The 72,089-nt window shown below is 40.1% G+C and overlaps 2 protein-coding genes across 3 annotated transcripts in view; both read left to right on the top strand.

Moving 5' to 3' along the window:
* Nucleotides 1-11,121, top strand: part of NFU1 (NFU1 iron-sulfur cluster scaffold) — a 66,137-nt gene extending 55,016 nt beyond the window's left edge. The window contains exons 7-8 of the mRNA XM_063445581.1: nucleotides 2,790-2,964; nucleotides 10,968-11,121. Of these exons, the coding sequence (XP_063301651.1) occupies nucleotides 2,790-2,964; nucleotides 10,968-11,018 (226 nt within the window). The 3' untranslated portion in view covers nucleotides 11,019-11,121. The remainder of the gene's footprint in view (nucleotides 1-2,789; nucleotides 2,965-10,967) is intronic.
* Nucleotides 11,122-29,192: 18,071 nt separating this feature from the next.
* Nucleotides 29,193-61,852, top strand: GFPT1 (glutamine--fructose-6-phosphate transaminase 1). 2 transcript variants are annotated; one of them, XM_063448642.1, is made up of 20 exons: nucleotides 29,193-29,285; nucleotides 41,773-41,880; nucleotides 42,799-42,906; nucleotides 46,517-46,642; nucleotides 47,217-47,275; nucleotides 48,336-48,470; nucleotides 48,760-48,821; nucleotides 48,939-49,018; nucleotides 49,423-49,476; nucleotides 52,258-52,363; nucleotides 53,476-53,639; nucleotides 53,877-53,972; nucleotides 55,483-55,580; nucleotides 56,619-56,739; nucleotides 57,345-57,502; nucleotides 57,674-57,788; nucleotides 58,187-58,314; nucleotides 59,522-59,689; nucleotides 60,145-60,306; nucleotides 60,707-61,852. In XM_063448642.1, the coding sequence occupies exons 1-20, from the start codon at nucleotides 29,279-29,281 to the stop codon at nucleotides 60,749-60,751; spliced, it is 2,100 nt and encodes a 699-aa protein (XP_063304712.1). In that variant the 5' UTR covers nucleotides 29,193-29,278; the 3' UTR covers nucleotides 60,752-61,852. The 2 variants fall into 2 exon arrangements, with proteins under 2 accessions (XP_063304712.1, XP_063304713.1); XM_063448643.1 differs by lacking the exon at nucleotides 49,423-49,476.
* Nucleotides 61,853-72,089: the final 10,237 nt, after the last annotated feature.

Here is a 72,089-nt window from a genome sequence, read left to right as displayed (position 1 = left end):
GGCTGAGTGACTCCTTTGTAATCATGGTCAGATACCTTTCTGGTATGCCAATGTATCTGTTATGTAGGAAATAAGCTGGAATTGTAACATTTTCCTGCATGGTATGAATGTAATTGAAATGTTGTAGCATTTACTTTCAAATTATTCCAAATGTGGGGCGGGGCCTAACCAGCGAGCGGCCAGGTCGTGTTTTGCCTGAGCTCCCGCCGAAGAACGCACAATCCTCGGATTAACCCGAGCTAAAGCGACACTAACTCTTGGCAAACTGCACCACTGCGTTAAGAAGCATTACCTGAACCTGGCGATGCCAAAACCGACACCCGGGACCGCAGGGAAACGCAATGGCGAAGTGAGGCCTACCGCGAGAGGCGGCGGGGAATGGCGACCGCTTTCCCGCCAGCGCAAACGACAACACAAGAATGTGTACGGCTTTCCCCCCCCCCCCCCCCCCCATGGACCGGTGGGGGAGATCCCGGTCCCCACCAGGCGGAGTGCCTTCCACCCCACAACCCCCGATCCAGCAAGCGACGTATACAAGCAATGTGGGGAGCGGCACCTCCAAAATGGCGGATAAAGCGGCTCGAACACAGCGAGACAAACCTCAATCTACCCAGCCGGGCGCTGGAGAAACCGAGAAGGATCCGATAGACGTAATCTTTGAGAACTTTTGGACCCAACTAACCAACCACATGCAAGCTGCTGGGCCGAGTCACATGAAGCCTGCAACGCGTGTGGCCCCGGCAAAGAGGGGCTCTAGACCATCGCCTTTTAAGGCTGGAGACTCCCGAACCACATCCTCCCAAACCGGAGGCCCTCCTGGTCCGAGAGCAAGAGGGGATGTACCCCACAGGTGCCAGCCACACCGGCGGAGGGTGGCAGAACCTCAGCGACGGCGAACACAGAACAAAACCCACCGCGCAACCCCGACAGGGGAGAACTCGGGCCACAAAGGACCCCGAGCTCGTGGCACAAGGGCATCAGCTCTCAAGAGGTACCAGGGCAGAAGGGTACGAACAGTGCACATAGGTCCTAAACGGCCCACAAACCCACTGGGACTGAGGTCAGCCTGGGGACCCAGAGGCCTGGAAGTACCACCTCAGGCCTCCGACGAGGCGAGGACCATACAAGACCAAGGGGCCTACACACAACTCCAGCGAACAAGCAGAAGAGGGGTTGGCTGACTACGGTCACCACGATGGACTGGGGCCGAGACACCTCGCCCAAGCAGAGGAGAAGGTCCTGAGCAACAACATGGACTTTCAGTATTATGAAACCCCACGGCTTTACTTTCTTTGCCTTTTTCTTTGTTGTGTCTACAGTTTTCTATGATCTTTATAGTTTAATTCCGGTCTTGCTTATAATTGCCTATGAATATGCCCACAATGTTCCAATAGTATTAGCATACCCAAAAACGAGAGGGCTAATTTAGCAGTTAATACCAGTATATCACTTTTACCAAACAGTATCACTAATTTCTATATGCATGCTTTGCTCTTAAGTTTACTTTTATATACAGTACAGCTTTGCCAGCATAATGTCTTTCTCACTCGTTAATCCTCATGATATGTTAGCTATACAACTGTTATTACTACTATGCGACCGTACTATATAGCTACGTAACAACCCACTAGTTTTGTTTACTGCAAAAATGTCTAGTCAGTTATTTTTTTTATTTTTATTTTTCAATCTATACATACACTCACGCCATTATTAAGCATGAATACGCACCTAGGAACGCATCTAAGGCATAGGGATAAGCCTGTACCAAAGAATTACAAAAATGCGCATGTATTGCTGCCACTGTTTAATCTGTTGTTATGCACATATACGCTGTTGTGGCAATCGTCAATAAGTCTGTACCCACCTGCGCAACAAAAATAAAGAATTAAAATAAAAATAAATAAAAAATTATTCCAAATGTGTCACACTAGAGTTGTATAATACAGGGGAATAGACTTCATGTTCGATAAGCACCAAACAGAACTGGGTTATTTAACTATTTGTAAGACAATTCATTATTATTTGACCAGCATTGAATGTTTGCTTAGCAATATCTGATATTTTGGTGGATTACACAGAAAATTGCTCATTGTATGTTTTTGTGTTTTTGCTAAAAGCCCTGCAAATTGCATTATCATGAAGAAATTGCTGTAAATTTAAGTGGTACCAATGATGTTCACTCTGATAGGTGTCTTTATCACATGTTTGTTAAAATTCTTGTCACTCTTCAAATCTGGAATATTCCCACTTGGTCCATTGTTGAAGAGCTTGTTGTATTTCTTTAAATAATGGGATGTTGTAAAGAGAGAGACTCCTGCCTGCTCTCTTACAACACACCATCCAATCAGCTCACAGCCATCATCAATGCCATATGTAGGTTCAAGTTTGAGTTGCCAAATACTGCTTGTTACTGGGATTCATTGTAGATACTTGCAGATGTAGGCTATAGGAAGGTGAATGCTTTTTCTTTTCTTAAAACTGCAGTTAGTAGTTGGTGCTGAACATGACTTGCTCCCCAATATGAATACCAAACAAGTTCACAAATTGAGAAAAATGTTTACGGCTGTATAAGGAACGTTATGTTCAAGCAATAATGTAAAAGCAATACCCTGCTGCAAAGTGCTTGTATCACAGTTAGAGTTCTAGAGTGGAGCCCTGGATATAGGTGCTAGAGGTGAAGGCATGCTAGGCAGTAAAACGGATTGTGTTTCTAAAGTAAGTACATTCTGCCACTGTTAAGTCAGTGTCCTTTTAGTAATATCTAATGAATCATTCCTTGTCTATCACAGGCCCACAGTCCAGGAGGACGGCGGAGATGTTTTGTACCGAGGGTTTCAGGATGGCATCGTTCAGCTGAAGCTGCAGGGATCCTGCACGAGCTGCCCCAGTTCTATTATCACTCTGAAAAGCGGCATCCAGAACATGCTGCAATTCTACATCCCAGAAGTAGAAGGAGTAGAACAGGTAAAATCTCTTGACTGTGCTCAGGTTTCACCTTTTACTGTAAATGGGAATATTTGTGCATTGTTTACGCTCTTTATGTAAAGCAATGTAAACAGATCACATCAAACACATTTTGCATAGAAATACTCCAGCTGTTTTCAGTGCATTATGTAGATAATCACATTTCTCATGCAATCCAATGGGGATTTAGTAAGATTAAAATGACTTTTATTTGGGGGTTAACACTGGTTAATCTTGTACAGTTTGTATAGGATGACTAAACTTTCTCAATTCCTCTGCAACACAGAGCTGTGGGTGCTTGAAACATAATATGAGATGTAAACTGATCAGCCACAACATTAAAACTGGCAAGTGAAGTGAATAACGTTGATTACAGTATGTTGTTACAATGGCACCTGTCAAGGGGTGGGACATATTAAAGTGACACTATAGTCAACAAAACAACTTTAGTTTAATGAAGCAGTTTTGGTGTAGAGAGCATGCCCATGCAGTTTCACTGATCAATTATCTGCCATTCAGGCGTTAAATCACTTTGTTTATACAGCCATAGGCATACCTCCCTGCATGTGACTTACACAGCTTTCCTAAACACTTCCTGTAAATAGTCATCTAATGTTTACACTTCCTTAAGTGCAAATTCTGTTTAATTTAATAGCTTGCTAGACATTTCAGGAGCCTCCTGTATGTAATTAAAGTTCAATTTACAGAGCAGGAGATAAATACTTTTAGAGTATGTTAACACTGATTGAAAACCATTTTGTTTTCATACAGGCTTTGCTAGTCAAAGTCTGGGAAGATGTGTCTAGGGCTACATAAACAGAGACAAACGTGATTTAACTCCTAAGTGGTAGATCATTGAGCAGTGAAACTTCAGAGGCTTGATCTATACAGTCAAACTGCTTTATTGAGCTAAAGTTGTTTTGGTGTCCATTTAAGGATCAAGTGAACTGCCAGTTGAATTTGAACTTGAATTTAATGTGTTGGAAGCAGGAAAAATGGGCAAGCGAAAAGATCTGAGTGACTTTGACAAGGGCCAAGTAGTGACGGCTAGACAACAGTTTCAGAGCATGCAGTGGTTAGGACGTACCAAACGTGGTGCAAGGAAGGACAACCAGTGAACAGGCGTCGGGCTCATGGATGCCCAAAGCTCATTGATGCACTTGGGGACTGATTGCTAGCCTGTCTGATTGCACAGAAGTACTACTTTACCTTAAATAATTAATGCTGGCCATGATAGAAAGGTTGGAAAAGACTCTCTAGGAGCCGATGTGATTGAGGGCTAAGTTATAGAATTCCTTACATACACATTATTCACATATTATCATTTATTTTAAAAATATTCTTGAGTACCTTTAATTAGGGTTGTTCTCCAATATGGGAGTTACTTAAATATCAGTGTCTACACATTTCATTTAGAAATTAAATTGACAGAAATTACTTTCTCAAGGTAGGGGTACTTAGGAATTTTTCTTAGACCTGCAGGGCTGAGAAACACTGACCTACGTATTGTATACTGCATACATGTAAGACAATGAATGAACTGTTACAGTTACTATAGAAGGTTTCAAAGAATGCATTTTAACGATTTCTGTTTGAGACCTTTATGTGTACATTTCATTCATCCACATTCCCCTTGTATCCAAGCCAAGCAGATCAATTATCACTTCTTTCAAAAAGGCTTTTAAGCACAGTTAAATCTATAGTTTGGAGTCTTCTCACTGCAAAACCAGCTTTGTTCTCCAATAATGTATTATTTACTTTTCATCACTACTCAGTATAGCAAATTGTTTTATGTCATCTTCCTTATTTTATAAATGCTCTCAGTGCAAGTTGCATTTTTTGATTTTTACTGTTTTTCTCTAGTGACAATTAGACTCTGAAAATGCAACTAGTCTTTTATATAATACAAATGATACCTTACCCCTCCTGAATTTAAAAAAAACTATTAAGGGGCTATATGAAGTGTTTACAGAGGCACTCTAAACAACTTAACTACTACAACTCACAGGCTTCATCCACCTGGTGACATAAAATGGTGCTCCTTCCAGTACCTGGAGAACACCACCCTCTTCTGGCACATAGATGATGTTGAATTAACACTTCTGCATATCAGTTTAAATTACAGTGGTACCTCGGTTTACAAATTCCTCGGTTAACATAATTTCGGTTTACAAATGAAAATCCATTGACAATAATGCCTCGGTTTACAAAAAAAAATTCGCAATACGCAGCAAGTTTCCCCTGGATGAATTGCAGCTGGGAGGTTTATAGCGCCGCCCCATGCATGCTGGAGTCTGTGGGAAGCACGTGGCGTTGGGTGTGGAGGTGGTTTTTGCATTGAGTTTTGGAGCCATTCTGGAATTTTTTTGCAGCGATTTTGGGACTTTTAGGAACTTTTTTGGTGCATTTCTCAAGCGGTGGAAAGGTAGAGGAGCTGAGCTTTGTCGTTTGCATGCCTTTTACTGTGTGTTCTGCACTGTGGGTTGGTTTCCATGCCAGCTCATTTTGACTTTTTTCTGACTGACGGAACGGATTAATTGTTTTTTTAATGCATTCCTATGGGAATTTTAGCAGATTGCAATTAAAGTAAAATAGAAGTTATAGGTCTACATTAATTTAAACAAAGCATATACTACTATGTTTTATTGCATCATTATCTGATTCACCGGCACTTGAGGACATGTATATAGCATTCGTTTTATATTTTCCTAATATTTTTCCTTTAAATTTGAGTTCCTCGTACAGCTGGCATGCAGTGAGTTATAAGACTGTGGACTATTCATTTAGTGAGGTGGTGCAGAGCAGCACGTAGCTTATTTTTGCACTCCGTACAAATATGGAATTTTGGTGATCGCAGAGACTCTCATAGGTCAGCATTTGCCTTTCCATCTTATTTAAACACAGCTTGAAAGAGATGTACATTTCTTCTTTCATTTCCTGCTTTATTTGAATGGTAACAGTACAACTTGATTTAGTAAACCTTTCAGAAGATATTTTAGATTAGTAGTCAACCTAAAGCTATTGTTTAAATGAATACTTTGATGAAAGGGTTAGTGTAACCAAAATGTGTTTATTTGTTTTAATTATAGTAACCTTTGTTGCTGGCATGTCCCCCCCCCCCCCCCCCCCAACCCACCTCCATAATAAAAAATAAAAAATAAACTGTGTTCTAGCGCTGACTCCAAGTTCTACCTACAACCACACACTTCTAGTGATGTCTCTACCACTTGGTAGGTATGTCCTAGAAGACTGAAGGACTTGGGCAAAATGGAAGAGATGGCTGTGCCTCCATTAAAATACTGTTGTCCACATGCTAGACTATGCATGCCAACGACAGACTCCTTTTGCGCAGAGAAGTGACATTACCCTGCCTAGAACTCTTGTTGTAGCGAATGACACTGACAGATATGAAGTTACACGTCCAGCAGCAAAGTTCTGAATATCTGTATATGCAGTGTTTTTTAATGAAATTCTGTACAGACAACAAGCATCATGACTATTTCAAATACTGGTCATAATGCTTGCAGTAACTTTTTCGTTTTCTATTATTGAGTTTTATTTTGCAGTTTTAGGGGGTGGGGAGGCATCTATGCAGTTCCTGACCATGATAATGGCAGTTAGGTTAGAGATTCAATACAGCCGCCATAGTATTGCACAAGAGGAAGAACCCCCTGATATTTTTAAAATGTTGTGGGTCCAGCTACATGCTGTAAATCCTGTAAGACAGCTTTAGCTATAATCTTAGGATAGGTTTATTTTTCCTTTTGGTCCTCAAATATAACAAAATATAGAGCAACATTTCTGGTTACCAGCAACATAGATGAACAATTGCATTGTCTCTCAAGTTCCTTGGTTAGCAGTGAAAGAGTTAAAGAAATGGAGAGGGCACAAGTCGGGAGGTAATGAACTTTGGGAACTGGAGAGGTCATGCTCGAAAACCTTGGCAGACTCTGGGGAGAAGTGAGGAAGTGGAACTGTATAAAAAGGTGTCAGGTTTGGGATATAACATTTTTTTGTTTGTTTAGTGCTCTGTGGGAGTGTTTTTTAATTTTAATTTCTTAATATATAGGCAAAGGAATATTGAAGCCAAGCATTTAACCCCTTAAGGACACATGACATGTGTGACATGTCATGATTCCCTTTTATTCCAGAAGTTTGGTCCTTAAGGGGTTAAAGGGACACTCCAGGCACCCAGACCACTTCTTCCCATTAAAGTGGTCTGGGTGCCAACTCCCATCACCCTTAACCTTGCAAGTGTAATTATTGCAGTTTTTATTAACTGCAATAATTACCTTGCAGAGTTAAGTCCTCCTCTAGTTGTTGTCTATCAGACAAACACTAGAGGGGCTTCCGGCTTCTCAAAAACACAAAAAGTGTTTTAAATGATGCTGGACATCCTCACGCTATGCATGAGGACCTCCAGCGTCACCGGAATCCCCATAGGAAAGCATTGAATAATGCTCTCCTATGGGGAGGTCTAATGCTATTGCTGTGCATGCGCATTTGGTCAGCCGGCGGTGGAGGAGCGTGGGCAGATCCTGACCCAGCGCCGAGGGTTTTAACCCCTTCAGCAACATGAGATGGGGGTGGGAGGGAGGGGGAATTGCTTTCCTGGCTCTGGAGAGTCCCTTTAAGTAAGCAATGCTATTAAAGAGAAGCACCATATGGAAAGCATGCAGGAAACTCATATAATGAGTGATCTAAACCATTTTTCTTTCACGTGTGCTAAAGATAGAAGACAGTTGCCAGTTCCCCTTAGAGCTCTTGATTCACAACAACAGTGAGACACAAGGCCCATCAATCCCAGCCAGACCCTATTTGGTCATAAGAGTTGTAGCCTGCAGCAGCTGTAGTGCAGGAGTTGTCTGTGTCACCACCAGTGATAAAATATGAACATAACAGATTAAAGGACCACTATAGTGTTGGGAAAACAAACCCGTTTTCCTGATACTATATAATCCTTAGGGTTCCCCCACCCTCAGGGCCCTCCTCCCGGTTTGCTGAAGGGGTTAAAACACCTTCAGCCACTTAACCTTTATCCAGCGCCAGGCTCCCTCAGTGCCGGTGACCTCTCCACCCCCTCTGATGTCAGCTGTCAGGAAGACCGCCACTAGAATATTGATTAACCCTGCAGTGTAAGCATAGTTTCTCTGAAACTGCTATGTTTACATCTGACGGGTTAAAACCTGGGGGACCTGGCACCCAGACCACTTTATTGAGCTGAAGTGGTCTGGGTGACTATAGTGGTCCTTTAACAGTTACCAATTTGTGTTTATTGGATACCAAAATGTTAGACATATGGTTTAAATTATATTATCTCATATGAGGCGTGAAGTGTAAAGGGGCTATTTTAGATTATTTAGGAGGGTTATCTTACTGTAAACCTGCTTCAAAATAATGTGTTGCTAGATTAATTCGCATAGCCGATTATTCAAAATCATGTTCAATACCTAAGTTTTTATGTATAAATGCTGTACATCCTTCTGGAAACTATTTTACTGTGTTGGCTCATATTTCGCCTGTATGTTTAAACACCACATGCTTAGTGACATATTTGCCACTGAGGACATTTAAAAAAAAAAAAAAAAAAACACAAAATAAAAACATGCATTTCTCCTATGCTAATCGAAGGACAATATGAAGAAATGCGTCAATTTTAATGCATTTATTACAAATTATGAATTGTGCTTAAAATCCATATAGGTTTGTTTTTTTTGTAAAGTGTAGCATGGCGATAGGAATTATTTGTACAATTAAATATCGTCAAAATTCTCCAGGTCTTTCTATATTGGAAAAATGTCCTAGCTATGAAAAGGACATTCAATTAAAATAAGTTTACATTTTTTTTTTTTTTTTTTTTAAACCGCATCTGAACCATATACAGAAAATAAGTAAAAACATATTCTAAAGGGAGTGTTGCCAGATCCTCCATGTTTTCCTAAGAACATATATTACTACTGTATGCTGATTGCCAGCATACCTAAAGCATATGAGCACATTTTAGTTTTTTTTGTTTCATCTTGGTTTTTCCCGTTCTATGAAGACAGCGATGGTATTACTATTTACTGTGATCCATGACCGAGTCACTTCTGGCAAAAGAGGTTTTTATACAATTATGCTGAAATTGGCTGAATCTGATTGGGTGGGGTCTGCAAAGAAGGGCTTTAGATAGAAAATGGTAAATGGAAAGTTTGTCTTTTAAGTACATGATGGTTTATGTTAAATCACCACTGACCCCCTGACCTGTTTATCACTTACAGTTGTGGAAAACTGAACACACACCCATCAAAGCCAGACAATTAAGTAAAAACAGCATATGACAAATGTTTTTAGAATTTAGGAACCAGACAGTTTTGAAGATGTTTTTTTTTTATATATATATATATATATATATATATATTTTTACTAGTGTTGCCAGAGGAACAATATTTTCTTTGACATTTATCACTCATACATGATGGTAGGCACTGTATGAAAAGTGCTACTGTGTCCTGCATAGAATTTCTTATGGTGTGAGAGGGTAATTATATAATCAATGAGGATCCTTCTCCTCCCCCACCTCATCTCCCCTCCCCCAAAAAAGAAAAAACAAACTACTTTGACTTGTTTGGTTATTTCCCTCCAGGAATTGATGAAATTATGTATTTGTCCAGTAAAATATGATTGACCTGGCATCAGTATTGTTAAACTACAAGTTAACCCTTCACTGATTGTTTTTTTAAAATATTGCTTGTATATACTGTAATTATCATGAAATTATAGATTTATTGGAGGTTTGGAAATTGTGGAGACTCGCACATTATTTTACAATGATTTGAGTTTGCACAACTGTGTAAACAAAAATACAATGTATGTATTGATCCAGTTAGGCTTTTATAAGCAATGTCCTTTTTTAGGATTACTCAAGCAATGATTAAACTTAAAAAAAAATATATATATATATATATATATATATTCTATTTATTTTAATTTGTTAATTGCTCTACTGGTTGTGCAACGATTGTGCAATCCGTATCTGAGACTTGACTGTGCTTTTGGTAAGCTCCTATTGTCTGTTGTCACACTGTGCTGTAGAAATATTTGCACAGCCAGAGGTCCATGTGTCTGTCAGCACTGTATTTAATTGAACTGAATGAAAGACTAAACAAAACTTTATCCGAAAATCATGTACTTTAATAAATAAATGTGCTTTAAGAATTGACAATTAACATCTATATGTGAGCACGGTTTCATATTGATCTAATAATTTGACATTGTTAGGAGGGATTCCATATTGTACTTATTATAGATTCCTTTTGTAGGCTTTTGTGAAAAGATACTAGTTTAAAGGAATATCAGTAAATACATTCTAACCTGCTGTTATGATTAAAAGTTGCTAGACCAGTAGTATTTTTTTAGGAACACATTAAAAAAACCTCAGTGTTACAGTTTAACTCAGTTAGCCCTGATGTATACTTTTTTTCATAGGCAACCCTAAATAAAAATCTAAGTGGGCTACCCTGCTGTTGTGGTTATGGTTCCAGGATTGCCCTGGCACCATCCAAGTGTAATTTGTCAATCCATTTCAGAATGGTTTGACAACTTGCCTTGGTCCCACTGGCCCTGCTTCCAGATTGTTTGAAGGAGAATCCAGTTAGTACAACTGAGAGTCAGATGAGCTGTCTTAGCTAATGAGTATTGGTTGTGCTTTGCTGCAGAGAGACATAAGGCTTCTCCTGCAAGAGTAGACCTTATGTGGTGTAAGCATCCAGGCCATCTAAGTAAGTTATCAAACTGTTCTAAAACTTGAAATGGAATTGTATGAACTGATCATTGTATTAGTGTTTTGGGGGAGGGATGAGAGGAGTTTTGTATTTCCTGTTTAATTGGACATTGATTCTTTTTACACACATCCAGTGATGCAATCAAACTAGTAGCAAAATATTTAAATTCTCTTTATACATGTTTGCTTGAAACATTTTCCAGAATCAAATGGAAACTCGTTTTTCTATTCTCCTGTTCAGGTAACTGATGATGATGAAGAGGAAACTGGGAATGAAATCAACTCTCCCTGACATTACCGGGCTTAAATCTAGGTGTTGCACACAATATGTCTGTCAAAAGACCTTAACTGCAGTGTCGGTGTCAATGCAAGGGACGAATCTGCATCCTTAAAAAAAAAAAAAAAAGTTTAAAAAAAATTAAAAAAACCACTGAATGACTTTTTATTATTTTCTTATTATTTTCATTGTTGTTTAATATCTATCTACTTAAAATAAAAGTTGTAGAAGAAAAAAAGAGTTTGTGAAATCTTTATTTATAAAGTGCAAGCATACTGTGTATTGGGATCTTTCTATATACTTGGTCTGTGTGTCTCACATATACCAGAATGGAGTGTTTTTAAGTTTGTGTTAAAGGGGCACTCTTGTCTGCAGATTACACACACTGTTAATACTATACCGAAGCAGTGGATAAATAAAATATATATGTGTAACTATGAAATGTACGTCAATTCTTCCTGTTCTGCAGAAACCATGAAGTGGCAGAGTTCTAGCAGCCAATCCCCAGTCTTCCTGTTATTTTCAGTGGGAGCATATGCAGGGCTGAAAAAAAAAAAAAAGCTGATGAAAAAACATGAATGATACTACTTTGGAAGCTAATGAATAATGATTGCAAATTGGAATCTTTATTCTTTGCCATATTTTAAATTGTTGTGTACTATTCAATTACCCCATTTCACTGTGTAGTAAATAAATCCCCAAAATATGTCATATAAGGTATACACTTTATTTTTAAGTACCGGTATTAAAAAAAATGTAATCCAACACTGCGGTCTTAAAGGTTAAACTAGTATTGACCCCCTTTTCCTCTCTTTTCCAGCTAATAACATAGGGAACTGGAATGCCTTATGTTCTAAGAGAGGCCCACAGGACCTAATATGAACGTAATACGAACTGCAATGCTCTCCAGCTGTGGATAATCCATTTTTTTTCAGCCAGTAAACTATGATGCTTCATAAACTTACAGAATCCATTGTAGTCTAAGACTGAAGTTTTGTTTGTCCACAAGTTTCAAATATAAAGTAGTGTATTTAGCAAACAGTTCACAACAAGTTATAACATTTAGACTAAAATTACAAAAGAAAACAAACCGCTTGGGAGGTTTTCTCATAGCTGGTTGTAGATTTCAGATCTATGTATGTATCCATCTTTTACATAAATTCAAATCCATTTTTTCAAGGACTCTAGATCATGTCTGATCATGATCATTCAAGTTTTTAAATGTTCTGAATTTCAACAAGCTGGAGATATTTACAGTTGGCCTATTTATGCCTTGTGCAGCTATTTCCTGGTTACATTAACCGTTTAGTAGATAGGCACCATAGTGCGACACAAACCTCTTTAAACATCAATGAATGGGTTAATAGGGTACATTGAATTTCACAACGTCAATCCCCATTGATCCATGCGCTTCCATTCTCTATACCACAATGCTCTATGCTATTTCATAAATCTGTAGCTAGCTTTCAAAGACACTCTTTTACTCTCAGGAGTGTGCCTCTACCCAGCCTCAGAATGAACTCTTGTTCTGGCCGAGCTTCTCCTCAAATCTATTTCCCTCCTGTACTTAATTGAATCCATATTGTATGCTAAGCATTCAATCATTCAACCCCCTCTCTTCTCAATCTATACATATTCAGGATATTTAGATAATCTTGATGGGGGGTATTTTGAGTAGTTTAGCCTGGTGCCCCACTGTTCACGCAGCTTGTAATGTAGTAGGTTTACAATTAAATGTATTAATAAAACTTTGATTAGATATTCATTTGTACATTTTGAGCATTGCATGTAAGCTTCAGTAAACACATTCTTCTCAATGTATTTATTAGATACGATCGGGAAACCTTTTTTCTATGCTTAGCATTTCTACCAAGCTTCCACTAGTGATGTTTTTTTGTCTGTGTTTGGACTAGTGTTGGCAAAAGTGTAGCTCCTTAGCTGTTGTAAAAAGGCTGGCATAGTTTCATGAGTTGTAATTCCTCCACAAATTGGGATCTACATTTTGGCCATCTCTGGTCAAGATTAAATGAACACTAAACACCAAAAGCCCTTCAGCATGCTTTGTCTTATACCCTCTTGGTATACATATCAACCAGAAAGCTAGAAGGATTTCCTTCATTATTCATTTTGAGAGCAAGGACCTATGGGCTTATCTGTCTACTTCTGTTATGGGCAAATGCAAATATTAAAATTTTTAGAATGAAATGTTGTATTCCTCAAACTGTGTACTTTGTTTTTAAGAGATTTTGCAAACTGACAAGGTGTTAGAAATTAAACATATTGTTTTTTCATACATGTTTCTTTAAGCAATAACCTCTTACTTTCAGTGCATAATATGTTGCCATTATATGCCATTTTGTCCCAGATGAAATACAATAACAAAAATGCATAAACAAGCTTCAAGGCTATGCTACGACTCTTGCAGTACATAATATACTGCGGTACCCCTAAATAGATAAAGATGTTCAGACTTTAAGATGCCCTCTTGACCTAAGTCAGGAAAATTTCCATGACGTGTACACTCTTACGTTATGGCCTTGTATTTTTGCCAAGTTAAGGGAGGTCCTAAAATGAATAAAAGTAATTGAAGTTACTTTTTCATATATGAACTATGGTGACCCTAAAATGAAGACACCTAAGGTATAAATAGGTGTACCGTATATACTCGAGTATAAGTCGAGTTTTTCAGAACATTTTTTGTGCTGAAAACCCCCCACTCGACTTATACTCGAGTCAATGTCTGTATTATGGCAACTTACATTGCCATAATACAGACAAGGACCGCCGGGCTCATTACAGGCGGTCCTGTTGGGGGCTGGAAGAGAGCTGTTACTTACCTTTCCATCAGCTCCCTTATCTCTCCTCCGAGAGCCGCGGGGTCAAAGCGTTATCACGTGTTACTGTGGCAAAGCTCCGCGCACTCACACCGCGAGACTTGCAGTGGAGGAGAAGGGAGCTGACAGGAGCTGCAGGAAAGGTAAGTTACAGCTCGTTGCCAGCCCCCCTCCTACACAGCCAATGCCACTGGACCACCAGGTAATGAGAGCCCCCCTCCCTGACCATATATCAATCAAAAATAAAATTAAATAAAGTCAAGCAAAAACAAAAATTAAATTAAATAATAAAAAAAATATTAATATAAAAAATAAATAAATAATAATTAAAAATAAAAATGCCCATCCCCCCACCAAGGCTCTGCATCACATACACAAACGCATTCATGCATCACATACACACACTGCACTCATACAAACACACACTGTAAATAAATATTCAATTAATATAATTTTGGGGGGGTCTAATTTTATTTAGAAATTTACCAGTAGCTGCTGCATTTCCCACCCTAGTCTTATACTCGAGTCAATAAGTTTTCCCATTTTTTGGGGGTAAAATTAGGGGTCTCGACTTATATTCGGGTCGACTTATACTCGAGTATATACGGTACTTTTAAATGTTAAGGGACAGACAGAGGAGAGATTTGGAGACAGACGCTGCTCCATCTTATAATGACATAGAGTGATGACACGTTCAGGAGGGTATGGTAATCTATTAATGACATTTGCAAGCATTTAGTTTAATCTTATAAACTCTGCTATAAATTATTGTAATGGATTTTATGTCTATATTTATATTTTTATATAATAAATATCTAAAAGACAAAACTTTATTGCTTCCAAGACAATCCTTATTTTATATTGTATTCTCAATTATTTATATATTTTAAATAGAGGATCTCTTACTAACTATATAAAATCATGGCTAAGTTATCTGTATGGTTATATGTAAGACGTTATAGTGGTAAATAAGGGAACAAGCCGCGGTTACACTTCTATATGAATATTAAAATATCCATTTTGCTAGCGATTATATGATGGCAGTGTGCCGCACTGGTGTCTAGCATCTCCATGCTCTGCATGGATATGCTGAACATTCTCTATGAGGAAAAGTGGATTGCAGCAGCGTGGCAACCTCTCAATGCTTTTCTATTGGGAATTCGATAATCTTAGCCAGGGGGGCAGGGCCAGAGTTTGCAAGATTGGCACGGTGCTGGAAAAAAGGTAGTAAAACACTTTTTAATGTAAGGAGAGGGAGGAGAGGGACCTAAATAATGATCTTGCCACTATAGTGTCAGGACTGATTGTTTGTGTTCCTGACACTGTAGTGTTCCATTAAGTTAAATACTGCCTTAAAGGGCAAATCGAGAACCTAAATAATTTTATCTGAATTAAGTGTTTCTTTTTAGATCATGCCCCTGCAATTTCATTGCTTAATTCGCTCTCATTTAGTTATTTCCCTTTTTTTATGCAGCCCTAGCCACACGTCCCCGAGCTGTGACTCGCACTGTCTCCATACATACTTCCTAAACAAAATAGGTCTAATAAGTGTTAAACTTACCTTATTGTGTAGTATATTTCGTTTCAGAACTTTGGTTAAAGTTCAATGAACAGAGCAAAGTTAAGTGAAACACACTGAAGAGATATTTACCAGTTTTGCCAACACTTTTATGTCTAATTTTCAGCACATTTTATTTCAATTTATCGAATGTGTCAGATTTTGAATCTGCGCTTTTTGTACCCTAGCACTTATGAATGTACGCAATTGGCGGCACAATAGATTTATAAATTTTCTGCCACTTTTCCTGACAGAAAAGGTGTTCTATCTCACTTCTCTTTTTCATACCACTATAATTTGGCCGTCTTCTGAAATAGATATTTTTTTTTTATGTTTGCTGTGTACGCCACAACCAGGGGTTGTATGGCTAGAGCTGCATAAACAGTGATTTACTCCTAAATGTCAAAGAGTAGACTGCAGGGATATGGTCTACACCAAGCATGTCAAACATGAGGCCCACAATGAATATATTTGCGACCCACCTGCCCTGGGGCCGCTTTCAACTTGTGCTGCGACCAGCAAGACAGGAAAAATATTTCCTGATTCTTGCTCTCCTGGCCACAAGAGGGCAGATTGGCTGTGTGTCTGCTGAGCAGACCAGAGAAGCCACTCCCCCTTCCCTCCTGCTCGCAGTGCCAGAGGAGCGTCTGGCCTGCTTCAGCAGGGATGGAGCTGGAACTGAAGGACGGACAGCAAATCGTAAGGTAGGAGAAGAGGGGCTTCGGGGAGGGGAGGACAGTGGTGCATCCTGGTTTTGTGCTGCCCTAGGCAGGACAAAACTCAGGCCCCCCCCCCCCCATCCCCATCCCCACCCAACCCTTCCACGCGTCACCCCCACCCAACCCTTCCACCCTGCCCCGCATTCTAAATACACACACACACACATTCACTGACAGAAACACATACTCACTAACAGACACTCACTAACAGACAGGCACACACTGACAGACAGACACACACACTTACAGACACACACACTTACAGACAGACACACTAACAGACAGACACTAACATACAGACACTAAGAGACGCACACTAACACTAACATACAGACACTAAGAGACGCACACTAACACTAACATACAGACACTAACACTAAGAGGAAAAAATAGGGTATATAGGCGCTCGCTATAACATAAAATAACAATAGGGGCTGCTGTATACAATACAAGGATTCCCAAACCTTGTGTATTGGTGAAACAGAAGATATAAAAAATGGCGTATACTGCGCCCAAATATTATACGTACATACACCTCTGCGAGGAAAAGTTGGTAAAATACCTCGGAGTAATAAAACAGAAAAAAATAATAGTGCAATACAGTATATAACAGTGCAAATATTTGTGCTAGGTAACTGTAAGAAAAACACTCACATACGGTAGAGCTATATAAGAGCTCTACTTTTTTCGGCGTGGACGGTATAATCCCCGTCTAAGGATACAGGATGGTAAAGATGGTACTGGTCCTCCAAATGCACAATGGGGATAAAAGAGAAAAATGCTCTGATAGTGTAGTAAGTACTATAAAATCAGGATAGTAGGATAAAGTAATGTACTTACAATTTGTAGAGCAAGACCTGCTCTAGTTATCACAGCATGGGTGGTACTATCCCCACCTAAGGATATGATGGCACCAGGTAGTTAGCAGGACATAAAAAAGTAATTATATTAAAATAATAAAAGATAGATGTCTAAATGTAATAAAATATACTATTTATTATAAAATATAACATATAAAAATATAGGTACAAATGTCCAAAAGAAGGGGGTCCCACTTGACGCGTTTCGCCTCTCCAGAGGCTTTATCAAAAGTGTGGGGTGGTTCCTCAGTGTCCTGTATAAGTATGGGCGAGTTGATTGCAGAACGCTACCTGGTGAGTCTTTCTTCCGGTTTCGTGATGCGTACCGGAAGTGATGTGGCAGAAGGGGAGGCGATCAGTGAGTGCTGGCCTTGATTTGCGTTTCATTGTGGACCGCATATAAGAAAGGAGGAGATATATTACACAGAGAGGAGGTATGTGTAATATATCTCCTCCTCTCTTACCGCAATATACCCATCATATCTATTTGCACTGTATATCTGCTGCTATATTGTCCCCCTGTTTTGTGGATATCAGATATTATGCTATCTTTTATTGTATATATTCCTATCTTATTTATAGCCTACATATATGGTTTTATACACCAATAGATATTCTAGATATGTGTTATGATTATTGTGTATCTATTACTTTCCCCAGATTATGTTTCTATATGATGTTCCATATTATCCCCATGTTATAATAATACAAGGGTTAGATTATTTATACTTATTTAGCTTTTTTTGTATTATCCCCCTATGTTTATATATGGGAGATATAGTTTTTTTACATTTGGAACGCAACGCACGCCATTTTTGATGCGTGCGTTCCAAACAGAAGACACGTGACCGCAAAGACTCTGAATATGCCGCGTCACTTCCGGTTATGACGCGTGCGGTCCACAATGAAACGCAAATCAAGGCCAGCACTCACTGATCGCCTCCCCTTCTGCCACATCACTTCCGGTACGCATCACGAAACCGGAAGAAAGACTCACCAGGTAGCGTTCTGCAATCAACTCGCCCATACTTATACAGGACACTGAGGAACCACCCCACACTTTTGATAAAGCCTCTGGAGAGGCGAAACGCGTCAAGTGGGACCCCCTTCTTTTGGACATTTGTACCTATATTTTTATATGTTATATTTTATAATAAATAGTCTATTTTATTACATTTAGACATCTATCTTTTATTATTTTAATATAATTACTTTTTTATGTCCTGCTAACTACCTGGTGCCATCATATCCTTAGGTGGGGATAGTACCACCCATGCTGTGATAACTAGAGCAGGTCTTGCTCTACAAATTGTAAGTACATTACTTTATCCTACTATCCTGATTTTATAGTACTTACTACACTATCAGAGCGTTTTTCTCTTTTATCCCCATTGTACATTTGGAGGACCAGTACCATCTTTACCATCCTGTATCCTTAGACGGGGATTATACCGTCCACGCCGAAAAAAGTAGGGCTCTTATATAGCTCTACCGTATGTGAGTGTTTTTCTTACAGTTACCTAGCACAAATATTTGCACTGTTATATACTGTATTGCACTATTATTTTTTTCTGTTTTATTACTCCGAGGTATTTTACCAACTTTTCCTCGCAGAGGTGTATGTACGTATAATATTTGGGCGCAGTATACGCCATATTTTATATCTTCTGTTTCACTAACACTAAGAGACAGACACACACACACTAACAGACACACACTAAGAGACAGACTAACAGACAGACTAACAGACAGACACACACACTAAGAGACACACTCACTCACATTAACACTCTCTTTTTTTGTTTTATTTATTTAACAACCCCCCCAGCCTCCTTACCTTTAGGAATGCTGGGGGGGTGGGTTCTCCCTATTCCAGGGGCTGTCGGTCGGGCTGCTGGGCTGGCTGTTAGGCGCGGGCGGCACTGGCGAGGGAGCACTTGCCCCTGAGCTCTCTGCTCAGCTCCCTCGCGCACCGCCCGCAGAGTGAGGCTGGGAGGCGGAGCCAGAATATGACATCATATTCCGGCTCCCAGACTCACTCTGCGGGCGGCGCGCGAGGGAGCTGAGCAGAGAGCTCAGGGGCAAGTGCTCCCTCGCCAGTGCCGCCCGCGCCTAACAGCCAGCCCATCCGGCATGTCTGTTAGCTGCAAGGCTAACAAGACATTTGCCCTGGGCTTTTCGGGGCGGCTTTTTTTGCCGCCCCCTGGAAAATGCCGCCCAAGGCAAATGCCTTGTTTGCCTCGCGGCTAATACGCCCCTGGGGGAGGAGGCACTCCATTAATTCGAGGGAGGGAGAGGGCACTGTATTAATTTAAGGGGAGGGAGGGGGTACTGTATTAATTTGGGGGAAGGAGGGGCCCAGTGTATTAATTTGAGGGAGGGGGGAGAGGGCAGTGTATTAATTTAATAGAGGGAAGGGACATTGTATTAACCTGGTAGCGGGAGGGGGCCAGTGTATTAAATTGGGGAGTGATGGAAGTGTATTAATGGGAGGGAGGGTGCAGTGTATTAATTTGGGGAAGTCAGGGGGCCATTGTATTAAATTGGGGAGGGGGGGGGGCAGTGTGTTAGATTGGATCTGCATGGAGGCGCTGAACGCTCCCCATGGAGATGCTGATTGACCACACAGCTTTTTGCCACACATACACAATAGCCTCCCAAGGCTTTCCTATAGGAAAGCATTGGATTGGCTGAAATCATCAACAAGATAACGTTGTTTGTTTTTTACAGCTGTGCAATAACATACATTCACCATTTCAGTCCCATTACCAAACCTTACTTAATATGTCAAGGTAGTTGGACTGAAACGTTGTTTATATGCAAATGCATTTTTTAAAATAAATTTGCTCTTTTGTTTGTTTGTTTTTTGAAGCCCTACAAGCGCGAGGACGTCCAGTGTCAGGCAACTTTTTTTTTATTCTGTACTTGTCTAAATTATTTTTATTATTTATATAGCGCCATCAAATCCCGTAGCGCTGTACAATGGGTGGACTAACAGACATTTAATTGTAACCTGACAACTCGACGTACAGGAACAGAGAGATGGAGGGCCCTGCTCAATGAGCTTACATTCCAGAGGGAGTGGGGTATAGTGACACAAAGGGTAAAAGTAGGGGTACGAAGTAGGTTGTTAGAAAAGTATTCACTGAGGGCTTAGTAGGTGATTTTTGACAGTTGCAGGAGAGGAGTCGTGGGGGATAAAAACCTGCTAACTGTTTAATTGATATGCTTTCTTGATTAAGTGAGTTTTCAATGATTTTTTGAATGAGTAGAGACTTGGTGAAAGTCTTACGGAGAAGGGAAGGGAGTTCCACAGAAAAGGGGCAGCCCTGGAGAAATCTTGGAGGTGAGCATTAGAGGTGGGAGTACGGACAGAGGATATACTTAGGTATAAACCTACGTTTCTATGAAAACTGAAGTTTTGGGATTTTTTTTGCGGCCCACATAAACGTAAACCTTGTTTATTTGGCCAGTGCTAGCCTTTGAGTTTTACATGTTTGGTCTACACCAGAGACTTTTTTTTTTTTTTTTTAGTTCTTTTGGTACTTAGAGTATCCATTTAAAGTCAAAATTCTTTGGTTGTAAACTTTCATTAATTCCCAGGGATTAAAAATTACTTTTATAATCTTGTAATTTGCATACTCAATCAGATAGCAAGCAGCTATTTAAATGTTGCCCCTAAAGATTTAGTATAGCTAGTCCTTTGAATCCTACTGCTACTGAAGCTATCAGATTGGCCCCTGCAGTTTGAGTAAATACAGTCTCAGTTTAACAGGATATAATGCTGTTTTCCTGCCAAGCAGAACTTTATCATGGTACTGTGGTTTAAGATTTTTTTTTCTTCCTTTAACTAGTTCTGTGTTTTTTTTGGTCGTTCTTGTCGAGTTTAGAGAAGCAATATATAGCCTGTGTGGATGAGCAGGTAGTGATATCCACATTTTTCTCGAATTTAGAATTCTTTCATACTACAATTAGTTCATGTCCTCCCCTCTATTCTGTTTATTTAAGCTTCAGCAGTAAGCAGCAATCTGCAATCACTCTAGGTATAACCCTCTAATGAGAGCTGCAGAGAAAATCTCTTTAACCAATAATATGCATGGATTTATGTGATGTGCATATTGTTTCCTTTGAAAAATGGGATCACAGGAAGCAGTTGAGAAAACTGAGACACTTCCTGCCAAAAATAAATCCATTTTCATTGCCTTTAATAAATGTAAGGAAATCGGGATTATAGTTCTGGTGAGATATTTTGTGTAGATCAGTTCTTATTATGACCATAGATCTGATTGTATAAATATATAACGGTATTAATTTTATCCTACATATAAGTGCAAAAAAAAATTATACACCAATATTTTACCAAAACTTAAAAATAAAAACAAAGGTTATGAGTTCATTATACATATACATATTTTATTCTATTAGTTTTAAAACAAAAATTGCTTGATACTGAAGGTGTTACCCACAATATATATTTTTTTAAATTGGAAGATTGAGTCACTTTTTCCCCTTTTCTGAAGTCACACCTTGAGCCTGTTTTTACACCCTTTCATACCAATGACATTAAATACTCTGGTTGAGCAGTCATTCACAATGAAAGCATTACATCCAGTTATGTCATGAGGGGGTGAGGCTCAGATTTTGCAGAACATTTCTCCCTGAAGCTTAAAAGCTTTCCAAATAATGTTACTTTTTTTTTTTTTTAAATACAGGTCATAATGGATACAAATATAGTCGAATAAGCAACAAGTTTATAAAATATTTTTTAAACATTGTTAAAAACAGTATTATAAAATTATTTATATGCAAGTAAAATTTGTGGAAATTACCAGTTATACGTTTTACTGCTACAAGAAGCCATAAAAGTAAAGGAGCATTGTCAACATTACCACAATGGTGATATTATATCTGATCATGGTGGAGTCTTTGTGACAAGGGAGATAGAATTGCATGAAACTCTTTTTCCTCAATGCTTCCAACTCTACACTAACTTCAGATCCCGGTGGCCCTCATGTGTCAAGAGCAGTTTCACTGGTGTACTGTGGTACATGAAAGAGATTCGAAGATAGGGAACATTCTGAAAGACTGCAGGATCCCCCATATATAATCTTGTGGGTGGGCAGTGTGTCATAATTGTTGATTGTGTATTGTGCAAGAAGATGCCTGTTCCCTTCAGTCTTCACAAGTGATGGCTGAAGGGAAGGGGCAAGAAGATGAAAAAAACTACTTGCACAATTGCATCTTTAATGGATCTATATGCCTGCTGTTCAGTGCCCAGTACCCAAAATGCTAAAATTGAAAATAGGCAGGTACCAAAATGTCTACATATAATTTTATAGTTCTCTAATTGTTCATTGTTGCCATTACTTTAAGGATAGCCTTTAAATAAGAACTGTCTCCCTGGAGGCATCCAACCATCCAATGGGCAATGAGGGATAGACCTGTTCTCAAGATGCTGTAGACCAGAACTCCCATCTTTCTTTGTAGGGTATGAAGAGGTCTGGTTGTTCTGCTCTGCGGCCAGTATACACCTCAGAGCCAGATTTAGAAATTGTTGTAAAATACAATATGTGGAATCTGGGTCTCTTTAGGTCCCGCATATGCAGCACAGACAATCCATGTGATTTAGAGTTTATGTTCTTGAGCCGCACATTTCAGATTAATATTTGCAGAGCGGTTTGTTCATTTGTGCCAATGTTGCGTGAATATTGATCACAGTGGCAAAATAGGATGGTTTCTATGCATTGTGAGATGTCGTTGCTAGGATGTACAGTAGGCACTGAGGCTATTAATTTTATCAAATAAGAACCAACAGGGTGTCAGCGCTATAGGATATAAAACATACAGTATGGCAGCACTCCAAACCAGTGATACAGAAGTACACACAGATTAAATAACAGATATTTACCAAAGAAAGCGCGCTAAACTGATCTGTGGATAGAGAATAACAACATATAGTGCAGACTATCTGGACAAAGTCCAAAATATGTGAAAATGGGGGATGTGGGGAAAAAAACTCACATTTACCAGAGCCCTATCACCCCAGGCTCTGGGTTTGCAATGCTCCACTTAAGAGGGAAGATTCCCACACTGGTTAGGCTCCAAGCTCACTGGAAACCGATAAAGCTGTGCAATATAGGACAGAGAGGGGCAGGACCTCCAATTGAATAGTATCAAAGACAATTTATTAAAAGTAAATGGTTAAAAACTCTTACTTTGCGAGTGGTGGGTTATGCTAACATAGCTACCCACATAAAAGCATGTAAACAGCAAGTATACAATCACTTCCTGGTTTCGTCCGTCCCGATCACGTGATCACTTCCGGGTCCGCCTCTCTCGTGACGTGTGTGTGACGCGTTTCGCCCGCCTCCACAGGCTTCCTCTGACAACGTCATTGGTGTCCAGCCCTGTCTTTTAAGTGTCTCACTCCTCCCCTTCTGTTGTTTCATTGGTCCGGGGGCGTGGTTTCCTCAGAAAGGCTGGTATTATACATCCGATGGATTTTAAGTCTCTAGTCCAGCATACTCATATGTGTGTAATTTTCAATCAGGTAACCAACGTTAAAGGGCTAGTGTCCAACCTATTATTGCACATAACTACTCATACAGAATGTCATATATAAATCTGTCATCATATTAAGACTACATTAATACAAAAAAATATGTAATAAAAACTTATATCATAAGATACAGGATCAATACAGTATAATATGCAGCTTCTGTGGGCAGAAACCTCACCTAGAGATCCAAGTGTAGGAAGCTGGATAATAATTGTTAGAAATACTTGAATAGTAAAAAAATCAAAATGACTATATTACATAATTTAAAGGGATATTCAGTTCAGATTATCACGTTTTGTTATTACATACAAATACATGACTCAATGCAATATAAGGATCTGTGATAATCCAACCAACTCTGGTCACTTTAGATCTATAGGAGAAGTTCTGCTATCTTAGAAAGAAAGGTTTTCTGCATAAATGCAGTCACACTATATTTTATCTTTTCAAATCATATTTATACTAGAGGAGTGCTATAGATATGGCAAAAATGTGTACACTTAGAGGGAATTCATCCAATTTCAAACTCTATTCTCAAGAGGTATATATTATGCACACATCTAACTAACATGCAAGTATTGACAGCTTCTCCTCTAGAGAAAAAAAACTGCATTTTTTTCATATTTAAATTCAAACTCTTGGGGTGTTAGACTGACCATGGACCATAGTGACAGCCAGGTCAATTTTTTGGACCTGCGAATTTTTATTTCCAATACCAAGATCTGTACTGAAACCTTCTTCAAGAAGGTAGATGTAAATAGTTTTATTTTTTACGACAGCTGCCACTATGGTCCCTGGTTGGATAACATTCCCAAAGGACAAATGATGAGGATTAAGAGAAACTGCACCAATACAGACTCTTATGAATCCCAGGTGCACAAGCTAATGAATGACTTTACAGTCAACTATCCCAAAGCAGTATTGGACAAGGCATATAAGGAAACTAGTATTGTAAGTAGGGATGATCTTTTAAAGAACGATAAAAAGCAAACCAAAGGGGGAGAGAATAAGATTAATGAGGTCCCACTTATTTTTGATTATTCAGGGAAAAATAAAGAACTGAAGAGAATTGTAAATAAATATTGGTTTATTTTACAGGAGGACCCTCTTCTGGATCAAATAGTCCCCAAAAAGCCTAGGATCATTTATAGAGGGACACCCAGTATTAAAAATCATCTCGTGAGAAGTAGCTTTAAACAGGGTAATCGTACTAAAACCTTTTTGGATCAAGGTGGGGGTTTCTTTCAATGCGGATACTGTCTAGCCTGTAGGACCACAGGAGCACCGAAAAGTGTGAGAAAAGAATTAAGAGGGGGAAACACAAAACAGACATATCAAATCAAACAGTTAATAACGTGTCATACCACTAATTGTGTCTATGTCCTCACATGTCCATGTAACATGCACTATGTGGGGAAAACTACTAGACAGATACATATCCGCATTAAGGAACATCTACGTAACATTAAAAGGGGCTTCAAGGAGCACCCTTTGTCTTCGCACTTCATACACAAGCATCAAGGAGACGCGACCAAACTCCAGTTTATTGGAATTGAAAGGGTTAATAGAAATTGGAGGGGGGAGAATTTGGATAAAAAACTAGCAAAACAAGAGATGAGGTGGGTGTTTAAGTTGAAGTCGTTATTCCCTAGAGGTTTAAATGGGGATTTTGAGGTCTGCCATTTCCTCTAATGGATAAGTAAATCGCAAAGCCTGTTATGTACTTTTGTTATGATGTTTAACATTTTTTTCTTTTTTCTCTAGAGGAGAAGCTGTCAATACTTGCATGTTAGTTAGATGTGTGCATAATATATACCTCTTGAGAATAGAGTTTGAAATTGGATGAATTCCCTCTAAGTGTACACATTTTTGCCATATCTATAGCACTCCTCTAGTATAAATATGATTTGAAAAGATAAAATATAGTGTGACTGCATTTATGCAGAAAACCTTTCTTTCTAAGATAGCAGAACTTCTCCTATAGATCTAAAGTGACCAGAGTTGGTTGGATTATCACAGATCCTTATATTGCATTGAGTCATGTATTTGTATGTAATAACAAAACGTGATAATCTGAACTGAATATCCCTTTAAATTATGTAATATAGTCATTTTGATTTTTTTACTATTCAAGTATTTCTAACAATTATTATCCAGCTTCCTACACTTGGATCTCTAGGTGAGGTTTCTGCCCACAGAAGCTGCATATTATACTGTATTGATCCTGTATCTTATGATATAAGTTTTTATTACATATTTTTTTGTATTAATGTAGTCTTAATATGATGACAGATTTATATATGACATTCTGTATGAGTAGTTATGTGCAATAATAGGTTGGACACTAGCCCTTTAACGTTGGTTACCTGATTGAAAATTACACACATATGAGTATGCTGGACTAGAGACTTAAAATCCATCGGATGTATAATACCAGCCTTTCTGAGGAAACCACGCCCCCGGACCAATGAAACAACAGAAGGGGAGGAGTGAGACACTTAAAAGACAGGGCTGGACACCAATGACGTTGTCAGAGGAAGCCTGTGGAGGCGGGCGAAACGCGTCACACACACGTCACGAGAGAGGCGGACCCGGAAGTGATCACGTGATCGGGACGGACGAAACCAGGAAGTGATTGTATACTTGCTGTTTACATGCTTTTATGTGGGTAGCTATGTTAGCATAACCCACCACTCGCAAAGTAAGAGTTTTTAACCATTTACTTTTAATAAATTGTCTTTGATACTATTCAATTGGAGGTCCTGCCCCTCTCTGTCCTATATTGCACAGCTTTATCGGTTTCCAGTGAGCTTGGAGCCTAACCAGTGTGGGAATCTTCCCTCTTAAGTGGAGCATTGCAAACCCAGAGCCTGGGGTGATAGGGCTCTGGTAAATGTGAGGTTTTTTCCCCACATCCCCCATTTTCACATATTTTGGACTTTGTCCAGATAGTCTGCACTATATGTTGTTATTCTCTATCCACAGATCAGTTTAGCGCGCTTTCTTTGGTAAATATCTATTAATTTTATCCCATATCATTTCCAAGCTTTATTGCTTATTTTTGGAGTCAAGTCCAATATATTCTGATACCCTTCAGGAAACTCCCTTACTTCCTCTTTCACAGACATAAAACAAATAGCTTTTAGTTTTATTTTAGGATCTGCTCCTCAATCCCCAGCTACTGTTACTCCCATCATATATTTATTTTGTCTATTGTGAGATCTTAAAGAATCCAGATTCCAGAGATCCTGTAAACCTCAGAACCCTGTGTTATCAGGACACCTTTTTGGCTGACATAGTAATTGCTCTGCTCTGCACTGTAAAGAACACAATGCTATTTAAATGCTGCTGTAATAATGTAGGCTATTTCAAACTTAATTATAAAAATGTATTTTAATGGTGCAGCATTGGTCATATTTAACACCACTTAAACAAAGTGTTACCATTTTGTCTGATAGCCTCCTAGATGTTAGGTAATCTAAACAGCTAGCAGGTCACTATAGTGTTAGGAATACATGTTTATATTTTTAATGCCATAGCTTTCCTTTAATATGTAACAATCATACTCATAGGGCAATTCACTAAAATTATAGTATTTTTCAATTAAAATAATCCAATGTGTTTTATTTGAATCTATCTAAATTTATGTTAAACTAGGTAATAATATGAATTAGCAAAGAAACTATTTTTTGTCCTATTGTCAGATATTTACTTGAATAACCCAAAAACCAGGACAGCAGGATACAAGTTCCTTATCGAGATAGAATTTCGAGATCATATGTTATGATACAAAGTGTACAAAACACCTGAACAAGATCACCACCCTTTGATTACCTCATCATAGCAGACATGTACAGCTCTCCCAAAATATTATCAATATGCAGCAGGCTTGGTTCTGGTGGATTCAGTCATAAAAAAAATTAATGAAACTACATTTCTGAGATAACAGAAACTGTGGGTTCTTAAACATAATGTGAAATAATAGTCATCACATATTCAGAGTAAATTACAAATTATATTACAATATTTATGCATGAGTAATGTTTGCATTTCCTAAATAAAAGATATGTTTTGTGGCATTTGTTGTGTATTTGAGGCAAATGTATTATTTTTGTTTTTCCCATAATGCCAAAATACTGTACTGTTTGCAGAAAATGCCGATCCATCCCTAAGTTTTGTTGACTGCTTTAGAAAATGACAATTCATTAAAAACAACAGAGGTTATTTATAACTATCTAAGCATGGACTATTTTGTCATGTTTTTACTTTAGCATATATAGGAAACTATGACTGCCCTGCTACCACCTGTAAAGAATGCAGCCGCCAGGCTGATTTTTCCCTCCTGTGGCACCACTCACACCTTGCCTCTCTGACAATCCTTACATTGGCTTCCTGCATCCTGTAGGTGTCAATTCAAAATACAAACCCTCACCTATAACGCTATAAACAACTCTAGCCCCTGTTACATTTATTCACGGATTCATAGATACACCTGCTCTCTGCTCAGCCGGTGACCTTCTCCCGACCGCTGTTCGAACCCTTTCTGCTAACTCGCGCCTGCAGGACTTCTCACGTGTTGACTCCATTTCTTTGGATCAGCCTGCCAACCCCAAAAGACTCTCCCTTAGTTTTCAATCAGTAAAGAAGTCACTCAATCTCTTCAGGAAAGCTAAAGGCCTCCCAGAGTAACTTCTCTCTCACAAACCTGTCTGTTGCTCTCTCCTATACAGCCACACTCCAATATTCGCTCCTTTTCTGCTTCATTCGCACATTGTTGTTTGTTTGTCCCGCTTTGATGCCCTTCTTGTTGCGTTTTTTATACCCCTCCTCCGCTAGACTGTAAGCTCGATTGAGCAGGGTCCTCATCATCCTATTGTTCCTGTATCACTGTGTAATTGTCTTATTTATTGTTAGATTTCCCTCCTCTATCATATAATATTGGGAAACAGTGTGAGATTAGTTGGCGCTATATAATAATAATAATAATAATAAATCACGCTCAGTGTCTCCTCCAATGCAATGTGTGCCATGGCTGTGCCAGGACTGAACTGGATTGAGCTATCAATAACTAAATATTTACTATTTACTGCACATTAAAAGGTAAATGTAGGACACAGTTCATATAATGTTAACACACAGATTACACATGGTTTTTCAATGTTTTATCAAAAGTTTGAATCCATAAGAAGTGACTGGCTCAGCTTTAATAAAAGCTATAATGGGAGTGCGTGCAGTGTGTGCAGTGTCTATATCTGATGTAATAACAGGCCACACACAGCTATAATGAATGACAATGTGAGCTGTTTATTGTCTGGTGTGAAATCTGCCACTGAGTGAGGAAGGGGGTAAAAAAATAAAAATAAAAAAAATTGCACCAAGTGACGTCATACGCCCCGCCCACATATGTGAATAGCGACCATGTCTCCCAGTGCGGAGTCACCGCTTCCTGGATGGATCCGGCCACGTCACATCTGCCACCACTCAGCCCCGCCTACTCTATCTGCCGCCAGTGAGAGCGTGAAACAGTACACGGTGGGCGTGGCTTCCGGAGGGGAGTGCCCAATGGAAAGGTTCACCAGTTCTTACGGGAAAGCGAGTGGCCAATGGGATGGAAGCTGGCCTGGGAAGGCTGGGTGCGTGACGTCAGAAGAGCGCTGTGGTCCTTTATGAAGGTAGTGTCGTGCCAGGCAGACCCAGCAGCAGTCTGTGTGATAGAACTGAGAGGGTGACAGATACACTGACAACATGTGCGGTAAGTACTGAGTGCCAGGCTACCTCCAGGGCCACCTACCCTCCCTGAGTGCCAGGCTACATCCAGGGCCACCTACCCTCCCTGAGTGCCAGGCTACATCCAGGGCCACCTACCCTCACTGAGTGCCAGGCTACCTCCAGGGCCACCTACCCTCACTGAGTGCCAGGCTACCTCCAGGGCCACCTACCCTCCCTGAGTGCCAGGCTACCTCCAGGGCCACCTACCCTCACTGAGTGCCAGGCTACCTCCAGGGCCACCTACCCTCACTGAGTGCCAGGCTACCTCCAGGGCCACCTACCCTCACTGAGTGCCAGGCTACCTCCGGGGCCACCTACCCTCACTGAGTGCCAGGCTACCTCCGGGGCCACCTACCCTCACTGAGTGCCAGGCTACCTCCGGGGCCACCTACCCTCACTGAGTGCCAGGCTACCTCCAGGGCCACCTACCCTCACTGAGTGCCTGCTCTGTGCTCCCTGATTGGCACAGTGAGTGGCAGGTCCTACACATAGTATATTGTGTGTGTGTGTGTGTGTGTATATATATATATATATATATATATATACACACACACTCTCTGATTGTTGTATCTCTGTTACTATTGTATACTATAATACCATCCTATATTCTGTCTGCAGTGTCTAATGAGTGTCAGCTCTTGTGCCCATTCCGTTCCACCCTTTAAGTATTCTAGTATTATCTCTGTTACTATTGTATACTATAATGCCATCCTATATTCTGTCTGCAGTGTCTAGTGAGTGTCAGCTCTTGTGCCCATTCCCCCCTCCATCCCATTTAAGTATTCTCTCTGAGTAGGTGGAACAGTGACAGTTCTTGGACATTCGTTCTCGTTGTTCACATACTATTCTCACTTGTTAAATATTGGTAATTTTAACTTCATTCAATTCAGTGAAGTGTCCCACTGTTAGTTTTTAGTCTGTTCTCAGTATAAATTGAACTATTCAGGTTAGATGAGGAGTGCTCATAGGGTAGATTGTTGCTGTAGAACTAAAAATCACACGATGCTTTGTTAACCTTGACTACAGCAACATATAATGTATCCAATAGCTGTTCCTGTTTTCCGTTTTTTTTTTTTTCTTCTATTGCAAGGTCTTGCAAATTGTGTTAGCCAGGTCTTGGTATGCCCTTTGCTCTGCATATCATTGTAATGAAGTTGATTACTCATGTTAACAACAGTATGTGCCTTTTCTAGGTATTACTTGAAATAATTAGAACTAATGAACTTAATGACATACATTACATTGCTATAATCCCTGGTCTATGTAAGAACCTCTAAATGCCTTAGATTAAAGTACTTATTTATAAATGTAATAACAGTACAAAATGCTGAAGTGATTGGTAAAATTGTAGTTTGTTACTGACCATATGCAAATGTGTGCATGAACAAATCACAGTACAGCAATGGCTAGTCTCTGTGCAGATCATGTTTGCTGGCTACATTTCCCATGGTGCTCAGTCAGTCTGGCTTGGCTGAAGGTTTGTGGGAACAGTAGTCTATATCTGTCTGTTGTGTCAAGGTTATTATCCATTTCCATTGCACACAAGGGGAGAGCTGGTTTTGTATAGTTATTGGTAGTTTTTTGTTGTTGTCGTCAGATTTCTGATTTAAATTCCTTCATTTACTGTGATCCAGCTCTTTAACTTGATGTCATTGCTTTCCACTCCCACAATTAAATTACAATTCCTTTGATTCTTCCTCATTCCATTACACTACAGTTGTTCCTTTTATTTGCTAGGTATTAGATTACCTCTCCTTATTCTCAGTCTTCTTTTTTCTGGAAATGTCAGTTCCTGAACCCGTTATGGTGCTGCAGTTTCCTCTAATGTTTCTGTCTCTCTTCACTTTCTGTAGTGTCCAGCAGTGTTGTTAAATATCCATCCTTTCATGTGTGTAAGTGAGTTTTTTTGGTAGTATACTGTGATAGTACCAGGTTTTGTGTCCCTCTGTCTCTAAGCCTACAGAACTGTATTGTTACACTCTCTGGCAGTTGTTCTTATCCTTCTTATAACACCAATACATCCCACAATGTTTTACAGTGGGGTACAAATTAGCAGGTAATCTACCAACAAAAATAGAACAAAGACTTGGTCGAATAGTGACCTGCTCAATCCAGCTGACAATGTTAAAACGTAGGAACTTATAGTTTAGTTTAGTTTTTTTTTTTCTAAGATAGTTTAGTATCTTTGTTCTGTGATCACATTATGAATATGAACTCTTGGACTGAGAAAGATGAGGATTCCCTATCTTAATATCTTCTAGTGCTACTGGAGGGTTAGAATAAGAAAAGTAATAATGACAGACTAAATATGCAATGAAGTGATGATGATGTGACAAATTATAGAATAAGATTTTACAGCTCAACCAAACATGACAAAGTGAGTGGAACCTGGATGATATTGCTTATGGTTACACTTTGTTACCAATATTATCTTCATAAGATCTTCCAAACTTTCCCACCGTAGGAGAGTGGATCGGGGTATCCAACTGCACAATGATTATGTTTATACCTGGTATAGGTATGTACCGGTCCTAATTTAATTAGAGGAACATTGAATACTAATGACATGACCAGTTGGCATGTTAAAACTGTATCACATGGTGCCACCAAAATCTGGGTCCAACAGCTCCTCCTCCTGTTGATCCGGAGATGGTTTGTTAGATTGGGCATTGCAGTTTACTAACAGTCACCGCAAAAGTATTGACTTTTGCCACATCATCTGAGACTCCTGGCCAAGCACAGTCTATTATTTAATTGCCTCACCTTGTATTCTTTCTTATCACATGTTACCCTCGGGCAGTTATGGAGGCCTAAGCAATTAAGCCACAATCTCACATTTACTTCAAGCACTGTGATTTCCTTAATGGAACGTGCTTGACGCATTACTGGTAACACCTTATTGCCTTTTCAAACCATGAATATTTGCATCCTAGGAGTTTCCATTAATATATACAAATCACCAATTCAAAGCTTATAGATTTTTCTGTAGGCTATTTGTTTTTTACTATTTTCTGGAAATTTTGCCAATATTGACTCTTCTAAGGTTTATGGCTTTTCTTTGTTCTTGATTTTCTAGCAACTCTCTATTTCTTGGGATATACTGTCTATATTTGTTATTTTCAAGTGACTAGCCTCCTAACTTCTATGTTAGGTAGAAGATGTTCATTATTATTATTATTATAGGAGAGATTCTACCATATCATTTATTTTGATTTTTTTTTTTTCCCTTGACCTTTGCAAGTTTGTTTCCCATTCTGTCCTTCATCACTATATCTTTCCAGGAGGTCTGAGAAAATATGGCGAAACAGTATTCCCATGTGCCCGGGGTGTTTTCTCTAAACATATTTTGAGATGAGTAACATATATTTCGCAGATGAGTAAGCCTTTATGCCATTTTGCATTTTTGGCAATGGCTAGACCTATTTTTACATTGCATTTATTTTGTGTAAAGATTTTAGACTTGCTCACTAAAGTTTTGATAAATATTTAGTTGGCCCTGCATGATGACAGGACCATATTAAATGAATAACGTTTTGAAGGATCTAGAGCTGGTCATTCAGCATAAATAACTGGTTGCAAGGGTGAATAAAATATTATGTGGAATAGCAGTCTATATTATTTACTATAAATCAGTGTGTAGCTTATATCAACACTACATATTCCGGTGACTATCATTTTCTAAAATTGATAATGGCTATATTTATCAACAAATTGAACTTATATTTATTAGAAAAGAAAAAAATAATGTAATTAATGAAGCAGCTGAAAGGAAGTAATAATTTAAGATAAGCTAGCTAAGAAGGCCTGTTTAGTCTCTAACAGAAGCACAGTACAATGTAGATGTATAATCAAGGCAGCATAGGTAACTTTCAATTATGAGATTATGCGTATGGCAGTCAGAAAAGCAATATGGAGGCCACCAAGCTGGACAGAGACTCCTGAGTTTTTCCTCAATTACCACTAATCAATAGAGCATATATCATGGAGTTTCAACACCAGCAACTTTGTAACCCAGTATTGACAAAGACCCCTGTCTTTGCTTCGAAATGTTGCTGGGTCCACTTTTGGTATAATAAATAGTCTTCTTTATGTCGTTACTGGTGTTGAGAGTTCATTATTTGTGTTTGCAGTTTAACTGACATTTAAAATTTGTAGAGCCGCCCCTCCCTAACCCTTTGTTTTGAGGACAGTAGACATTTTGGTTTCAGTGTTGTTTCAGGATCAACAAAGGGCAGCTAGAAATACTGCTTTTAGTGGAATGTGCTCCCAACAGCTATCCTGATTAGTATTAAATGTGGTTAATTACTGGCCTAGTATTTGCTATTCCTGCAGGGTGATTCAGGCCTCGGTAAACTGGTCTTTGATATACACTGTCACACATGTTTCTGACATACCTTTTGTAAACTTCAATCAGAGTTAAAACTGGGGTCTGTCCATTATTTTATATTGCAGGAGTCTGGGTTGGTTATTTTTGAGTCATGCACTGTAAAACAGGAATGTCTGGCCCTTGACTGCTTATCTTTCATTAGCTAGACAATGCTGGGGTGTACATTCTTATGTTAGCGACTGCTGTTCAGCTGGTTTATAAAGACAGGGCAATTTATGTCCATATACACAATACTTTATATACAGCCCATCAACCAAACATATTTGCTAGTTTGTGGCATGAATGTTTTTTTCAGTCAGGTCAGGCCTTAAAAAGTGACTAGCGTTTTGTGTGAGAGGGAATGTTATGCTAGCATGTCATTTTCTGCTCTAAATAGCTTGCAATAAATGATACACAGAAATAAAACAAGCAGCTGCATTGAGTATTAATATCTGTTTAACTACCAGTAATTCAAATGGACTTATTTGAAATGAAAATATTCTTTCATATCCAGCTTTGAATGCCCCCCTTTAAGAACTGATTGGAGTATAAATGTTTTCAATAAGATATATTTTTTTAAGTAAAAAAAAATTAAAAATACTGAATTCATTTTTGATCACTCTATTTAGTCTATAAATGTTACTTAGTTTATGTACAATAAGTGCATAAACAGTTGTGAAAGATGTAGTTGACTTTAAAGGGACACTATTGGCACCCAGACTATTTCAGCTCATTGAAGTGGTCTGGGTGCAGTGTCCCTGTTTCCTTTAGTCCTGCATTAAATCATTGCCGTTTTTAAGAAACTGCATTAATTACCTTCAGGACTAAGGCTGCCTCTAGTGGCTGTCCATTAGACAGCCACTAGAGTCACTTCATGCTTGCTAGGCGACTTTGGGTAGCTTAACTGACGCTGGACGCATGAGGACATCCAGCGACAGCTATTGCCCTGCTGGAAAGCATTGAAGCAATTAGCATTAATTAGCATTAGCGCCCCCCTGTTAGGTGGAATTGGAGCTGGGATCAGGTAAATACCGCCATCAGACTCTCCCCTAGTCTTGCATCTTTTAAGAAGTGCCTTAAAACCCATCTCTTCAGGAAAGCTTATGGCCTCCCAGAGTAACTTCTACCTCAAATACCTATCTCTTGCTCTCTCCTCCAGCTGTGCTTCACTCCCATCTTATTTAATTGCTATTTCCTGTCCTAATGTGTTTTATACCCCACCTCCTACAAACTGTAAGCCCGTTTGAGCAGGGTCCTCTTCAACCTATCGTTCCTGTAAGTTTTCTTGTAATTGTCCTATTTATAGTTAATTCCCCTCTCATAATATTGTAAAGCGCTACGGAATCTGTTGGCTCTATATAAATTATGATAATAATAATAATAAATTACACCAAAGCCACTCAGTTAAAATTAACAAATATGAATAATGTAGCCACGGTGGGAATATTCTGGAACAGGGTTTAGAGACTTCTAGAATGTGACTTGTGGTGAGTAAACATTGCAGCTGTTTTATAGTTCTAAAGCAGGCTTCCTCAAACTCCGGCCCTCCCAGATGTTGCTGAACTACAACTTGCATGATTCTATGAATGAAATAGGCTGAGAATCATGGGAGTTGTAGTTCAGCAACATCTAGAGGGCCAGAGTTTGAGGAAGCCTGTTCTAAAGATTGTTGTACTGGTATATGGGTGTATACTTCCTTGTTTATAAAATTCTGTATGGGTGACAAATATTTCTGCTACTGCAACTCTCACTTATGGGAATGAGTGTATTCCTGCAATCTTATTTCGTCTACATAATTATTTTATATCAATTGTGAACAATATCACATGTTCTAAACAAGAGCTTCTAGACCTTTATCAATGTGATTATTTCATTCTCCCAATACACACCCATGGTTAACACTCCTTTAGGGTGTGTAGCTGAGGGCAGGGTCTCATCCAGCAGCTATTGATGCAATTAAGTAATTTAGAAAACCAAAGATAACGTTTTCACTGCCATTTTAACAAACCACACCGAGTGTTTTTATTGCCATGTAGATTTCCAGATATTAATACCGAGGACATACAAAGGTGCCAGTTCACTTTGGAGTTAAAATTTCATAACGTTGGAATAAACATATTGTGATTCTTAGACCGTTTTGCTTAAATTCACTTTTTTTTTTCTTTCCCAAAGCTATAGAAGGATTGTCTCGAGCATTAGAGGCTTAGGTCCTTCTAATCTCAGGGTAATCTTAGTGAGTGGCGTAGCAACTGACTTCCTAAGCTTTAGTCTATACGTTTTATCTCTGTAAATTAAATAGCAATTATCCCAAATACAGTCTGATAAAACTGCTAATCAATTATCAGATCAAGTTATGCCTTGGGAGAGAACTTGCTTATTTTAAGGCCACTGTGTCAAGTACATATAATACAGTTTATTGTTAAACCTAGAAAAGAAAATTAAAGTACTGTGAATTAAAAGTTAGAAGCACTTTTCCCAGAGGTATACACTCCTGATACCCTCTTTTGTACACATCACCTCCAAATATTCTTGCATATATTCAACACATCTCCCAAGTGTCCCTATTTGGGATGGACAGTACCTATTTTGGGCCCAAATCCTGCTGTCCCTCTTTTCTATACTATTGTCCCTATTTTCTTGGAACTCTATATTGTTGGTGTGTCTGAGTGTATAACAGAGCTCCACAGCAATAATACTTACAGTAATGTGTCATTAAACTACAGCCTGTGTAGATAAGATACATTGTTCTTGTTCTAAATCCCAATTTAGTTGCACAAATTGTAAACTCGGCAAATATTAAAGGGACACTATAGTCACCAGAACAACTATAGCTTAATGTAGTTGTTCTGGTGAGTATAATCATTATTTGCAGGCATTTTCTTGCAAACACTGCCTTTTCAGAGAAAAGGCAGTGTTTACATTGCCCCTAGGGACACCTCCAAGTGGTCACTCCTCAGATGGCCACTGGAGGTGCTTTCTGGCTCAGTGCTGCATAGTAGGCAGCGCTGCTGTTCAGCGTCTCCATTCTCTGCATGGAGACGCTGAATTTTCCTCCTAGAGATGCATTGATTCAATACATCTCTATGAGGAGGTGCTGATTGGCCAAAACAACGTTGTGGAAAGCATTGGATTGGCTAAAATCGGCAATTCTGATGATGTCACCAAGAGGGCGGGGGCCAGTGCCGGCGGACCCACGCGGCGCTGGGAATAAGGTGAGGTTTTTATTGCTTTTGAGGGGGGGGGGAGGGGTGGGGCGGGAGCAAGCCACCTAAATGGTGGGTTTAGCACTATAGGGGCAGGAATACATTTGTGCCGAGTGCTAGTTACACCCCTGGCACATGTGAAGCCCGGACCTCGCTCCCTCCTTCCCTCTCTTACACTGGTCAGAGCAAGTGCATGCGCTCAGAGCCAATGAACAGTCCAGCCAGATAGATGCTTCATGTAAGTTTTTATTTATTTTTACAGGGATTTTTGAAGAAATAAGGGAGAGGGAGGGTATAAGTAAGTACTGAATAAGGCATTATAAAGAAAATTAAAACAAATCTAGGAAAAGCATTTTCCTGGCACTGCAGAATCCTGCAGTGCCCCCCTCCGTCCCACACCCCATCTCATGTTGCTGAAGGGGTTAAAACTCCTTCAGTGACTTACCTGAATCCAGCACCGTTGTCCCTCGGCGCTGGGTCAGGCTCCACCCACGCTTCTCCCCCGCTGATATCAGCTGGCGGGGAGACCTAATGGGTATGTGCGGTAATGGCAGCGCGCACGCTGCTTTCCTATGGGGATTCCGGCAATGCTGGAGGTCCTCCTGCATAGCGTGAGGACGTCCAGCGCCATTTAAAACACTTTTCGTGTATTTAAGAAGCCGGAAGTCCCCTAATGGCTGTCTGATAGCCACTAGAGGAGGAATTAACCCTGCAAGGTAATTATTGCATTTTATAAAAACTGCAATAATTACCACTTTAGTGATAAGGGTGATGGGAGATGGCACCCAGACCACTCCAATGGGCAGAAGTGGTCTGGGTGCCTGGAGTGTCCCGTTAAATAGCCATGGAAGTGCTCTACATACTATTTTGACAGCTATACTGATGTAAAGATCTATAACACGAAATAGGTGTGTATTTTATTATCCTTGTGGCAGAACCGTGAACAATGTACCCCCCAGCAATGTATGATTAGGTGCATACCTTTTATAGGAAACACATGTAACGTTTTAGCTTTATACTGTGCCGAAGTAAACTTCTCTGTCACAAAAATGTTCTGAAGTTGCTGGCCAGGATGACCTTTATATTTAGGGTTCAACATTAACCCATTGTGGCCCAGTAATGAGCCACGTTCCCCCTCCCCCTACACACTCAGAGACTGATAACTGCTGCTGAAGAGGTTTTTTGTTTCTCCTATTTATGATGGAAATATTTTTGTTAGGACTCTTCTAGCTACATACAGACAGGAAATCTGTTTTTTGTCCTTTTTAAAGATAATGATGTGGGGATTTTATATAGGGGCTTGTTACTTTTGTTTAAGTTCAGGCATGTATTTAGGCCTTCAAGGTGTTCAGTCTGATTTTATGATATTTTGGAGATCTTTCTCATGTGCTAGAGCTATTTGACCACTTTTTTGTTGGGAGCCCTGAATTGGCTCTTTGTGATGCCAAGAGACACTCTCTCCCCTTGTATCAAAAAGGTTCTCTGTGTTCTCTTCGCCGCTGAAATCTTGGAGTCCGGTATTTGCTAAATGGATATTTAGAGCTGAATAGTGATAGCTGGAGCTGGCAAGCCATACCTGTCCAAGCAAAACGCGCAGACTTTAACCGACTGCATTTACTGGAACCAAGGCTTGGGTTATTGGAGTACATACTGACAGTTACTCAAGTCTTTTAATCTGTGTACTGCTACAATCTTTACATAGACCTAACTGTGTGTCTCTCTGTTCCTTTGGGCAACACAGTCAAAAATTTTTTACTTCTAGGCACGGCTTATACACCACAGAGAATGTTTAGAGGAACAGGTTAGAGGAAAATTAGGCAAAACTTGCTAAAAGGCATCCATTAGCCACGGAATTAGACATTTTGACATTCTATTAGGCTCTGCATATTGTTCCTTAGTTATTCTTGGTCTTGTAATATATTCATATATTACAGGAAACACACCAAACATTTTACAGTAGCAACCACAATGCAAAAATCATACCCCATTGTCCATGCCTTTTAAGCCATGTGCCCTACTGTAGTATCCCAGACTTCTTTTTAAAGGAACACTATAGTCACCTAAATTACTTTAGCTAAATGAAGCAGTTTTAGTGTATAGATCAGGGGTAGGCAACCTATGGCACTAGTGCCATGCACGGCACTCAAGGTGTCTGTGCACGGCACTCAAGGCTGCTAGAGCCAAACAGGCTCTGGCCTATCAGGAGTCCCAGTGAAACTTCAGATATCTGCTAATACGAAAAGGCGTTGAAGGACAATCCTCAATTTATGCATTGCAGCACGTAGAGGAAGTGATCTCAGATAATTATCTCATATCACTTCCTCCCAGCACTTGTAAATGGGAATCCACACTGTAGTAGAGCAGCCTGCAGCTCCTGTTGCAGCTCCTTTCCTTGACCTGTACCTGGCCAGCCTGGCCCCCACTGGAACCCAGGGAAGCCACCCACACTGCTAGATATACACAGAAATGCACAATAACCCTCCCCTCATACAAATAATACGAACAGCCCACATACAAACATACAAACTATCCGCACAAACGTAACCCGCTAACAATCCACATACATGCACACAACCACACATGCAGCCTCTCACATGCAATACCCCAAACAGCCCCACACATACGCACACAATGTGACTTATCCATCCACACACACAATTCCACAAGTAGCCCCCATACACAGCCCACATTCATATGTATCATACACGATACCACAAACTACTCCTGAACATATACAATATAATAGCTCATATACGCACAAATATAAAGATACAAAGCAATTACAGTATAAATAGAAAACGGCAGCATAGAGACCTCAATTTAAAAAAATAGGACCCGTGTGAAGAAAATAGACTTTTGTTTAATATTTTCTTCTTTGTCCTTTTTCCTACAAGTATTGCATGTATATTGAATCTATAGGTTCGGTAGTTTGAAACTACCGAACACCGACCACCCTCCTGGCTCATTAAGTTCAAAAGAACCGTCTATTAAGTGCTCCCTGGGCGGCCGCTGTTCGTATAGCCGAACGCCAAGTGGAATAGAAAACGGCGGCCATCTTGTTCGCACGAGGGGAGTCAGCGGGACTTGGTCGTCGAGTGTCTGGAACTAAAATAGGACACTCGACGTCACGAACCACCGCTGAAACTATGAAAGCCTGCTTCCTTTAGTTGCCAAACAGCCAGGAGAGCGCCATTCGGTAGTTTTGTTCGTATGGACAAGGGGAGCAATCGCTCCTATGAGCCAGGATAATCCATTTGGTACTTTGTTCATTTTTTACCTTTTTCTGAATTGACCGACCGCACACGCTGAATTCGTGGAACTGTTTTGGGCAGGAGCCTCGTGTGTGGTCGGTGAAATGTGACTTCCATACTTTTTAAGAACCCCTGAACCGATCTGGGTGAAATTTGGATATGTTTGTCCCCCAGATCGGGGCTATCAGGGGGATATGTAATTTGTGGGGATACCTTGTGGGTAAAGGGGTGTTCCAACTTTTGGGAAAATTGTGTGCCCTCTGCCTGGAGATAATTTGTTTATTCCTTAACTTATCTCAATATCTCCCAGGCAGAGAGAAGGGGGCTATTACTGTAAAACTGTATGATGATTGGTTATTGTCTTTGTTTGCTGTGGGAGGTCCTCTTGCAGGAGGATTTCTCATAAAAGCCAGTGTATTTTCAATAAACTTCATTCCTGTTACACCCTTCATGAAGTCTAGGCTCATGTTTGGGGGATATTCTATTTGCTGGGGAGAATCGTGTTGGAAGCTACATTCATCTACACTATTCCTCTACTCCCTGCTGCAGCTATAATCACTTATGCTCAGCTATTGGGAAAGGAATAGAAGAATGCAGTACCATAACCACTGCAGGTCATAACAACCAGCACACTACGGGACATCACAATCCTATATCGGCACAGTGCTGCTAAAAGGTTGCCTACACCTGGTATAGATCATTCCCCTGCAATTTCACTGCTCAATTCACTGTCATTTAGGAGTTAAATCACTTTGTTTCTGTTTATGCAGCCCTAGCCACACCTCCCCTGGCTATGATTGACAGAGCCTGCATGAAAAAAAAATGGTTTCACTTTCAAACAGATGTAATTTACCTTAAATAATTGTATCTCAATCTCTAAATTGAACTTTAATCACATACAGGAGGCTATTGCGGGGTCTAGCAATAGCAGGGGATAAGACAAACTTAATTAAACAGAACTTGCAATAAAGAAAGCCTAAATAGGGCTCTCTTTACAGGAAGTGTTTATGGAAGGCTGTGCAAGTCACATGCAGGGAGGTGTGACTAGGGTTAATAAACAAAGTGATTTAACTCCTAAATGGCAGAGGATTGAGCAGTGAGGCTGCAGGGGCATGTTCTATACACCAAAACTGCTTCATTAAGCTAAAGTTATTCAGGTGACTATAGTATCCCTTTAAATTCTAAAATATATTGCTAAGTCTATGATGACTGACTGTATAACCATTCATTGTTCAGTTTGGCAATAAGATCTTTTCAGGGAATTTACCTCTTCCCGAATTTCTGGAGTTGTTGAAGTAGTTTTGTTGTCTGGGGGAAATATTTCCTGTGTGCACATACATATGTTCTGTGCAGAACACTAATCTTAGACACATCTCAGTGAGGTCCCTGAATATTTTAGGAGACAATGCTCAGAAGCTGGAGTGTCATGCTTCATTGCTGTTAAAATGTTAGATTATTTTGTATAGCTCCTTTTGAGTGAGACACTTCATGGCTCATAAACTTCTAAGCACCGATATGGATCATTTTAGTCCTTCGCCAAACAGAAATTCTAAATATATTTCACTTGGTCTGTTTCCCCATGTGTTGGCTAATCCTCCTTGTCCACAGCCTGCTGTAAATCTAATCTATAATGTTTTCACTTTTAAACAGGAATTTTTGCTTACCTTAACTACCATGTGTCCCACACACGGCGTGAGATCCTGGAAAGGCTCATTAAAGGTCTACAGAGGCTGGAGTACCGAGGATATGACTCTGCAGGTAAGCCACAGATGTAACTGGGTCAGCACCGGTGTATTAAATGTGGCAAGTAACTTATTAAATGAAAAGAGATGTTCAGAGCAAAATACAGTCAATGACTACATCCATATTAGGTCATGAGATTAAACACTTAATGAAGGTTATTGTTGATTTATTATATGTGTGTTTGTGACAATAAATCTAGTTCATATATAGTTAATATTGGTATTAAATATATATTAAAGTTAGTTTTTGTCAACCTGAGGGACGAATTCCCTTTTATTACCTCCAGCTGGCTTTGGGGACTTAGCTCCTCATAAACTCCACCCCACCCACTCCTGTAAACCTAAGCCACTCATACCGACGTAGCGCAGGGGGTTTTAGCCTCTTTGTATATGTACCCAGTAGATCTATTATCCAGCATCATCTTTGCGACCTTGCTTCCGATATCCTTCATATGGGTGGAAGGCTTAGTACACTAGTGATTGTTTATCACAAAATCCTCTGTCTAATCTTAGTAGCGCTTGTCATGTCACAGTTGTCCTGTATTTTGCATTTTGTCTATGTACCTCGGCAATTGTACTGCCTGTGTATTTTATGGATTGAGTATAAAAAGAGATTGACACATTTTTTTTTTTCAAATTGTTTTTGAAAACATTCAGTTATATTAATATAAAAGTGGTGAATTAAACTCCCTTTTTTTTTTTTTTTTAAAGCATTTGACCAAATGTTGTATTTGGTCACTTTTCTCTAAGCATTTTTAATTTAAAGGCATGCTTTTTTTTAAATGCACATTATAATCTAAAAAACATTGTAATTAAAATTGAAGGAATTGCCTCCGGTTCACTCAAGTACTAAGATTCTAGGGACACTCGTGCACTCTGCTAAAAAAACAACGAACCCAGGCTGACTTTTTGCATTCATTTCATTGTGTTTCAGGTGTTGGGATCGATGGTGGCAATGAAAAGAACTGGGAGAACAACGTCGGCAAAATTCAGCTGATCAAGAAAAAGGGGAAAGTCAAGGCTCTAGAGGAAGAGATTAATAGTACGTTGCAATATGTCAATAAATCAATAGCCATGTTTTTCATCCATGACAGCCTTTGCAGATCTCACTTGATAGAAATGAGATGGTGGGGATCTTGATGATGTGGCATATTCTGTGAGCATGAATAAAGGACATTGTTCAGAATATTATGAATTTAAAGATATGCACATACTTTATTGTAAATACTGTAAATATAAAAGTGAGACAAAAAATTTGATTATTTAGTGAAGATGCTGTAGTGGGAAAGGATGTTTCTGAGACTTTGATGCATATGCATGAGGCTCTGCATCTTACTTTTATTTGTTCTTGTGTGGGTGAGTGATTTGTCTGTGTGATCTTTTGTTTACAGTAATGTCTATATATGTATAGAATTCTGTGTGTCATTTCCTTACCTTACCCTTGTTATATAATCTTATTTTTGGTGTTTCATTACTTGCTATTAGTTCTTGGATTGTATCTGGATTTTTAAATAGTTTGTTCAGCTCTTATGTATTTTTTGTACATCTGCAAAGATCTTTATGTACCACATAGACACAAATGAACACTAGGAATAGAAAGATGTATTCTAACACTTAAGTGTCCCTCTGTTCCACACTTCCCGCAACGAAAGGGTTAAAATCCCCTTTTATTCAACTACCTGATTCCAGTCCCGTTGTCCCTTGGCGCTGGGTCTCACTCCTCCTCCAGATGGGGGGGACCTAATGTGCTTGCGGCCGTAAGCATTGATTCAAAACTTTCCTTTGGGGTTTTGCTTGACACTGGATGTCCTCATGCTGCGCGTGAGGATGTCCAGCGTCGTTTCACAGATTGGAACTCTGTTAAACTGCAGGAAGTGCCTATAGTAGTTGTCTAGTAGACAGTCACTAGAGGCAGTCTGAGCACTGCAAAGTAAACATTTCAATTTCTCTAAAACAGCAATGTTTTACATTGCATGGTTAAGGGAACAGGCGCACCACACCCAGGCCACTTAAATGAGATGAAGTGGCTTGGGTGCCTGTAGTGTCCCTTTAATTAAAATATTTCCTACTAGATATTTTGTTTCAGCTTCTAGCCTTTTAAAAAGTGTCAGTTGTTTTTAAAGCTGCTTGAAATGTATGGCTGGTACAAGTCAATTGTGGTATGTATTAATGGATGTTCCATTTGTTGTTCTTCTATTGCTTACCAATGTCCTACCAGGCATAGGCAACCTTCAGCACTCCTGATGTTTTGGACTACACCTCCCATGATGCTTTGCCAGCATTATGGGTGTAAGAGCATTATGGGGAATGTAGCCGACAACATCTGGAGTGCCGAAGGTAGCCTACCCCTAGTCAAATTTTTTTTTAAAAGTTGGTATTTTATGATTTGCCTGCCCTGTTAGCTGTGAGGGGAGGAGCCACCTCAGGTGTAATAGTTAGTTCCATGTTGGTTAAGAACAGATATTTGAATATCTCTACGTGTCTGCATCTTTTTTTTACCCAAAACTCTCCCTATTCCTCTACATCTCAATCCTTTGATCGTTGTGGTTTTATAAGAATGGGGGTTTGTCTATGGATGAAAATGCAAGACCGCAAGATCGTTTAAACAGGAAATGGCAGGATGTGGTGGCTGAAGGATAGCCATTACCACTTTTTGCCACAATGTAACTTGTAGTTGAGACTAGTAGCCCCTACTTGGTCTTGTACATCTGTTCTGATGTCAAAATCCATTGCTGTCTTTCCAAAGATGTGGTAGATGTGATAATAATGTTTTATTAGAGTGTCAAATGTATATATGATCAGAATAGAATTATTTTTCCATGTGTATTTAACAAACAAATGTTCCTCCCATTCTTCTTCCAGAAAGGTGTAATTTTGTAAATGGATAGGCTGTTTTTTTGAAAATGAGCTGTTGAATAAGCAAGTACCAGGGGGGTGGTGGTAATGTCTGTTTATTCAAGGGCACACACACGGTGTCTTGTTACCATGGCAACTAAACACTACGTCATTAATATTTATGGAATAAAATACAAAAACTGTCTATTTGCTAATTATCTTCAAGATGGGTGTTGGCTCTTTTATTTGCTGTCAAGGCAGCTGGTTGCATGTCAGCACACTGTGCCAACCAGAGGGTTAAACCCTTGTAGCTCTGTAGATGGAATGCAATGCTGAGTCCCACCAGACTGCATACGTGGAGGTTTAATGGAAATCGAGGTCTCTGTTGAATCTCTGTTAATGACATGAAACCCAACACTTTAACTCCACTGGCTGAGTCCAAACTCTGTGCCAAATGTTTGTTTTCCAGAAAAAAAGTTTCAGTAAAATGTCATTAATACCCATTCACTCACCCCAACCCCCTCTATCCAAGACCCTGTCCCTCTGCCAGAAGATTTCATAATAGAATGTGGGATTTAGGTAAAAAAAACCCAAAAAAAAAACCTCTGACTTCCAAGAAATTGAACATAGGAGGGGGCTGATCTTTAGGTTACTCAGAAGATGATTATCTGTGATTGCTTTAACCATTTGCTTCACAATGATTTGCACACACTATGAAAAGGTTAACATGCAGTCGTTCAGGTCCTTTCCAAAAACCATGTTTAACTTTTTCTAAGTTCTGCCCTTGAAGGGGGTCTGTCTATAAGGTTTGCCAGGTCTCCTATGCAGGGGGGCCCTCTGAGATGTAACATTATCTTTGAAGGTTTTACTCTGATTATGACCCCAAATGATATTTGTGCCTGCTTCTCCTGGAGATTACCGCCAACCCCCCCCCTCTTTTTTGGTGTAAGGTTTATTTTTGTTGGCTACTCCTTTTATTTATATATATATATATATATATATATTTTTTTTTTTTTTATTTTGTGCAGTGATCTTGTGTCCACGTATTTGTTTTCTTTTCTTTTCCCCCCATTTTTAATGGCCAGAAATCTGTCTTAAAAAATTTCTGCTCCGTTTGACTTCTTTATACAGAACCACTTCACTTCCCCTGACTGCAAATGGATGTTTATTGTCCTTAAATGTAAGCTTGTCAGATGTGGCTAATTAATAACACTTTAATCTCTTCCACATTTTCACTGAGAAAAATGTGCCCCTTTCTGAAAGAACACATACTACATTGAAAAGTAGGACCCCCCTTCTAGGTGCATGATGCTTAACCTTTTGCACACAGCTGTTTTTGACTATATTCCCAATGATTTCCAATGATCCTCATCCAGCTGAGCACCTTGGGATATGTAGTCCAGAAGGCATTTTCTCTGAAAGTGTTAAGCATGACATATTTTTAGTTTTTATTTATTTTGTTCAGTGTGTCAATCATAATACAATAATAATGTCAGTGTATTTGGTTCCCTTTATAGAAGGTGAATTGAGATCTTTTTAGCACAGATTTATTAAAGGGATCCTATAGTGCCAGGAAAGCAAACCCGTTTTCCTGGTACTATAGGCTCTTGAAGTGCCCCACTCTCTCGGTGCTGAAGGGGTTAAAATCAGCCATTTGCCTTAATCCAGCGCTGGTGACGTCAGCTCCCGAGTAGAGCCGAATGCACATGCGATGCCAGAGGCGCGCGCGCATTCAAACCTGGCCACAGGAGAGCATTACTCAAATGTTATAATGTTTTGCTACTTGAAGATTTGATGATGGGTTTTCTGTTTTACAGAGCTGGAAGACATGGACCTGGACATTGAATTTGATGTTCATCTAGGTATTGCTCACACTCGCTGGGCCACTCACGGAGAACCAAGCCCCACAAACAGTCACCCTCAGCGCTCTGACAAGAACAATGGTAGGCTAATCCTTGTTCCTGACTACCACATTACTTTCAGCTCTGACCTCTGCTTGTTCAGTCATTGGCTAAAGCACTCTAGATAAAGCCGAACATTCTATGTATGTATAAGAACATTATGAAGGACACACTTCTGGTGCCGGGGTTATCTGTTCCAGGAAATATTGTGGCTAGTATAGTTTTATCTTTTGTTTATAGTTATGGAATCCAGTATGTTTGAGAAGTTGAACAGGTCTGATTATAAATGGTAGATGGGCTGGACTAGCTCTTGAAAATGAAGTTAGAGTGGAATGAGAGGCTAACCATGTGACAGAAGATAAGGAGAGGATTTATTAAAAAGGGATAAAGAAACTTTAATTTTCTCTAGCTCTGAAAAGTTGAATGAATCTGAGATTTTTAGAATTTACTTATCGCTATAACTAGACCTTGAAATAAATGTGCTAAATAGAATTGTAAATACGTCTTTCAAAATAATCGGTGAAAGCCGTAGAGAATCTCTAACTTTACATTTTGTAATTGTGTATTTCAGTTATATTTGTTATGTTGACTTTTTTTTCCCCCCATCTCTTTCCAGAATTCATTGTTATCCATAATGGTATTATTACCAATTACAAGGACCTGAAGAAGTTCTTGGTGAGTGATCTGTGTATAGGGTCTGTACCACAAAGTCACCTTTCCATTAAGCCTTTGGTCATGGTTGGACACTTTTACAAATATTGCTGAAATTTAAATGTTGGTCAGTGTATTTAGGGAGACCAGCATTCCCTAATATTTACCAGCCTTGATATCAAGGAATCATGATGACAGAGTATTTGTTGTGCAATGCTCTGACATAAGAAGTTCTATTTAGTATTACGTTACCACAGAGAAACCTTTTAGCATTTCATTAGTTTCCAAGTACATCTTGGCGGTCTAGAGTATATTATTTTCCAATTTAGAGGGACACTGTAGGCACCAAGACCACTTCAGCTCATTGAAGCGGTCTGGGTGCTGTGTCCCTTTTGCACTTAGTGCTGCATTGTAAAATATTGCTGTTCCACAGAACTGAAATGTTTACATTGCCGCTCCAAGTCTGCCTTCTGTGGATGTCTATCCAAACTGAATTTTAGTCCGTTATCTGACGCTTGGCGTCCTCACGGACCTCCAGTGTCAGATTTTTTTTCCCCATAGGAAAGCATTGAATAATACTTTCCTATGGGGAGGTCTAATGCGTGTGCAGCCATTGCCGTCTGGCGTGGGTGGAGCTTGACCCAGTGTTGAGGGACATTTTTAACCCCTTCAGCCCCGCGAGGGTGAGGGAGGGGGCACTTCAGAAGCCTATAGTGCCAGGAAAACTTTTTTTTTTCTGGCACTATAGGATCCCTTATAATGATATTCATTTCATTGACCTTGAAAGGATAAGCCTGATTCCTATTTTGATTACTAGAAAATAACAAATGGAACAATTGTTATTTGAAAGAAGTAGCCCTTCAGATAACTCCCTGTAGAGTTTTTTTTTTTTTGGTTGTACATATTGCTAGAAATAGTAGAGCAGTGTATATGAAGTTGATTAGTAACATTCCTATGGTTTTTATGGTGATTGCTTCTAGTTTAGAACATTGCCCCAGTATGGCTGCTTGTACTTTTTCCCCTTGTTTCTGTTCTATATTGTGTTTACGCTGTTTAATCTTGTCCTTTCTTTGACCTTTTTCAGGAGAGCAAGGGTTATGAGTTTGAGTCTGAGACTGACACTGAGACTATTGCCAAGCTTGTTAAATATATGTTTGATAATCGGGAGAACACAGAAATCAGCTTTGCGACTTTGGTAGAACGAGTCATCCAGCAACTGGTAAGCAAAATGCAAACTATGGTTTACCAATGCTATGGTGCAATCTGGTGCTGGGAGATGCCTTCTTGCTTTCTAAGCCTGTTGGATTACCCTTGCACTTGCACATTATGCTCATTGCTGCAACCGACATACTGCTGTTTTTTTTTTTTTTCTTTTCTTCAAATGAACACCTTAATGCGACTATAATGTATTTTATAGACACTAACTCTAATAATTTTTGGTTATGCAAGTGTATTGCAGTGCATTCCATACACAAACGCTTATTATATCTCTATCTTTCATTTGACAGGAAGGTGCTTTTGCTCTTGTATTTAAGAGCATTCATTTCCCAGGCCAGGCAGTTGGAACAAGGTAATTTCTAATATTCATTCGTCATTCTTATATTTTATTTTGAATTTTGTGCGTGTCCGTTTGTCTATTTTTTGTCATAATGGACCAAGGGCACCGTGTCATGCTTTTGTCTTGTAGGAGGGGAAGCCCACTTTTGATGGGTATACAAAGTAAACACAAGCTGTCTTCAGACCACATACCAGTTCTCTACCGCTCCGGTAAGCTTGAAATAATTGTAACCGCTGCTTAGTATGTTGTAGGGTATCACCACCTATTGGTGGCATGTGAATTCATTGTCTATAGATGATGTCATGGACCTTCTCACTGTAATGTAAATGCCTATATTACTGATTGAAACAATGTCAGCATTCATTAAGGCAAGCCAGACAAATCCATTTAATTTGATTTAAGATTGACAATCATATGTCTGTGTCTTAAAATGTAGTGTTAGCTGCTGAATGTCTTCCAGTCTTTTTGTACTGTATGCTTTACTGGCTGTACATACCATGTGCATCTCTGCTTTGGTATGTTACAGTATGCATTCAGGAATCCTGCAATGCATAATCTGCTTATATACATGTTATCTGATTACTTTTGTTGCAATTTCTCATTGTACTTTCAGTGTCCCAGTCCAAGGACTATTCTCTTGAAGAAATGTCCATTAATAAGGATAAAGGTGCCTCATCAGACTCCTACTCCCAAGCAATCTATACTGTTCTCTAGAAAAAAGGCTATGTTAGGAGGTTGGGAGATGTCTGGAATTGTTTCCCATGGTAGTGTTTGCATGCCTTTGTAATTAAACTTCTATAATGCCTATAATATAGAAACCCATCAATCTTTTGTGAGTACAAATCCAGAATTACATGAACCATCCTATATATGCATCATATATCCATGGTCATTTCCTAATGTCAGCAGTACATAAAACAAGATATAACTCCCTTGTATAATAAAATAAATGTAAAATACATTTTTATGAACTGACTAATCAGTACCACTTTTGAACACTAGATGTCACTGTTTCATTTAATTCCTTGTAGCGTAATTTAAAAGTTTGAACAATCTGTTTTTAAATTGACGTAACAGATTTGTTCAGCCCCATTAGTGGAAGCATTATTTTGTTTATAGTTTGAAAGTTCTAGTCCTTCCTAAACATAGGTGTATGTAAACACCTAGCATGTTACAATAGTAAACAAGAGGTCTGAGCTTCTAGTGTAGTTCTAAAGGGCATAGTGTTCTCATCGGCACTCATTGTACTCCCGGAGGATGGCACACAGTGAAATGTGACTCTGTGTTGCTCACGTTGTTACTTTCCTTTTTACTCCACGCATTCTAAACCCATGGAAAACAATACTAAAAGAAATCTACTCCAAAATGTCAGCCTCTTATTCCTATGCCTTTGGAGGGTTGGGTTATTTACAATGTGAATTGTTTTGCCTCTCTTTATCTGTGTGCTTAGGGCATTTTCTTCTTGCTAGTTAAGGGAAGGAATATTTATGCTGGGTCATGCTATGAGGCTGCATACTTCTAACTTTCTTCATAGTTGCTCATGATATGGTGTAAAGAAGAATTTCCTTATCCCTGCAGTACCAAGGACACAGCACACACTACCCATCCAACTAGACTGGCAGTATTGTTCACTAAATCATGAATTATTGGGAATTCACCAGGGTATCACATAATTGAGGCGAAATTAGTAAAACTGGAAAATTAATTGGTTTCTGACCCAATAGTGTTAAAAACGCTAGCCCCACTGGCTTCCCCTTGCCCCCTTAAATATACTAAAATCCTTTATTCTGGTCTGCTGCTGCTGGTCCTGCCCCTAATCTGCCTGATCAGCTGACATCATCAGAGGTGGTGATCAAAGCTAATCTCAATGCTTACCCATAGGGAAGCATTGAATTGGCTCAGCTTTTCAAGGAGGCAGATCAGAGACAGCACAAGCCAAGCACCGCACTGGTCAATCAGCATCTCCTCATAGAGATTGAATCAATGCATCTCTATGAGGAAAGTTCAGTGTCTGCATGCAGAGGGTGGAGACACTGAATGGCAGTGCTGCTTACTGTGCAGCACTGCCCAGGAAGCAACTCTAGTAGCCATCTGAGGAGTGGCCACTGGAGGTGTCCCTTACCTGTAATGTAAACACTGCCTTTTCTCTGAAAACTGTGTTTTTACTGCGAAAAGTCTGAAGGGCCTGACTGTAAATAAACTGTAGTTGTTCTGGTCACTATAATGTCCCTTTAAAGGGAAACTCCAGTACCAGGAAAACAATCTGTTTTCCTGGCACTGCAGGTCCCATCTCCCTCCCACCCCCCAATCCCCTGTTGCTGAAGGGGTAAAAACCCCTTCAGTAACTTACCAGAGGCAGCGACGATGTCCCACGTCGCTGCTTCTTCTGCCGCCGCCGCTCCTTCTCTGTATTATGTTGGCCGGTGGGCGAGACTGATCCCGCCCACCGGCCGAGAAGACCATTGCATTAGAGCTCCCCATAGGAAAACATTGAAAATGCTTTCCTATGGGGAATTGAGCGACGCTGGAGGTCCTCACACAGCGTAAGGACGTCCAGCGACGCTCTAGCACAGGTTTCCTGTGCTAGGGACACGGAAGTGCCCTCTAGTGGCTGTCTAGTAGACAGCCACTAGAGGTGGAGTTAACCCTGCAAGGTAATTATTGCAGTTTATAAAAAAACTGCAATAATTGCACTTGCAGGGTTAACAGTAGTGGGAGTTGGCACCCAGACCACTCCAATGGGCAGAAGTGGTCTGGGTGCCTGGAGTGTCCCTTTAAAGTTGCAATTCCATGATGAATTCCAAACAAGTCACTGTTTATGTCATCTTGCCAAGAAGGGATCTAGTCACAAGTCTAACTGTGTTGCTTCAAAGCCCTTTTGAGAATACCCCTTTTAAAATAGTAAATTGTTTTACTGGCCAAGGTTATGGTAATCTTTTCATAGGAATTGATTTACCATGGGTTTTTAACCGGTTTTAAACTACCCCAGTTTATCCCACAAACTGGATCTGCTCCTGCAAGAATAAAATCTGTCCTAATGTCAAGCATATTTATTACACATACATTTCAGGGTTTGTAGTATTCAAATCTATTGCCAGAAATTCTGCAGGCTGATCCCATTGGCTTTATAGCAGTGACTGTAGGACACTACACCTGGAATAAAAGGGAGATTAGAACCTTGGCTAGAGCATCAACGTCATGCTTTATCTTAACACTGAAGATGTATAAATAGAAAACTAATTCACATTGCAGAACACATAAAATAATCTTTGCCTCATCATGAGCAAATGCATGCTTGACATTTTCTGGAGATGGCATTCAGGTTCTTTTTTTTTTTTTCCCCCTATCTAACATTTCTTCGATTTCCTGATCTACCTTTTTTTCCGCATTCTTGGTGCTCCTGCATAGTCTTACACAAATCCTCTGTGTCTTTGTTTGGTTTGTGCAGGTATGGAGAAGAAGGGAAGCTGCACTCTGTCCAGAGTAGACAGCACAACCTGTCTTTTCCCTGTGGAGGAGAATGCAGTGGAGTATTACTTTGCATCTGATGCCAGGTGAGATGTGACTAACAAGCTTAGGAAGGAATGCTCATATCCCTTGTATGTATATAAACAGGAGAATATATCCAGTACATAAAATGTACATTGGTGATTGTATATAGATAATATATATTTATCGTATTCCACACTATTGTGTAGAGCTGCTATTCAGATCACATGTGAAGTACTTTTGATAGGATACACTCCCTCCCTAACAGGAGGTTACTTTCTTGGAATGTCCATACCGTTCAAACTTGTTTTCCTAATACCAGTGCTGTGGCACAGCAGAGATAATCTCTGTTTCAGTCACTTTGATACCTGTGCACCCCAGATCATGGCCTCTTGGATAGGTCCTGGGCACTGATTTAAGATTTTTTTTTTTGCTGTTACACTCAGAATCCTTAAAGGGACACTCTATGCACCATAAACACTACAGCTCATTGTAGATTCTATTGGTGCTCCCCCAGTTATATCAAGCAATTTATTAGTAAAAGACTCTTCTGGCAAATATTGCACATTTCCACCATAATATATAAACAGTCTAATGTGACAGTCCACTTCTGTGTTGACCGAGCTAAACACGATTGTCTTTAGGCTTCTCTAAAATGTTTTTCACACACTGGGCATAGTGGATCCCTAAGCTGTAGTTTTTAAGGTATTTAGGATGCCCCTTTAATTCTTTTTTTTCATCATGTATTGGATGTGCTTTGAAATTGCTCATAAGCCAAATGCCAGGCATTGGATACAATAGAAGAATATGGCCTATTACAATTTGTAAAGTTAATAAAATAAATCATTAGATCCCAAAACCTCAATTCTAATTTTATTACTAGCCGGAAAACTGATAGGCTCACTTTTCGAATAGTTTTTATTACTGTGCAATGTGTAGGTACATTATCTCAAATACAAATGCAATATTTTACAATGTTATTTTATAAAACCAAAACACACTGACTTCATTGCAGGCTATTACACTATGTGCAAGAATGTATAGTGCCATCTCATACTGGCATGTACACTTACATTTATTTGAATAGTCTATAAGGCACTAGACATCAAATTTTTATTTCTGATTTTGGAATCCTGAGAAACACAGCTGGCTGATTTTGACCTGTTCCATGTTACAGTGCCGTCATTGAGCACACAAACCGGGTCATCTACCTAGAGGATGATGATGTAGCCGCAGTAGTAAATGGAAGACTTTCTATTCATCGAATTAAGCGAAATGTTGGTGATCATCCTGCACGGGCCATTCAGACTTTACAGATGGAACTTCAGCAGATTATGAAGGGTGAGTGCTAACGCAAGATTTGTTTCTATATTCACAGAATAACTTTATATGAAAAGGGCATGTTCTCTAATTCTGTATGAAGTGAACCATATTTACTTTGTTGAATGGTAGACTCTGAAACGGTATAAACGTTAAAACATAAACAATTGTTTTGAGAAAGTGTGGTGAACACTTGTATAGCATGCCAGCACATAACCAAATCAAATTACAATTAATGTTATCTATTACTACTTACAGGTAACTTCAGCTCCTTCATGCAGAAAGAAATCTTTGAGCAGCCAGAATCTGTGGTGAACACAATGAGAGGCAGAGTGAATTTTGATGATCTCACAGGTAACCTGTCAGCCATGCCCCAAAATTGGGAAGCCACCAATCTGTGGACACCAGGCCTGTATATAAATTGGTGGTTTCTTCCCTTATGACTCTGATAGTGCCTTACATCAGTTTCTTCAAAATATGACTTTCAGGGTTACTCACGGAAGTGAGAATTCCAAGTGAATTCTAAATGAAGGCCAAGGTAGCAGAGCTGGAAGCAAAACTGACTTAGATCATTTTTCCAGTTCAGCTATTTTGGACTTAAATCTGAAATTCACTTTGAATTCTCACTTAAGTGAATAGCCCTGTTTAAGTTTTGTATAAAATGCAGCTTCAAAATGTCTTCTCTATATATCTTTGAGATAGGGATGCGCCGAAACGGAAAATTCAGGATGCCCTTGGCCGAAAACTGAAACCGAAAATGACTTCCCCCCCCCCCCCCCCCTTAATGATTTTTAAAAAGTTATTTTTTTTTCCTATAATTGTATTATTAGACTTTTTAATGAATTTAATCGACTATGAACTTCCCTTCTCCCTTCTTTTAGTGGTCCTCCCCCTTAATGTTCCTCTCTCCCATCCCTCTTTTTTAGTGTTCTTTCCCCCCTCTTCCCCAGTCCCATATTGTCCCCCCCCCGTCCCATAGTGTTCTCTTCTCCCCTCCCCTGTCCCAGTGTTCTTCCCCCCCGTCCCATAGTGTTGTTCCCCCCCACCGTCCCATAGTGTTGTTCCCCCCACCGTCCCATAGTGTTGTTCCCCCCACCGTCCCATAGTGTTCTCCCCCCCACCGTCCCATAGTGTTCTCCCCCCCACCGTCCCATAGTGTTCTCCCCCCCACCGTCCCATAGTGTTCTCCCCCCCACCGTCCCATAGTGTTCTCCCCCCCACCGTCCCATAGTGTTCTCCCCCCCACCGTCCCATAGTGTTCTCCCCCCCACCGTCCCATAGTGTTCTCCCCCCCACCGTCCCATAGTGTTCTCCCCCCCACCCGTCCCATAGTGTTCTCCCCCCCCCTCCGTCCCATAGTGTTCTCCCCCCCCTCCGTCCCATAGTGTTCTCCCCCCCCTCCGTCTCATAGTGTTCTCCCCCCCCTCCGTCTCATAGTGTTCTCCCCCCCATAGTGTTCTCTTCTCCCCCTTTACCTGTCCCATAGTTTTCTTTTCTCCCCCCTGCCCTGTCCCATAGTGTTCTTTTCTTCCCCCCCCCGTTCCATAGTGTTCCCTCCCTCCGTCCCTAGTGCAGTATTCTTGACTTTTCATGTTAACATTACTATCTTTCATTGTGATATATGATCATCTGAATTGTTAATGCAAGCATGTCTGTTAAACTATGCACTACAAAAATAAAAAAATTTATATAAAAAAAAAAACTTTTAAAAAAAAAATTCGGCAAATTTGACCTGTTTTCGGCTGAAAATTTCAGCTGCCGGAATTTCGGTGCATCCCTACTTTGAGATATGCTGCAGCATTTTCTTACCTTTAGTAGCACTTGACTAACTTTTCTATTATGGTGTTTATCTTGCAATTTACAGTGACTTTGGGAGGACTGAAGGATCATCTGAAAGAAATTCAAAGATGTCGGCGTTTGATTCTTATTGCTTGTGGAACAAGTTATCATGCAGGAGTTGCTGTAAGTATTGAATGCTATTTGTAGAAACACCATTATTTGTATTATCCAGTCTATGAATACATGCTTTATATCAATTTACATTTAAAATTTAAAGTCACCCAAGCAACTTTTGGGTAAAATTTTTTATTTTTTTTTAAAGAAACTGTAATGTTTACTTTGCCGGGTTAAATCCAACCCTAATTGCAATCTTACTGACAGCCACTAGGGGCGCTTCCAGGGCACCGAGTAGGCATTAGTGGCACTGATCACATAGGAATGCAGTGATTCAATCCATATCCATTATAATTCCCAGGTTGAATAAACCCTGCTCAGTGTGTTTTGCACTTATCCTCGTTAAAAATCTGTGTTTGGCAGCCCCCACCTTTCTTGCAGTTAGCTTTCACCCTGCACTGATTTATTTAGCTGGACAATCTATTCTTAAAGGACCACTATAGGCACCCAGACCACTTCAGCTTAGTGAAGTGAAGTGGTCTGGGTGCCAGGTCCATCTAGGGTTAACCCTGCCTGCTGTAAACATAGCAGTTTCAGTGAAATTGCTATGTTTACATATGGGTTAATCCAGGCTCTAGTGGCTGTCTCATTGACAGGCGCTTCCGCGCTTCTCACTGCGATTTTCACAGTGAGAAGACGCCAGCGTCCATAGGAAAGCATTGACAAATGCTTTCCTATGAACTGACTCTTTGTGCGGCTCTTGCAGCGCATGTGCATTCACCCAAAGACGTCAGAAGAAGGAGGAGAGTCCCCAGCGCCGAGGGAGAAAGGTATGCGTTTAACATCTTCCTTCCCCTAGAGCCCGGCGGGAGGGGGGCCATGAGGTTGGGGAGGACCTATTAACACTATAGTGCCAGGAAAACAAGAATTCTAGTCCATTTGTTTCTGTGTCTTCCACATTTTATTAATTTGTTAGTATTTCTTTTTTTTAGATATGCATTTTAAAAATGCTAGTGATTTGACATGAAAAATCAATGAATTACTGGTACTTCAACTGAATTATTTGTTCTGTTTCTCGACTAATGGCAACGCTGTCTTTCCTTGCAGACGCGCCAGATTTTGGAAGAACTAACGGAGCTGCCAGTTATGGTGGAACTTGCTAGTGACTTTTTGGACAGGAAAACACCTGTTTTCAGAGATGATGTATGCTTCTTTATCAGCCAGTCAGGTGAGTCAATCCAGGATTCTGCTTTGTTAAAATCAACGAGAAGCACAGTCTTGCAATATATAGTGACTTCACACTGAATTGAAAATGATAAATACATGCTCTTGTGCATTGCCACTGACCGCTTCCATTAACTTGTGGAAAACGTTCTTTCATTGTTTTCCACAAGCATGTACTTCTGTAAGATTCCGAAGTGAATGTAGATGAGTTTTTAAGACCATGCAGCCCTCCCATAGAAACCTATGAAGACCAGAATTGGCAGAGAGATCTCCAGTTCAGTATTGAGGATGTCACTGGGATTCAATAAGAGCCCTAAGATGTGCTGTATGTTTCTGATGTAAACAAAACAAACAAAAACAAATGTATGATTTCTAGCATGTATACAATAACATAAACAAAAAACTGTGGTCATTTCTTTGTGCAGTGTCCCTTAGAAGTTATTATTTACAGCACTACTGATCCATTAATGTTCATTACCTTTGTGGTTGAGGGATGCCTAGTGAAATATACAGAGCGGTTTCATATGTAGGCGTGAATTTAGGATCTTTTATGTGTTTAAGTGGATATTTTATGCTACAGCTAATTACTCTACTCTAATTCTCTTACAGGGGAGACAGCCGACACACTGCTTGCCTTAAGGTACTGCAAAGAGAGGGGTGCTCTGACAGTGGGAATTACAAATACCGTGGGAAGCTCCATCTCTCGGGAGACGGACTGCGGGGTCCATATCAATGCAGGGCCTGAGATTGGTGTGGCGAGCACCAAAGTGAGTCTTTTTTTTTGTTTTTTGTTTTTTTTCAGGTTTACTTTTTATTTCTTTGTGTTTATTCTCTTTTTCTCTTTGTGTATTTGTTCTCTTTTTCTCCGATTTAATGCATTTTGTTCTGTATTAACATTAATGATGCTGATCACGGTTTTATCTCTTCCATCTGTCTAGGCATACACAAGCCAGTTTGTAGCTCTGGTGATGTTTGCATTACTGGTGTGTGATGACCGCATATCCATGCAGGGCAGACGCAAACAAATTATGCAGGGTCTGAAGGTCTTACCCGGTAAGAGACTTATTTTGGCAATGTAGGAAATGCTCTGCACCTCTGTGCATGTGTGACAGACTGTGAGACAGACCATTTCTCAATGCAACTATTCGCTTTAACCTTAGAACGAATAATTAACATATATTGGGTACATTCTATAGTGAATGGTGTATTAAGGCCTCATTCAGTTGCATTCAGCAAAAACAAAGCATGAGAACTAAAAAGGTTCTTTGTTGCACAGCATTGAAATACTTGCTCTAATTACAAGCAATTCTTATCATAATAATTGAATAATATAATAAACAATGGTTTAATGGGAGTCCATGGGTATTGGTTCGACCCAATCTTGCACTCCTTTAACCAGTGGTTCCTCTTCGTTTGGTTAATGGTAACATTATGCTTCTCTTCTACTGCAGACAACATTAAGGAGGTGCTGAGTCTGGACGATGAGATTCAGAAGCTGGCAGAAGAACTCTATCAACAGAAATCGGTGCTGATTATGGGTCGTGGATATCACTATGCAACCTGCCTGGAAGGAGCTTTGGTAAGAAAAGAGGAGGGTTTTTGCTTGTATTTCTTTTTTTCTTTCTTTCTTTTTATTTCCACTGCCACCTCTACAATTGCCGGTACAGGACTATGCTTCCACTAATAAGAGAAGTCTTATTACACCATGTTCTAATTGACCCTTTCTTATTTTGGTGTTTGGTGCATCCCAGTGTCTTCAGTTTATTTCTTTAACCCCTTAAGGACACATGACATGTGTGGCATGTCATGATTCCCTTTTATTCCAGAAGTTTGGTCCTTAAGGGGTTAATCAAATGATTTAACACCTTAAAGGAACAATATAGCATTAGGAATACAAACCTGTAGTCATTGAGATAATGGCATAAAATATAATCGGTTATAAAGGGTTAAATGTATTGTTTTTTTTTTTTTTGCTTGATCCATTATCAGTGGCCTGTAACACTTCAAATTTTCCTTAGATGCATCAGAACTGCTTTAAATGCTGTGCACATTAATCTGTGCATATTTTTTAATACTATCAAGCCATAAGGACAAAGCATAAACCGGGTTATTTAGTAAATTTCAATATTTTTTTTAGAATTAAATCAAGATTGACAAACTGTATTAAAAATGGGCAAGTAAATATGGCTAGTTAGAGCTCAGACCAGGTTTTGGGGTTTTTTTTGCCTCCGCTTTTCCATTTGAACTTAATTTGTGAACATTTTCCACTTAGTGAATAACCCTGTTAGTTTAAACAATGCAACCTGTCCCCGGCAAACCAAATGAATTCTCAGTGACCCAATATAGCCATACCTTGCTTGGCCAACCCTTAATATAGATGGGTTTAACCCCTTAAGGACACGTGACGTGTGACATGTCATGATTCCCTTTTATTCCAGAAGTTTGGTCCTTAAGGGGTTAAACATGATTCTGTTACCGGCATGCGAGTTCCCTCTCCCAAATTGTGTTAACATCTCTTGAATCAATGTTTTTCATGCTTCTCAGATGATGAGAATTTCCTTAAATTTATATTGGCCTTTGGACACCATTAAAGAAGGTCGCATGTGCTGCAAAGGGTGTTAAGATGATATAGTACACAACTGCCAAACAATAAATGTAAATTAATGAGGCAAACATTTAAACCCAGGTCTTATTTCTCATTGACTCCATTTAAAAAATTATTTGACTTTTCTCTGGGCACCCTGGTTGCTAACAGTGTTTTATTTATTTTAAATTTTTTTCTCCAGAAAATCAAAGAGATCACTTATATGCATTCAGAGGGCATCTTGGCAGGGGAATTGAAGCATGGCCCACTGGCCCTGGTGGACAAACTTATGCCAGTCATTATGATCATCATGCGAGATCATGCCTACACCAAGTGCCAGAATGCTCTGCAGCAAGTGGTAGCCCGACAGGTAAAATCTAGATCAATGATAGACTTTTGATGTTGCATCCTGTACTCTCCATTCATGCATAATTTCAGTATGTATTATATTGCTCTGGCTGTCCATGCTACCGTTAATGCTAAGAAAATCTGTTCAGGAATTTTACACTCTCCTTATCTCCAGTACACAACTAGCAATCTGTGTCTGTGCTGTTTGTCTACAACTCCTGGACACCTAGATTTAATGATAATAAGGTAGTCCAACAGCAGCGTGAAGGATGTGCTGACATATTTCTCAGCATTATGTGTGTCTTGCGTCTGGCCTGTTTGTATTGTCTTGCGTCTGGCCTGTTTGTATTGTCTTGCGTCTGGCCTGTTTGTATTGTCTTGCGTCTGGCCTGTTTGTATTGTCTTGCGTCTGGCCTGTTTGTATTGTGTCTTGCTTACATTTCTCTGTGGAAATCATGATGTTTGCTTTTTCTCCAGGGTCGCCCTGTGGTGATCTGTGACAAAGCAGACACAGAAACTATCAACACCATTAAACGCACTATTAAGGTGCCACACACAGTGGACTGTCTACAGGGAATCCTGAGTGTTATTCCTCTCCAGCTCCTGGCCTTCCATCTTGCTGTACTGAGGGGATATGATGTAAGTTTTCCCATGTTCGCCTTCCTTTGATACGTTGAAGTCTATATTTCCCGATTCACATGTTTCCTTAGTGTGTTTGCCACCATGTTAGAAGTAGCAATGCTGCATACATTTTAACAACTAGCTAATAATTAAAATCCACATTTTTATTTGCAGTACAGAACACGTAAGTAAGGTTTTGCACAAATAACCTTGATTATGGCAACATACAGTCCTAATATCCGTAGTTAATTTTCTTTGCTCAGATCTTATGACTTCACTTTAGTTGTTAGCTTGCTGTGAAGACCCTTGCATTTCCCTCCCTTACATGCCCTTTTTTCCCCTGTTTTTTTTTCCCCCTTTTCACTGCTACTAAAGCAAAATGTTAAACTATTTTTATGTTGTGTCCTCTCTTCATCAGGTGGATTGTCCAAGAAACCTGGCCAAATCCGTGACCGTGGAATAAGCTGGAACTCACAGTCCAGAGAAGACACTATTTCTACCTGAACAGTTTATTTTTTTCGTGTTTTTTTTTTGTTTTTTATTTTTTATCCCCATTTTTTACTTTTGTATTTATGTTTCCATCCCATGTGTGGTATCTGAGTTTTCTGGCAGATACTTTTGCTGCATCTTGCACGTGTTAAAAATAATCCTACATGAATAATGTAACTAGCTTACATGGAATTGCTGGAAACAAAATGACCATGTTTGTATTTCGTGCCATGACTGACACTTTGCATCTTTTCCTATTATGTTATCTCTGATGTCTGACTATACAATGCCTGCATTAACTGAGCAATGCTGTACGTTCTGGTATGCATAGACCGCTGCTAACTGCGTGTTTGTGCAGGCTTTGAGTGTCATGGCAAACAGAAGGCACTTTAGGAGTATATTTTAGTGTGGAATTTTTTTATTTTTTATTTTTTTTTTAATTATGATAACCCAGTTTTTTTTTTTTTTTTAAGTTTGGAAGAGATTAAAATAATTGGAGAAGATGTTAGGAAGGCCCTGGTACTGGCATCTTTGTGTATATGCATATGATGACACAACGATCAGACAGTTCTATTCTTACGCCATAATCACTTGATCATGTGGGACATCTTTTCTGGTGGTGGTTCCACTGGGTGGATGTTGGCATTAGATTTGGAGCAGTCTCCAGCTTTTTGTTCAATTTTTTTTTTCCATTAAGTGTATGTAGCTTGCTGTCATTTGGAATATAAGAACTGGACCATGGTACTTTGTTTAACTGGCAATTCTTCTGGCGCATTCAGTCCAGTTTTCTTCTTGAAAGCCCAAACTATACATTCCAGAATAAGCATTTAGACTTTTGTCTAGATCCGTTTACTTTTATTATTATTATTTGAATGCATCACTTCTTGCACTAAATGTTTAGAGTGCCTTTGCACTCCTTCCCATACTTCGTTAAAAATAATACAAATAGTCGGCAGTGATGCAGAACCCCTTTGATAGGTTGTATAACCCTATTTTCGTTTGATTTTGTTTTTGTTAATAATAATCCACTTTGCTGCAAAATTAAATTTGTATTATTTTTATTATTATTTTTTTTTTTTTTACTTTTTTTTTTTTTTTACTCAATATTGCATTGCTAACCCAAACTGGCGTATATTTTAGGCTGCTAGAAAAGCAGAATACATCACAATATTACAGAATTGGCAGCATCGATGTCATCTGGAATAGGGATAGCTGAACACGTCTTTAAAGATTTCGCCAAGTTCTGGCACAGAACTCACAACCAGCTAGTCACTAAAATGGAAATTGTTGGAAAGTCCTAGTGAATTTCAAATGTAACCCATGTTTTCATTTTGACTATTTTGGACAGAAATGTGAAATTCAGTGTAAAATCATTTTGGATTTCAACATTTAACATTTGATTGGCATTTGTGTGCTAGCGCTTGGTGATGTGTTGGCCTTCTTGTCCTGAAATATTTTTGTGTCTGCATTGTACTGTGAGAACTGCCTTTTGCCTTTAGTTTACATTGCATTTGAGATTTGTGTGTGTGAGCCGACCCAGTTGTAGGCTGACATCTGGAATGCAGTGACTGTGAAAAATGTCCCCTCCTCCCCCCACCTCTTTCCATCCAGCTGGTTAGCATCTAATGTGTTACAGCAGCCTGTACAGGATTAATAGAAAGTCTTGGGTTAACAGCTGCTGGATTAGGGAAAAGCTGCCCCTTCTAGGTTTCAGTGGGTGCCAGCGGTAGGACAATGACTCCAAAGTGAAATATGTGTTCCTAAATCTTTGGGGTCAGAATAACCTTTTTTTTCTGTTAATGATTTACTTTCAAAGGGGTCTTCGACTTGTATTGCAATAATCGGGAAGGCCCTCCTGACAAGTAAAAATAAAGACTTAGTGGTTATATTTGGCTGAGCGCAACATACTCTAGGACAGACAGACTCCTTAAGCACATGAATGAAGGCGAGACCTAACCATGCACTATCGGTAACGACAAAGAAAAACAATGTGACCTGTCTATTTTTGTTTTTGCCATTTTTTTGTTTAAATCAGTACTATTTACCTCTTTCTTTGTTTTGTTTTACATTATCAGTATATATATTTTTTGATTCATTTTAAAATATTGCGTAAAATAATGTTTAAATGTTTGACTATTTTTATGTTATGTTTTTAACTGGAAAGTAACCAAAAAAAGTATAAATAAAAAAAAACAACAAAAATCTGAGTTTCCATGAGATGGAGAATGTTTGTGTTCTTCTTAACCCCTTGAGTGAATTGAGGTCAGGCAAGCATTTATGGCAAAGTCTTTGACTCTCAAGAGGTTAACACAGGAGCCATTACAGGGGACCAAAGATATTCGAGTTATAAGTAAATAACCTCTCCTCTGGATTCTGTGAAACAATAAACTTTGAACATGTACAGCCCTTTATATGGTATTTCTTTTATTTTGTTTGGTTGAGTATGGGATCTAATGAAAGTGAAAGTAAATATCATAATGTGATTGTCATAAACGCACCCTACTCCAATCTTGCGTGTGACTTGGTTCTGGTGATGAAATGGTAAAAATTCACTATTTATCTTCACTAGACCGGAAATAATGATAAAAAAAAAAAATTTCCCTTAACACTACCCACACTTAATTATAATAACATAAAAATGTATATTTTATAACGCTGCCAACACCAAGACAATTTATAAATATGGTGCCTTAATCCACCAAGCAAATTAGACTAAAACCCATAAAATATGATTTAACACAATGTCTATGCGAGTTCAAATTACCAATAAATTGATCTCATCAGGTGACGTCAGTCTTTACCAGACAAAGTCAGAACTTTATTAAAGGATTCTTTTATAATGAACAAACAATAGTCACAGTGCATTTAAAAAAAACAAAAAAAAACATATAATTATTTACACCAACAACAATTTAAAAATGATGGTAAAGTAACTTGCCCGGGAGTTCTCTGGCAAGGAAAGATTGCATCTTACTCAAAATTAGAGCTTGGTCGCTAGTAAGCACACTAAACATTTACATATCAATTAGATGTGTACCTCCTGTATTCATCTCAGGTTTCCAAGCTGACCCAAAAGTGGTATAGGTGGAGGGGTACCTATAGGAACAACTTTTGTTTCAGACCAACATCAATATAAATGGAAACTTTTTTGATTTCATCTCCTCTTTTCTCCTTGCCACGGAATTAGTTATTGCAGCTATGAATTTGTTGCAATTTTTACATTCCATATATGTGTCACATTTTTTATAATCTAATATAGCGGACTTCACAATTCCTTCCAAGTGGCTTAATCTGTGCTAACCATATTCATACTATTTTTGTAGGGTTTCTTTTCTCCTTTCTTTTTTTTTATTCATTCTTTATTTTTGCACACGACAGGTAAGGCAAGAGGAATACAACTGTGTGGCTTGCGCAGAAGCCGAAATACAAAGAATAATAGTGCAACCATAACGATTAACATCAGCACACCCGACAAGCCACTCTATACTTCCTACATTACTTGCCTCCTATCGAGGATTTTTAATTTTTAATTCTTCATTTTTACCCAAGATATGAGCAGCAAGATTTCAGTAATGTTTAGGCTAGCGCAGAAGCCCTTTTTGAATAGAATCTTACAGTGATATAGTGCACAAGAGTACATATAAATAAGCCTCTCTTTGGTTTCTTCGTTCTTCGCCACCTATCTAGGGTTTTATAATTATTCCAGGCTATGTAGCTGAATATGGAGCTCTAACTCTATGCGCCAGGTCTACCTTTAAGCATCCTCGTTTCTCCGTTTGTTGAAACATGCCCGGGAGACAGATAAAATAATATACAAAAAAAAAGGAAAAATACTAAGAGGAATGAGACCTAAGAAGGAGATATACCCCTATATACTGATGGGCCGAAGCCCATATAGGCCAGATCAAGGCCTGAAATAGGACTGAATTAGGAGAAAATAGAAAAGACTAGGAGAAGAAGAATAGGGAGAGAAGGAAAAAGAGAAAAAGCAGGTGTAGCCAGGGAAAGAAAAAAGGGGGGGGGGGGGGGGGGCCTGGGGAGGGCCGGTCAAGGTAAACAGAGTCCAGGACACCGTCAGTATCCCGCGGCCCTGGCACCTAGTTATTCACTCGTTCGTATCCCTTCAGTCGCTACTGGAGCCCACCAGACTGTTATCCCATGGTTCCCAGGTCCTCTGGAAAGATATAGCCATCCCCTTCAATCTAGCGGTCAGGTCATCCATGACTCTGCTTTCCCGTATCCTGGATATAACCCCTCGGAACTCTGGTCCCTCGGGTGAGAGCCATGCCGTGGCTATCGCTCTGCGCGCACTTAGAGTGATCGTGTGTACCAGTTTCTGTTCTCTCTTCGTCCAACCCTCGATGGACCTGTTGAGTAGGTATATCCACGGGTTCATGACCAAAGGCTTACCGAACGTTTGTTTCAGCAGACCTTCTACTGATTTCCAAAAGCCTTGTATTTTGGGGCATTCCCACCACATGTGGATGTAAGTGCCTCTTAATCCGCATCCCCTCCAACAGTCGTCTGTATCTACTTTCCGCATATTGTGTAGGGTCACCGGTGTAGAATACCATCTGAACATGGTCTTCCATGCCTGTTCTTGCATCGTAACACAGATGGAGACGTTTCTGTTTGCTTCCCATATCTCCTGCCACTCTATGCCTTCCAATGCCTCCCCTAAGTCTGCTTCCCATTTATCAATGTATTTTAATCTGCCCCATTCCTTAGTTTCAGTGCTAAGGTGAGCGTATAGGATCGTGACCATGCCCTTGGGTGTGGTGCCCTCTAGACATAATCTTTCGTAGAAAGATAGCTTACGCTGGGCTGCTGCTTTAATGCAAGGTCTCCTAGCGAAGTCTCGTATCTGGATATAGCGAAAAAAGTCCGCTGGGGTCAAGTGGTTACCTCGCTGAAGTTCTTCGAATTGTATAAGTTCCCCGTTTTTATATAGTTGGTGGATACGTTGTAATCCAGCCTTTTCAATCTTTTCTCCTTTCTAAATATATGCACAAAATGTTTCTCTTGGGTAAGACCATGGTTTTCTTTAATGCTTATGGTCATTAGCATATCAAAAGACTCCACCATCTAAGAGGGGTTATAGACATATGGTAGATTAGCTGGTTGTAGTGAATGCTGCTGCCAGCCTGATCTTTCTCTTCTGTCGCTCCTCTCACACCTCACCCCTCTATCGATCCTTACACTGGCTTTTTAAAAATATCTATAAAGCTTTAGCCCCTCTTACATTTCTTCTCTGATACATAGGCATGCCCCCTCTCGGTCTCTGCTCGCACCCTTACTGCAAATTCATGCCTGCAAAACTTCTCACGGGTGGCTCCTTTCCTTTCCTTGGAGCAGCCTGCATACCCCTGTCAGACTCTCCCCTAGTCTTCAATTCTTTAAGAAGTCTATCAAAACCCATCTTTTTAGGAATGCTTATGGCCTCCAAGAGTAACTTCTACCTCTCAAACCGTCCTCTTGCTCTCCCTTAAAGGGCCTCACACACTCTTACCTCCAGTTATGCTACTTTTCCACCATGTCTGTTTGTTGTCTCCCCCAATACCCTTCCTAGTGTGTTTTTATACCCCACCTCCTCTAGACTGTAAGCTTGTTTTTTCCTGTTAAATTTTGTTATTGTCTCATTTGGTAAATTCCTCTCTTATTGTAAAGTGCTGTGGAATAAGCTGTCGCTATATAAATACCAATAATGATATTAATGTATGCACTACACAAATCACATTAATAGCAATATTATATAGTGCAACAACAAATTATCCACCCTTGGCATAACAGTTACCATTTCTGACACTCAAAATTCTGTATGCTGTTGAGACAATTAATTCTGTGATTTTTCCTGTTTAATGCCTCTGGAAAATTATAGGACTGCTGTGTAATTCTACTGGTACGTTACCACATACCAGGCACAAGTGCAAGTTGACATGTAGGAAACATCACAGTAAGTAATATATACTGTGCATACATGCTCAGAAGAACCGAGGGCTTGCTTCGTTAGTTTGCAATGTATCTAGAGGTCAAGGTATGAAATGGATGATAAGGGGCTGTATAGAAAAGGGAGCTCATATTGCAAGGGAATATTCATGGGGAGATGTTATTATCAAATAGAATTTTTTTTTTTTTTTATATAATAATACCACTATGCTGCAGCTAAAGCTTCTGGAGCTTATTAGGTAAAGAAAAGAAATGCACTTCATTCTTGTACCAAGTTCTGTTCCCGTAGTTCCAAATTCAGGAATTGCTGAAGGAAAAACCAGAAGGTTGATCACACTTTCAGTGAACAGACCGCTTCAGTAATGCAAATCCTTAGAAGTACTGGTTTATCCATACATAATGCAACATAGTTGAAAACAACTCTAAACTTCACTGGTAATAATGAATTAAACAGTGAATCCACACAAGATCCAAAAATATGTGCACAAAAGACAAAAACTTCAAATACCTGCATGAAGAGGAAGAAACACAAACCTAGTTGAAGCCTACCAGGACACTGAATGCGTTTTGCATTTAAAACTTGCACTTTATCAACTCAAATGCAATTAATAATCACCCATAGTGCATTTAAAGACTAAAGGTAGGGGAGAGACACACGTATGTTCTAAATGGGAGAAGTCCTGGGATGAGTTGGAGGATGTAATTAATGAAAAAGAAAGGTGCTAAACTTGGACAGAATGAAGAGAGAGCAGAAAATGCAGAGATTTGCCGTGTTTTATGAAAATAAGGGAGGTTAGAGTGATGAAGCCAATGTAAAGTAGACTGAATTTGGGAAGCTGTCCATACATTAACTGTGAGGTAAATGAGTCTATAGTAGAGTTTTTTTTTTTTTTTTAATGATTATAGATAACAAATTAGGCAAAAGTAAAATATTTCAGAACTAGAAAAAAAAGTAGAGATGAGCTACAAAATTAATAAGAGCCATGGAAAAAGTTAGTTATGAAGAAATGCTAGAAAATAAGCTTTTTTTTCTTCTTCTTAAAAAAATAAAAATAAAAAGCCATCTCAAAGGGAATATGATAGCCCTACACAAATATTTACAGGGTCAGGCTAAACTGCTAGGCACTAACCTGTTAATTAGGAGGAATATATAACACAGATCGTTGAGACTGGAAGAAAGGTGTTTTTAATATGTTATAATTCTTGATTTCTTTTATTTTTTTTAATTCTTTATTTTTGTAGTGCATAAGCTTATAACAGATGGTCGTGAGGTACCCCAAAGGCATTCCTCCAACGCATTATAAACATTTCAGCATTTGGGTACATGAGAAATCTAGCACAATTTTTTGTTTAGAGGTATTTCAAGTAACAGTAGAGGGTCTAACAGCTGATTCTGTCTCATAACCGAAGGTAACATCGCTGGCATTTCTATTCAGCTAATTTTGAGCATCATAGAGTAACATTCAGTCTGTGTAATACTGGCTTAGTCTAGCTTTTATACAAAAGTGGGTTACAAGTTTAAGATAAGGGTTCCAATAGCAGGCAGTAACAAGGCAAAACATTGTGTGACAAAGAAGACAGCACAGGTTTTTGGTGTGTTGTGGGAACATGTTATGGCACAATAGTGTTTTATAAGGGAGGAGCTGCACTATCCATGCCTGATGTTATGGTTGTTTGCAGGGCCAAGCTTATGTGTCAGTATATGTTTTCTAATGGTATGTTTTTATGACCGCTAAGCAGGCTATATGGGTAGTGATGGTCTTATGTGTATAGTGCCTGTGTACAACTAGCTGTGCAGGGTGAGTGTACTCCCTGGGCAGGGATAGATTATACATTGCTTAATGTTGGTTATGGTAATCGTGGTGGGTGGCATGCATTATGGACTGTAATTCTTTGTGTCTCCGGCTGATAGGAGTAATAGTCTCTGCGATGTGGGCAGGGTCGTTGGCCGTGGGCCTTTCAGTACATGAGTCCGGGCTGCGTCACCCTATGCCCGTTCTGGTGGCTTTGCTTATGCGACGGGGTAGGTGCCCCAACCGGGTTCCCTCCTCGATGGGACGTGGAAAGGCTCTCTGCCAGTTTTGTCCGCCGGCCTCCAGCCTCACTGCATCTCGATCAGCGTCGCGGTGGGCTTTGTGGGTGCTTGTATGCGGGGTTGTGCTTTGTTGCTCGTTGATTGCTGGGACCGCTGAGTGAGAGGCCGGTCGGGTCCTGTTCTGTGGCTTGGGATGGTGGGTTTCGTCGTTCGAGGTACCCGGCACCTTTTCCTGCCTTTTTGAGCCTTGGTTCCGTTTCTGTCTGGAGGCCGCTCTGGAGTTGCGAGGGGGTTCCACTGCAGGTGGCGCCAGGTAGCCGGGCGGATCCATGTCGCCACTTCTCTCATCGTCAGCCTGTAAGGTTGTCTCCGGGTATTGAGCTTTGCCCAGAGGTAGGTGCGTAGCCAGTCGATGCACTCCAGTGTGTGCTTGGGTGGTTGAATAAGTGTGGGCTTGGTCCTAAGCTGCGTCAGTGCCGCCATCTTGACTGGGCCCTTTATGTACCGTTTGGTTTAAGGTTTTGTCGCTTGGTCGGGTAGAAATGTGGGGTTAATCGTCCCCAGCGAGGACCAGGATGTCCCCCGCCGGTTCAGAGGGGGGGGGGGGCAGCAGGGCTGTAATAGGCTTTTGCTTAAGAGTGCTTCCGTGCCGGGAGGTCGTCCGCCTCCCCCGGGCCTCAGGCTTCGCTCTGGTTTAGGCCGCATGGTCGGTTTAGGTTTTTCCGCGGCGCACCCGTGTCGGACAGGTACCATTGTGTTCATCATGCTGTTTTGCGTTGGTCCCCGGTGACCAATGGGCGCTAACGCTGTTAGGTCGATCGGTAGATTCACACGTTTGCTCGTTGTTGCAGGAGCTCTTAGAGTGTGCGATCGACCATCTTGGCTGTCAGGCCCCGCCCCCCATAATTCTTTATTTTTGATGTGCATAAGAGGAACAGGCTTTCTCACTATGCCACAAGAGCAAAAGTAAGACAAGTGATGACAGTAAGTTTAGCAGCATAGGCATATAAAAGATCTGTGCACATTTGTTTTTGTGTGTAAATCAAGAGTGGTATACGGTTAAAACCTAGTTATTAAACAAGATAACAGTAGGATCCTATAGTTGGTTCTAATTAGGTTGGTATCCCAGGTTTAAGATACCATGATGAAGGTATAAGAGTTATCGCATGATAACAGAGCAGAGTTACTGCATCTATAGTTCTACGATCGGTGTGTGATTAAAGTTCTGCTGTTTCTCATAAGGATCTTGTCACAGAGGGCTGCAGTTGCTTGCTGTTGGTCTATGTATGGGTTGTGGGGTGTTGTGTAGGTATGGGAGTCAGGTCAAGGTGCGGGCCCCAGTGCAATACATCTCCCAGTAATAAAGGACCATAGGCGTGGCTGCGTGTCACAAGAGTGTGTCTGGGCGGTATCCGAGCTTTATGCACAGTCTGAGGGCAGCTCAAGCAGCTCTATTAGACTAGACTAGGCTCTCTGTTCTTCGGTACGTGGGTCTATGCCTCTAGTGCCTTGGTCTGTCAGAGGGTGAGTCGGGCTCGGCTAAGAGGTGGTGAGAAGAGGGGGTTCCCCTGCGCTTTAGTCTGGGGCGGAGTCTCGTCGATTGTGGTGCATCTCTTGGGGTCTAATGTACAGTACGGATTGTTAACGTGGAGTGTTATGTAAGGGAAAGGGAGAACATAAGAGTGAGAACATAACAGTAGAAACATAAAAATATATAAACGGCCTTGAACCACATTTGTTCACTCAGCATATCAGGACAGTCCTAGTGAGCTCAAGAGACTCGTATTAAGGCAATGTGTGCTCGGGTGATCCCAGATGTATCCTGGAACATAAATGCAAAGGCAGAGTCCAAAGTAATCCCATGGAACTTCAAACCGCGGTTGATGTGCATCCTTAGGACGGTTAGGGAGGTAGTGAGGTAGTGAGTCCCCAATTTTCAGGGCTTGGTTGCCACGCGCATCTCTGGTTTTCTTCCTTGTGGCACGAACGGTGTAATCCTTGCTGGGTCCCATCGTGGAGTCGCGGTGGAGGTTGCTGAGTGCTCTGGCGGGGTTAGAGAGTTCTCTGGCAAACCGAGAGTTGGAAGTAGCTTCTCTGTTCCCTGTAGGTCTGTTACTATGTATGTTGCATTGTTTCAGTGGACTTGCAGAGCCCTTGGTGTGTGCCATCTGTATGTTATGCCGCTCTGCCTTAAAAGCACTGTGAATGGTTGGAGGGATCGCTGCCACTGTAGGGTGTCCCCGGACAGGTCGGTGTAGAAGGTAAGGGCTTAAGGGCTGCATTCTCGAAAACATATGGTGTTTTTCCTTTGAGGGTCGCAAAGACCGCTGCTCTGTCAGCACCTGTGCGGAATTTCACCACAACGTCCCACTAGGCTGGGCCTCTCAGTGGTTTAGGGACCCGGAACACCGCCTCAGTGGTAGCATTCTTGGCCTGTTTCGGTGTTAGAAGAGCTCAGATGAGCCTCCGCGTTAGAGTTCCTCCGCTGGGATATCGTCTGGGACGCCCCGTATTTTCACGTTGTTGCGGCGTCTGAGGTCTTCAAGAGCTGCGAATCGTTGGTCAGTGGTCTCTTGGTGTTTTTTAAGTGTCTGCACTTCTGGCCGGAGCTCCTTTATGACATGCGCCGGTATGTCCGACAAGGCCTCCAGCGGCCTAATGCGCCCACCAGACCTGTCAAGTCCGTGCGTAGCTGGGCCACGTCGGCCTGCAGTACTCTCTGCAAGTCGCCTAACATGGATCGCAGTGTTTCTGTGGTAACTGGGTTGGGTGACCCCTTTTTCGGGGCTGGTTGCGTTAATGGGGCAAACATACCGTCAGTGCAGTCCTCCAGGCTCAGGTTGTCCGAGGAGTCTGTATATTCAGCGATGTCAGTGGCCATTTTGGGCCCATGTGCCCAAATCTCCGATATTGGACCCTGTTTTGGGTTTGTCCGGTCTCTGTTTTTTAGTTTTTCTCCCCATATTCCCAGTGGGTCTGTGGGGTAGCCCTGCAGTACTTTGTTTTGGTGGAAAAACGGGTTTTGAAGCAGTGTGTACCGAGAGCCCATCAATGTGCGTCTTTCTCGTTTGCTTGCTAGGCTCCGCCTACCAGAAAGGTGTTTTTACATACAGCATAGGAAATTATGCCTTTCAGTTAGAACCATAAAATGTGTTATTATATCCACAGATTTAGTTTTATTGGAGCGTAGCCTCGAGCTGAGTAGATTTGCACTGTGTGAGCTCCCGCTCATTCTGTTGATTAAAGGGGGATATCCCTGTATATTCCATTAATCCTTATAGCACTCTGCCTTGATCGGGTGTGCTGTGATGAATCTGCAGACATCTCACTC

Source organism: Pelobates fuscus, chromosome 3 (genome assembly GCF_036172605.1).
Source record: "Pelobates fuscus isolate aPelFus1 chromosome 3, aPelFus1.pri, whole genome shotgun sequence".
Classification (NCBI taxonomy): domain Eukaryota; kingdom Metazoa; phylum Chordata; class Amphibia; order Anura; family Pelobatidae; genus Pelobates; species Pelobates fuscus.
This window is presented reverse-complemented; position numbering and strand designations above follow the sequence as displayed.

What these genes read in the sequence shown, in the direction of transcription:
- GFPT1 (XM_063448642.1), top strand. An exon ending in TTGGTGTGGCGAGCACCAAA is followed by an intron (nt 57,503 to 57,673) that starts GTGAGTCTTTTT and finishes CCATCTGTCTAG; the next exon opens with GCATACACAAGCCAGTTTGT. An exon ending in CTGTACTGAGGGGATATGAT is followed by an intron (nt 60,307 to 60,706) that starts GTAAGTTTTCCC and finishes TCTCTTCATCAG; the next exon opens with GTGGATTGTCCAAGAAACCT.